The following is a 72,089-nucleotide window of genomic DNA, read 5'->3' on the forward strand; positions in this document are numbered from 1 at the left end:
GGAATGAGCAAAGTTATCTTTATTTGTAGACATTAACCGCTTAATCTGCCTCACTGTCCTGAGTACAACACGAGGCGGGGATATGACATTTTCCCCCAGCTCAGTGGGTGTTGTCCTAACATTTGTCAAATACACTATCCCTTTGCCCCCTACTTAAGAGGGCATATGTATAGTCTGTTTATACCTTTAACTTGTTCCATTGGCATATCTGTCAGGTTCTCCACATACCAGTGCTCCTTTGGGTTCTGTATTTTTGTGCTGTATTTTGATATTTAGTATTGTTCACCCTTTTCAAAATTAAAAAATAATTTTTCCCATGACTAAAATTACCATAGACAATAGTGCGAAGAAAGTATAAGTATACAGATCAAATACTTAAATACCTACAAACAGCCAACTTAGGTGATGGTGATGTCTGACCTCCCTCTGTACATTCAGCATTGCTCAGGGGGTCAGTGAGTATTAGCATCATCTGTTCATGGCAAAGAAACTAAAGCAACCATTACAAAGGGAAAAATTTTCAATCATAGTATATTACTTGTCTACCTGTATCTTATTAATTATTCAAACATCACCAGCCCATCAGTAAAACATACAGTTAAATAATAATTAAATTATTCAAACATCATCAGCCCATCAGTAAAACATACAATTAAATAATAATTAAGTTGAGTGATATTTGATATTCTGCTGAATTTTAGTTACAAAAAAACCCATATAATTTTCAGACTATATCACGAAGTTTCATTTGTCAAGGTGGGAAGATAAAATCTACTTTAACAGTTTCTACGTTTGCTTTATAACTTTCAAATATTTTGACTAATGGGCCTCTCTTTCTATTCTTGCCCTAGGCCCTGCAAATTTAGGGAGGGACCTCCCCAGTTACTGCCCATAACCTCCAACATCTGTGGAGTGTAGGTCCTCATTCATCAGCTGTGTGTGTCCCTGGGCTGGTGAGCATTGGGCTCACCCTACCAGCCCTGCCCTCCCCAGGGTTTGCCTTTTACAAAGTTCTGTGCATACCAGAGGGTCATTTGACTTGGTTTTGGTGGCCTTATTTCCCAGGGCAGACTCTAGTTGCCTCAAAGGCAGTGACCACAGATTGTCTGTTATTTCCCACAGATCCAGGCTCAGGACTAAGCATACCAGTGCCTCTTCTCAGCACCCTCTAACTCCTACACCATTTGGCAGGGGAGCCTAGAAGCTGAGAACATGGTTTGAGAGTCTTCAGCTCCAGGGCTTGCTGTTGTTACCCTGTAGGAAAGGGAGGACCGGTGGCCTTTGCCACCAGACTGCCAGCCCTCATGGTCGTTAGGCTGGGGGGATGGGCCTAATGACCCATTGTCCCTACCACTACCCCTGCTCCTGCCTCTCGCCCCCTCACTCTGAATCTGTTGACCATAGTGTTCCTCCCTCTCTCTGACCAAAGCCACACAGTGCGTTTCTGTCAACTGACATCCGGGCTGACAAATCAGAGTCCCTTCTCGCCACCTTTCCTTCCCAGAAACCGCCAGAAGGCCAGAAAGTGTCCACAGGAGAGGGAGACTGGGGAGTGCTGAGAATAGAGATCAGGAGAATAAAAGCTTTATGAAAGTGTGTACATTCACATGTGCTACCGTGGAAATCTTAGCTGTGCTGACATTCTGGAAGCCCAGTGCTGAATTATTTCACGGAGTTCTTTAGCAGATACGGACAAGGATCCATCACTTCACTGTCAAGTTTTGTCCTGGGTGCCCCTCAGCTCCCATCTATGCAGACCAACCATCACTGCATCCACGCCTGCTCTCCAACACCTATATGCCCAGCTCGGGGTCCTGGGTCCCTACTCTCAATCTGGAGAACAAACTCATGTCCATTGGAATAGCAATTTGAAGGACGTGTGATCTTTATTTCTACAAAAGGGTTATTTGATCTTGGTTAAGTAAAATGAAGCATTTGCATTAGATAAACTCTTTTGTATATCCTTTTATAAGCAAAGTCCTTCTTAGCCTTTATCTTGGACTTCTAAAATTCTCTAAGACTATAATGCCAATTCTAGAGTTTAGTTAGGGGCACAGTTGTGACTGCCTAATACAGATCGTCTTTTATTCAATGGGAAACTTTGTGATGTTGACAAATCTCACATCTGGGTAATGGGAACAAACAAAGCAAAAACTAGCTATGCTTGATGAACAAGGTCTGGAAAATAATGCTGACGTTTTCATCAGAATTGTTATATTGTCCCCAAGAAAACAGAAATATCCCAATGAAAGGGAAATTGAAGGGGGAATGATCAGTATTTCTCTGGGCCAATTTGGAGGACCATTGGTCATGACCTTTTAGTGAGTAAATTAGTTTAATATGTGTATAGAAATAGTTCTCTGAGTTGGATTTTCTTGATGTACAATTACAATAATTCCACGGGTTCAGATTCTCCCCCTTTTTTGCAAATAAAACAATAAAAGGGAACATATGTAAGTTTTTAAAGAGAAATCTCCTGGGGAAAAAAACCCAAGCCACCGCGTCAATTTAGTGCCTTTTTTTTTTTTTTTCCAAGTGGTTTGGACTGTGAAACAAGAGCATCTTCCAAAATCACATTAGTTGAAGCCTTGGGTGGTTGGGGAGTGGAGGCCAGGAGGAATGTTCCAGCAAATTTTGCTTTCCTGAAGCTGTTGTTGAACTGCTCACAGCCCGTCTGAGTCATGTTCTACATTCTGAACTCACCACGAGATCTTGGTGCACTCATGGTCCTATGCATCACGGGTTTGGAGAAATCAGGGAGCGAACCAGGAGAAAAGAGACAATGCCGGCATAGGCTTTGAAGATTTTCCTAACCTGAAGGACACTCAAGAATAGAGTTTTCCCTTTTTTCTCTCATGCACTTCCCCTCCCCGAGTATTTGGAGAGAAGAGCTAGGTTGTGACTGCTAGGAATGAAAAGGGGGTGAGGGGTACAGAGAAGAACCCACACAGGTAAGATGATGCTATGATAGAACTCAAGCCCTACGGTGGTAGGTCCAACCAGGGATTCCCATATTATTTTGCCATGTTCCCAAACACAGAAATAGACCGTAGGAGGATAGAACAAAATGCACAGCTGCATATACAGGTTTTACTACTTTATAAGAGGGATTGACATCCAGCAACACCAGGTCTCCCCCTAAGCTCTTCTCCGATTGCCAGTACAACAGTTAGAACCATTTTTCATGTAAAACCTTTGTGCCTTCAATTTTTCATGAATTTCCACAGGAAATTAACTGCATCAAATATTGTTAAGTGGTTTCTATGGACTCCATTCTCCCAGTAGGCCCAAGAATAGGTAAAGTTTACTCAACCACAAAAATGGACAACATGCATAATGTGTGCCAGTTGTTCTAGGCACTGAGGACACAGCAATGCACGGTAACTAAGTCCCTGCTTTTCTACCATATGTCCCAGTGATAAGAGGTAGTTGAGATAAACAATAAACAAATACAAAGTGTATTATATACATACACACACACACACACACATACACATATACATATGTACATATGTAGTATACATATATAACATACACATATACTACATACACGCATGTATAACATATGCATACACATATACTACGCATACACATATACTGCATATACACATACACACGTACCATATACACATACACATATACTACCTATATGCATACACATATACTACATATACACAGTACTACATATATACATATACTACTTATACACATATACTACATATACACATACACATATACTACATATACATATACACATACACTTATACACATATGCATATACACATATACATATACACATATAAACGTATACATATACATATGTATGCACATATACTACATATACACATACACATATACATATACACATATACACATGCATATACACATATACATATGCACGTATGCAATACACATATACACATTTATGTACACATATACATATACACATATAAATGTATACATATACATATATACACATATACTACACATACACCTAGAAATATACATATACACAGACATATACATATACACACATACATATATACATATACCCGTTAGAATTTAATAAATGCTAAAAGCTAAAATAAAGTAGCATAAAGGGAGAGGAAGCGATGTGGGTGTTGCTTTAATTAGGATGTACGGGCACGTTCTCTCTGATCAGGTGGCCTTTGGGAGGAGACCTGCAGGAGATGGAGTGGGGACCCATGGCCATGCAGGCGTATGCAGGGAGTGGACTTGGGTGTCAGAGGCCCTGAGACTGGAATCTGCTGGGCAGGACTGATGACCACTCAGCAGGCCAGTGTGGCTGCAGGGTCAGTGAGTGGAGACTGGTAAGCCGGTGGCTCCTGGTGGAAAGATCATTTGTAAGAAGTTAGTGTGTGCAAAAATCAGTTCTAAAATACTATGCAAGACTGACTGATAATTATGTTCATAGAACTTATTAATTGAAAAGCACATTTAATAAAGCAATCACAGACTTAAGAACCTGGAGATCATACGAAATTAAGACTTTTCCTCGTTCTTGCAAAATTGCTTTAAGAAGAGAAAGGAAATGTAAACAGAAAAATAGTTGTGGAGAAAATGAACCAAGGCCCTCCAAAATAGGGCCTGTCAGTTATCAATTCCTGGCCTCTCAGGTCTAACCACATCATGTCTGCGATAATGGAGTTCCTTTAGGTGTCTATGTGAGCTTGATGTTAAGCTTTCTCAGTGGAGGGCGCTGGACGGGCATTGCAGGGGGAAGAGGCTTCCTGCAATTTCTAGAGGGTGGGTGGGAGGGCCTGGCCTTGTGGGGGTGAGGACCCCAGTAGAGCCAGGCCCAGCTGCCAGCTCTTCCCGCAGACTCTCTACAATCTCGCAGCCTTGGCTTGGCAGTGACCTTTCCGCGGCCCTCTCGACACAGGACCTAGAGCCTCGCATGAGCCTCCTGGTCTGTGGACCTCTTGCCAGGACGACCTCAGTGAGCTCTCACCCTGCCTGTGTGCAGTGGCCTAGGGTCCCGAGGGTCACTCATGGGCCCATTGTTCCTTCTGCATCTCCCCCACCCCAAGCTGGTCCCCTTTCTCTCCCAGAGTAGCCCTCTATCTCTGAAAGACTTCTGTGACCACCCATTTCCCACCTATACACCTGACGGTGACCTACCCACTGTCTGCCAAGTGATTGGATGCCAGCTCCTACCTGGCTGACCCAGCGACTTTCTCTATGATGTAGGGCTGAAGGATACCTTCTCCAACAAAGTTTGAACCCCTTCCAAATTTTTCTTTTCTTGGGTGCCGTCCCTCAGTTCTAGGATACCAGAGAGAGTTTCCTTAAGTCTTATATCAGTTACTCTTTGATCATAGTTAATAATTCTTCATATTAAGTTTCCCTGTGTAGTCTGTTGTGTGGTCTCTGTCTCTTGATTGGGCCGAGCTTGCAGTAGAGACCAAACTAGGCTTTTAAGAGCCTTTAACTTAGATGATTTTATTTTTATCCAAACTCTGCCTGTGTATGTGTTTTAATAAAGCCAGCATAAAAATGTATGAACAGAAAAGCCAGACTATTCCTTCCTGTAAATGTCGATGTAAAGATGATAAATAAAATAATAACAAATAGCAATTCATGAAAGAAATAGCATAGCATGATGGTTAGTCTCATGTTCCGCTTGGCCGGGCAATAGTCCCCAGTTATTCAGAGAAACATTCATCTAGGTGTTTCTGCCAAGGTACTTTGTAGTTGTGATTAAAGTCCACAATCCATAGAAATTAAGCAAAGGGGAGACAATCTCAGGTGCTCTGGGTGGGTCTAAATCAATCAGTGGAAAGTCCTTAAGAACAGAGCTCCTCTGGGGAAGAAGTCCCACCCACGGACCAGAGTCAAGCCATGCCTGAGAAATCTAGCTCACCATTCCCATTGGCCTGCTGTATGGATGCTGGCTTACCCACAGAACTGCATACATAAATTTCTTCCAGTATACCTCTTATATCCAATCTTAAAGTTCATTCTAGGTATGTAAAAAATTATTTTATGATCATGGGAAGAACGGATTGCCATCCCCATCCTTACATGCAAATACATGATTAATGGACCTAACAATACATAAGAATATTTCTGAAAAAAACAATTGGTGATTAAGGAGGGGTAAAGTCTTTCTAAGTATGATACAAAACTGAAAAAGCCAAAATGGAAATAAATGAGACATTTGACCACATACAAATTAAAACAAAGGTGAATTGTGAAAAATTCACAAGATGAAGTTGAAGGTCAAAGACAAAAAGCGGATGTATTTACAAGAGGATAACTTATTTCCCTCCCATGTAGATAACTAGTGCCATCCAAAAACAAATAATTAAGCAGCCTGTTGCAAATAAGCGTAGACAGAAAGAGGCAGAACTTAGAACTGAGAGTGTCAATGACCAGTAAGCGAATCAAAAAAGACTTTGCTCAGTATCAATTCACGGAATTTAAATTAACAAAAGTTTAGAAAGGATGATCATAAATGATATAGGTAAGGGTTCAAGGTACCAGAGATCCTCATACACTGTTGTTGAGTATAGACTGTTGGAGGAAAATGGACAATACTGATTGTAATGATTGTAGAATGGTCATGCTATTGGAATCAGCAGTTCTATTTTAAGAACTTATCCTAAGGAACAGTCGCACTGTTGTACAACATCTATGTGAAATCATACTCACTGTGTGTTTATAAACAGTGGAACATTTGGAAACCAACCAAATGTGTTGTTATGTTTACCTCTGATCCATAAGAGTGTCTGTCATGGGGCCTATTCGTTGCAACAGTTGTCTGCAAAGCTCTCCCTCCTTCTGAGGCACGCAGGTCTCCAAAGCCATGATGTCCAAAATCACCAGAGTGATCCAAAATTAAGGAGAACTTAATTTTCCTGGTATTTTTTTTTTATTCCCTTAGTTCCAACAATCTCCTTCTCTTGACCAGAGACTCCTAGCCACCCCAGTGAAATCTTCTAGGACATCTGTCCCAACCTACTCCTTCAGCCCCCTCTCTCTTCAATCTCCATATCAAAGTCTGCCATTCTGTCTCTGATCAAAGCGAACAGTGAAGCTAGTGCCAGATGCTTCCTTGGCTCGCGTCCATTTCTTATCTAGTCCTTGCTTCTTTCAGAGGTTGTTACCTCAGGTGATGGGTGCATGAGCATCTCCCATTCTGGGAACCCTGGTCACGTATCCTGCAACCCCCTCTCCAGATACGTGTGAGTGTAGCTGACACTGCAAAGCATCACCCGGTCAGCCACATGTCTTCATGTCGGGCTGACTTGGACGTGCGGGGTCTCATTCCTCAAGTCCTGGCACAACCCTCACTCCGTATATGGACGCCTCTCATTTGGATACCCTGTTTGCACCATCGTTTACTGAGATAACCAGGACTGCAACTTGCCAGATCTCCTCTGGTAAGGACTTCCAGCAGACTCTGTGTTCTGGTTTCCCCCATGCCTTCCATCCCGGAGCCAGATTATGAGTTTGGGTGGGAAAGAAGGGGGTATGGAAGGTGCTGGGTATTCTGAGGGTCCACCAATGGTATGTATATAACAAGATATAACAGTAAAAGGAGGGTCAAGAACCCTCCTGGGGGCTAAGTTTGTCCCCCAGACAGATAAATGGAAGTCTTATCTTAACCCCAGGGGCCTGTGAATGTGACCTTATTTGGAAACAGGCTCTCTGTAAATGTAATTAGTTAAGATGAGACCACACTGGAGTAGGGCGGTCCCTTCATCCAATATGACTGGTGTCCTTGTAAGGAGAGGAAAAGCCACAGGCGTGTGGAGAACACCAAGTGCCGATGAAGGCAGACACTGGATTGGTGACGAAGGCAGGATTACTTGGTATCGATAAGGCAAGGAAGGCCAAGGATTGCCCACAACCACCAGAAGCCAGAAGAGGAGAGGAGAGACCGTCTCCAAAAGCCTTCAGAAGCAGCCTAGCCTGAGGACGCCTCGATGAGAGACTTCTGGCCTCCAGAACCCCGAGACGATGAGTGTCTGTGGTTTTAAGCCATCCAGCTGTGGTACTTGGTCGCAGCTCACCCGGGAGACTGAGGCAGCCCTCAAGCGCCGACCACTCTCTCCCATGTCTGCAGCATCCGCCTTCAGACTCGGGTCTCTCACCTAAACTAGACTGAGCTCCTCCGAGACAGACTATTTTGTTTTTTTGAACTTGGGGTGTCCTAGAGCAAAGGTCGGCCTCCTGTGGCCTGTGGGCCAACTCCAGCTCACTGCCTGATTTTGTCAATATTGGCAGTCCATCACACCCATGTGGTCACGTGCTGTCCGTGGCTGCCTGCCAGCCACGGAGCTGAGTCATCAGAGACCATGTGGCCAACAAAACATTGACTCCCCGACCTTTGCAGAAAAGGCTTGCCAGGCCCTACCCTGGGCCACAATAAACATTCTTTACATTTTTAGACAAACGAAATAAGTTGAATGGATCCGTGCCCGTAAGACTACCCCATCAACTATTTTCCAGCCGTGATGAGGTGCGAGACGGCGTCCCTTCTCCACCGCTCGGCAAGGAGAAGGCGGCTTAAGCTCTTCACAGGACCTACAAGAGGGAGACTGCACAGTGATTAGGATGGATTTTCCAAGCTTTAGAAAAGCTCAGCTTTGTTTGAAAGAAAGAATTATTTGTGGTGGAAGGGAGGGCAGCCTGCCAAGGGAGAAGAGATTCCTCTTTTCTAAACAAAAGGGTTTCAAAGTGAAACCTGAGACAGGCGAGCGCGGCTTTTGTAAGGTCCTCCCAAGGCTGGGCAGGCCCGGAGCCGAACCTGGACCCCGCCGCCCCGCGCCTGGGTGGCCCCGGGGAAACTTTTGCCGACGTCTCTGGGTCTAACTCTTCTCATTTCTAAAATAAAAGGTTTCGGTAAGGAGTCGCTAAACCAAGACATGGATTAGAATAACCTGAGCGGCTTGTTAGAACAGTGGCCCTCCAGTACCTCCTTGGAGACTGTCACTCCACAGTTCTGAACGAGGACACAAGGGACTCTTTAAGAAGCAGGCCAGGCTACTGTTTAGCGGCCTGCTTGCTACGGTTCCACTTGCTGACACGGGTTGTCTCTGAACTAGAGTCTGGAACAGTCCTTCCAACTCAGTGACTCTTTACTGAAGTTTGACAATTCAATAACCTGACCCAGGCTTCACTCAGACTGCGTACCACCGAAGCTCTTTCTCGTGTCTGTTTCTGGGGAAACGCACACACTCACACGTGCGCACACACACACACATACACACACACCATTAAGCTTCCTCTTTTCCTAATATGATGAGCCTCCATATTTTGGGGGGAAAAACGATGCATTATTAACTAAACTGACCTTTCCTGAGGGTGTGTGGTATTCTAGGAAACACCCCAACTTCATCCCGGCCCCATGTTTCACTAACGTCAGAAGCCTCCTGATTCGCAGGGCGGCCACAGTCCCTGCTGACACAGGACCTGGGGTGGAGCCCAAAGGTGAGTGAGCGCCTCTGGGTTCTCTGTGCACCTGTGTTCAAACATTTCCCAGCGACATATTGTGCTTTCTTAAAGCAACGAGTGGTGAGCGTTGGCGGTTTCAACTCCAGTGCTCGGAGTTTTCCGGTTTTGAGTTTTTTGTTGTGTTTATTTCTTGATGATTTAAGAAGGTGAACAACTTCTGATCAAACTCGGTATATTATTTCAAGGGGTTCAAACAGCCCCGAAGATTAATGTGTTGCTTTCTACCAGGGTGAAACACTTTGGCAATTCCTAATTTTCAAATGGGATTAAGTCGTGTTCCTTTGAACAGATTGTCATGCATTTTAGTAAGTAAGTAGAGGTTAGAGACACATGTGATTACACGGAATGAGGCGATGAGTTAAGAAGCATGTATAAAAAGAGGTTTAAACACCAGACGTGTGCCGTTTCTGCTGCACCTAGGGAGGGAAGTTAGGAATACTGAGAAATGTGTCTCCTTTCTCTCCTCCTCTCTTGTCTTTCTCTCCGAAGTCGTTACCTTGAACATATAAGCCACAATTATGTCTCCGAGTCGGTTTTGTTTAATTAGCAAGATGATTCTGTAAATCAAATCCATGCCACGATGCTGTCTGAATGTATATTCAGAAACTTAGTGAATCCACTTCTCTGGTACCTTAATACATTTGAAAGCAGCCAATCATTCTGGCCCCTGGCTCTGAAGTTCTCCCAGTGGCCTTTGGGCAAACATAATCAGCTCTATGCTGATGGGCCCCAGAGATAAGAGTCCAGTTCTGCACCCCCCACCTGGCAGCAGGAACAGAAACGTACTTTCTGTCTCTCCTTCTCACGTTTAACCTGGGGCATCATAAGCACCTGCTCACAATGCAGAAGGAAGGGAAATGTGACTGCTTGCCTGGTACAGTGACCAGGATCTGAAGGGCAGAGATGAAAAGTGTGTTTCCTACACTCGAACACCCCATAGATGGATGGAGAAACAGCTACATAAAGAAATAATAGAAAGACGTAGTTATAAATGCTGTGCCATGTAGGATTAGCCTTGAGGTTCTTTATTTCCATTATGTATTGAGGCACCCTCCCCAAGTAAGAAAGAGCCGGAGAGATCATACTGGTGACCAGTCCACTCTGCATTCTAACTTCTGTGGAGGAACAGAAGGCAGAGAACAGGGGAAACTCATTGCCTTGAGCAGTAAAAGAATACAGAACATGTGGTCAGCAGGCCGGCAGGGATTCAGAAGGCTTTGTGCCCCCCCTTCCCCCCTTCACAGACCCCTCCTAACCTTCGGCCACACTTTCTTCAAGATGTCACCTGTCTGAGATGGGGACTGAGTGCCACGACACAGATGAAGTGGCCAGCCAGGTCTGGCTGCTTGGTGACCATTAGTTTGGTTCCTCTTTCGAAATACAGAGCAAGTTCCCTGATGAGCTCGTCCCATCCACACGTCTTCCCCAAAGTGCCACGGAACATAGGGTTAAGAGGGACCGACAGGGACACATCCCAGCTCCTGCTTGCAAGCGTGTGCAAACTTTCTGAGTGCCCGCCTCCTCGTGTGTGTGTAAGATAGGGACATGGTTGCATTTCTTTGCCGGTGTCCTGTAAAGGGGGGCGGGTGCATGCGTATGAAGAGTCTCAACAGTGCCTGGCACATGCCGGTCTCCATTGTTCACAATATTGGATACGTCTGTGTATTGCCTCTTTCTGCTGTACAAACTGCCTTCATTAAAGCCCGTTTGTCTAAGGAATAGAAAGCCCCCCATGTCTTAGCCTGCACCTGTTCATGGGACCACAGTGGAATCCCATCAAGACCACAGCTGTCCGTCCGTCTCTCACTGAACACACAGAGCTTCCTCTGACAGGACTGGTAGAGGCAAAGGAGACCCACTCCCCACATTTTGTCTCTGGCGCTGGTTTACGAGCCTATGGCTTATATTAAAACTGGAAGGACCCTTAAAGGCAGCTGGTCTACACCCCTCATTTCATAAAGAGAGAGTCAGAGACGCTGGGGCAGGAGGGATTTGGGTCTGGCCAACCAACGTCAGAACTTGGGACTGGAATCCAGGTCCCCCCAGCCGTGCCCAATGCTCTTTCTAGAACATGTGAAGAGACAGCACCGTAAAGGGAAAGAATGTGAACTTAAGACAGTCGCACGGCCAAGTCCAAATCTTGGCTCCTCTGACATGTCACCTGAGCGTCTTTATCGAATAAATGAAGATATTAACTCCTTTCGCACAGAGTCGCTTTGAGGATTAAGCAAGGTTCTGTGTGTGAAAGCACCTGGCTTAAAGCAGGTGCTTAATGAATGTTCGTTTCTTCCCCATTGCAATAGAACTTGTATATTTATAGATGCTTGGAAACAGGAGAGAGACCCAGAATTCACAAAGGCTTCTGACAGAGCAGCTGGCCCAGCGCCTCGCTCAGAGGTGTGCACAGGTGAGTGCCTTTAGGCGCCGACCTGAACAGACACCGGGAGTTGCCACAGAAAGCAACGCGATCTCTTTTTTCCAGGAACACAGCTAACCGGCTCAGACGCTGTGGGAAAGGGAAGGTAGCTTGTGAAACTCACAGGTGGCCCTGAGCACAGCAGTGACCAGAGTCAATGTCAAGGCTGTTTTCCTCTGGGCTGTGCCCACCGCCAGGCTGGCGGGGCCCGTGGCCAAGTCAAACAGGGCTACCTACACTCGGGGCTGTGCCGGGCGCAAGCACTAACCGAACGCCAAGCCCTCAGCCAAGTTTAAACACTTGCCTTCGCGCCAGGCCATCCTAACACAAGGCCTCGATGCTGTCCCAGGCTGACGTGCCTTAAAAGAGATTCGCAGGTTGAAATGCGGTGGGATCATAAATATGCCAGGTAGATCGTTGACTCTGAATATCCGAATCAAAGGGTGAGGTATTAAATCCAAGGAGAAGCCGGGAAAAGCAAACTAGTTACACAGCATCCTGGAAGCCTCCAGCACGGGGAATGGCTTCCCTTCCCTGAGAGCTGCTCTCTGCCACGTCCTTGCTGTGCCCTCCTGCTGAGCCTGAGCAGCAATGAATTGTCATTATGATTATTTTATTGGTGCACAAACTGAGGCTCACAGGTGATAGGTGACTTAGCACAAGGTCACAGAGCTTATGTGTGAGGGAGCCAGCTTTTAAATCAAGGTTGGTTTAGCTTGAATAAATAAATAAATAAGCGAACGAATGAACGAATGAAGTTTCACGTTGCTTTTTACTATGTCATGTCAGAAAACCAGAGTGAGTGAAAAAGAAATCAGATATCCTCTTGATATCAGAGGCTTAACAAAAATTAGCCCAAGTGTGGATTTCTTCATTAGCAGTCGGCAGACAGATGCTGACAGGCCTGACGAGGGCAGGAGACAAAAGTTGAGGTTTCTGCTCATGGCCTGTGGCTCTGTGCCCAGGCCAAAGTGGATTCTTTCCCAGTATGTTCCCCAAGGACTTTCTTGTTTGCCTCGCTGTTCCTTCTGCAGAGAATGCCTTTCAGATCTCTGATTTTTGAAACCGTAACCACCCTCCATTGTCCTGCCTGCAAGACAGGTTTCTGGCTCCCCCCAGGTCAGAGAACAGAACACTGCATTCTGTGTGTGCTGCTTGAAATGCAGATTCCTGGGTTCTGCCTTCGAGGTGTTAACTCACTGAGTATAAAGTGGACCCCCCCAATTATGAATAAAGATTTACATAATTCTGATGCAGAAATACATGCTGGTGTGCCCAGCAGAGCATAGGCCTAAATTTGTGCATTCTTTCCCATTAGAAACTGTCTGTTTCTTCTTCATATTTGCTCTTTTCTCTATGTCTGTTTCTATTTCTTTTTTTAAGTTTGTTTTTAATGTTTACTTATTTTTGAGACATAGAGCATGAGTGGGGGAAGAGCAGAGAGAGAGGGAGACCCAGAATCCGAAACAGGTTCCAGGCTCTGAGCTGTCAGTACAGAGCCCGACACAGGGCTCCAACTCACAAACCCTTATATCATGACCTAAGCTGAAGTCAGACACTTAACTGATTGAGCCACCCAAGGTACCCCTGTTCCTACTTCTTTAGGCTTCGTGCAGGGGCTGTGCCTTGTTAATTTTTTTTTTAAATTCTTCTAGTGTCAGACACTTAGAGATTCTACAAATATTTATCTGAACTTGCTACTGTCTTTTTTTTTTAATTTTTTAATTTTTTTTTTTTTGAGAGATAGAGACAGAGGATGAGGAGGGGAGGGGCAAAGAGAGAGGGAGACACAGAATCCAAAGCAGGCTCCAGTCTTCATGATGTTAGCACAGAGCCCGACACGGGGCTTGAACCCACTAACTGAGATCATGACTTGAGCTGAAATTGGAGGCCTAACTGACTGAGCCACCCAGGCACCGCACTACTGTCTTTTTAATTAAAAAAAAAAACTATTTGGTAAATAATATTTTATGTTTTTTCCCCTTGTAGCAGGTACAAAATAAATCTGGGAGGGATGAGGGGAGGAATAAAGAGCAGGTGTGAAGAGATAGGACAACAAGGATGTAGAAGGAAGCGTCTGGGTGTGTCTTGTGAAAACTCACCTCACAGGGATAAGGGGGTCCCCTCACAACCATCTTTCCTGAGAGAAAATTGAAGAGACCCCAAGACACAGGATTTGGTTCTATTTTTCAACTCCAGTTGACTTCGGAAGACAACCCTAGACTGTCTGCAATCCCATCTATACAGACAGGAGAGTCTGAATTACATGGATTCCTCTAGTCCTTTGGACTCTCAGCTGGGTGAGATAGAACCAGTTGGATCTCTTAAACGTTTATACATCTACACTTCAGGTAAATTAATGTGTCTGCAAAAGGCCTCAAATACGATAACCTATGTGTGGCCCCAGCTCAAAACTTCCTAAAAGCCATGTGCATTTAAATTCAGAGAAAATTACATTTCCTTATAACTTGCAACCCATTGACAAATATTTGAGGCAGACAGAGTCAAACATTCCTCCAGTAACTCCATACTGCCTTAATGCTAATGCTTTGCTAGAGGGAAAAACAACCTTAGCTTGACCATAGTTAGGCCTCCAGGACCCTGTGAGTCTTCTCTAGCATATGGAAATCCCTTTGGAAACTTCCTCTTGACTTTACCTCCCCCAACTCCCAAACATATAACCAGTCTCTCCTCATGGTCTCAGGACAGATCTTCCTGCCTAGGGGTCCTGTCCCCGTGCTTTAATAAAATCACCTTCTTGCACTGGAAAACAAAAATCAATGAGCAAATAAATTCACTAAATTCAAAATTCATAAGGGAATCAAAGACTCAGCCAAAGTAAGGCTTAGAACACATATGGTAGGTTCTGGAATCCAGTCTCTTCACAGCTTTAGAAAGCTTAACATGAATCACCAGGACAGCCTCCCTGCTCCCATCCTTTTCACCTGTGGGCCAGATCTGTAGACCAATCTGGTTTGTGTGTGTCCTATTCACCCATTGCAGAGTGCTTCCTTTCTGTTACCTCCTCCAGACCCAGGCGATGTTCCTTTACTCGCTGCTTGGCTCTTGCTTCTAGTGTTATGGAACCAGGCTGGAATTCTGGCGGAGCACTCGGAGATCTTGGTGGATCAGAGATTTATTTAACACCGGCAGGCTCAGAGGAGACTGTTTCTCCAAAGACCTGAGCCCCGAATGCGAGCGGGAAGGGTAATTTATAGTTGTAAGCCTCCATATTTGTGTGTTGGGGTGGGGGGGGTGGTTTCACATGCACAGCAAACAAAGGAAGAAGCACCCAGAGGAGGGGTCTCTAAGCTAGAGATGAGAGTTTGTTTTAGCCCTCGTCGGCCATCTTTGGTGTACTTTATTCACCTCCCCAACATTCCCCCCTTTGATGCCTTTTAAAAACCTTTTAGTAGGCATCACCTTTCAGTTTTATACGTTTGTACTCTTGGAAGGCTAAGACATGTGCTGTAGTTTGGCGAGCAACAGTGTTTTCAATAAAACGTACCACGGCGTTCAATATACAGGGGCCGATGGATATAAGTAAAATTATGGAGAGGAGGGGCCCCACGAGGGCAGGAAGCCAGGATACCCAATGTGAGATCCCATCCTTTCCATTGACTGATACTTTCCTTGAGTTCCTTAACCTTAGTTGTAACTATTCCTGACTGGTTTGTGAAATAGCAACCTTCCTCCCCCAGAAAGATGCAAGTCCCTCCTTTTTCTGAAGTGAGGAGGTCGAGGCCTCGCCTATTTTGGAGGGTCACTGCCGCCAGAGAGTTTATCTGGCTTTCTAAGGTTACCAGGGAATCTGCCACCCGTTCCATGTCTTCATTTAGCTCTGGAGATAGTCTGCGGTATAGTCCTACGGATGAACCTATGCCCCCGATTCTGGTTCCGATTCCTGTTGCAATTCCTGCTCCTATCAGAACAGGTAGCAGGATTGCCCTTTTAGCCCGGGACTTGGGGCTAAAGGCTGTTAGGAACTGATCCCAGGACACAGGTATACGGATATCTCTAGGGTTAGGAAAACAGAATAACATACGAGTCCAGTTGGCCTCTAAGCATCGGTAGGCCAAATTAGAACACAGATAGAACACCCCAGGGGTTGAACATAGGGTTGTATTCCTCTTTAAGGTTATATTTCTTCCACATAGAGAGGTACCATTCATACCTTCAGGCACTGTACAGATTAGATTGTTGACATTTGTGAGATGGATCCCAGTGGCCAGGGGTCCAATTAAGACAGAGGTGCTAGTTTTGAGATTTCCAGGAGCTTCCCACATCAAAGGGATAGGAGTGGCTAAGTAAGCCCTCCAGCTGAGGGGCAAGCACATCCAGCACGTTTGGGTGTGATTACCTATTTTATGGAGGACTTGTAGAGTAGTGTTGGCCCAACACTGGAGTGGGGAATTGGTAAGCATCTGGTTGAGGGCTGAAAGGTTCAAACCCTGGTAGGCTGCCAGGGGAGTGGTCGCCTTGATGGCTTATATTACCCTGTCCTGGGTATCCTTTATGACCTTTTAAAGGGCCCTGTCCTGCATCCCCTCCCCCATCCGAGATCCCCTGAGATCCCCCACTGAGGAAGGTAAGTGTGGCAAGCCCTCTGGAGGCCCTTTTGTGACATGGGTTCCTGACATTTTGGGTTATCTCTATGGTCCAATACTTAGTTCTTGGGGCACCAGGTGACTGGCAGAGAGTGGGTGTTTTTCCCTTGTAGCACTCTTTGTGGAGGGAGGTAAAGGCATTGAACACCCTTGAGCCCCTTATTGTCATATAACAATCCTGGGGGCAAAGTGGGTAAGTGGTAGTTGTGAGGGTGAGAAAGGTTATCATAATATACAGGCAATATTTAATAATTCTCCCATCCAGAGGAGGTATGTGAGACCGGCCTGCATCTTTTGTCCTATGCCCAGCTTGTTGGTGCAGCCTCTATCAGCCCAACAGTAAGAAGGAAGGTCAGGGCTATGACACCAGTGAGGGGCAAGGGCTGGCAGAGTTGTATCCAAACCCCTGGGCTCGGTCCACACATTGATTGCTCAAGCTTCTGCCATGTGCAGGCCAGCTGGCTTCCGGGGTGTGGCTGGAGCAGGGCTGGAGGTCTCAGGGGCCAGTGTCCCTTTTGAGGGTCAGTTTAAGCGGGTTGACTGGATCTGGGTCACTTTGCCAGGTTGAAGGTTCCTCTGAGTTGGCCTTCTTAGCTCTGGAGTGATGGACCCATGGGGTGATACCTGAAACTGAATCTTCTATTTGGTTGTATGTCTGTAAAGTCCGCCTCCAACTCTTTGAAAGGGGTGGGTTTTGGGGCACCTGGGTGGCGCAGTCGGTTAAGCGTCCGACTTCAGCCAGGTCACGATCTCGCGGTCCGTGAGTTCGAGCCCCGCGTCAGGCTCTGGGCTGATGGCTCGGAGCCTAGAGCCTGTTTCCGATTCTGTGTCTCCCTCTCTCTCTGCCCCTCCCCCGTTCATGCTCTTTCTCTCTCTGTCCCAAAAATAAATAAACGTTGAAAAAAAAAATTAAAAAAAAAAAAAAAGAAAGGGGTGGGTTTCTTGTAACTGTCAGATCAGGTTTAGGGAAGATATGGTTTGCATATTTAGAGATCCATCCTGTTTTCCAGTTGCTTAAATAATCATATGCCCATGGGGTCTTATTATTATCCCCACAGAATAACAAGCACAGAAGATTGTCTATACACAAAATACTGTGACAATTTTTCTGAAGTTTACCTCAAGTTGTCTAGTTTAGGCAAACAACAAACATTTAAAGACAATCAGAACTAGAATTTAACATCCGTAATGGTGCATTGTTGAAACATAGTCTTTTTATTTTCTCTCTAAACCACCCCCCCTCCTTTCTGGAGATAGCCAAATTGAGACCAATGCATTTGTAGAACAAGTCCAGTCTTAACAAACCTGGCCTAATTATTTATGCAAGCTCAGCAATAGTGAGTGATCATGAGGATCTCTTAAAGTTTGCTTTGCTGGAACCTTTTATCAGGAATCTCCAGGTTGAACTTTTAGTAGCCTCTCCAGGCCACAAGCCAAGCCAAATACTTGCCATCAGACAGGCCTGCAATACCTGTACAATTGGGCGAATTCCTCTTCGCGAGGTGCCCAAGATATCCTGAGGTTCCTGCACCTGCCAGGAAGTGACCTTCTTTACTCACCTGGTGAGGTTGCTGGGAACTCTGTAAGCAAGGTATCAGGCCAACATTTCCAAGGGGCTTTATGGCTCCATGTTTCATAAAGCTAACCTTAGTTCCTTAAGGCTGTCTGGTCATATCTGAGTCTATGAATGTCATCCTCAAACATGACATTCCAGTCAAAGCCTTGGTAAAGTAACCAGTATTTTCAAGATGACCTGTTACAAGATGAACAGATTCTTATTGAATTTATGCAAACAATGATAATTGCCATGAAAGAAAGAATATGCATTGAGAGTTTTGGATTTCAGGGGAATTATGTAGAGAGAAAAGATAAATGCTTCCGTTTACAAATGCGTACTTTATGACAGTTTTGTATATCATAGATATCTTAAGAGAAAGTTTCCTTAATCTAGAAGAGGAAACATTAGAGAACCAGCAACATTTTCAACAAGAATCACAAAACTATAATCTTCTTAAGTTCATTTAATCTCATGTTCCTAATTCTTGTTTAATTTGAATGCAGCTTTTTAGTTCTGAAAATTCTTACCCATTTTAGTATTAATCTTGAAGATGTCGAATACCTGTATTTGTCCCCAAAGTCCTTTTTATAAGTCTCCTTGAAGAAAAAACACATTTTGTGAGAGAATAAGAACAATTATAAATGACAAAATCTCAGAAATAGACATTAGAGATCTGATGAGAGCTCATTATGATGCAATTGACAAAGAAATTCGGTTATTTCTGTGACACATAACATTTCAAGTAATCAGAATATTAAGTGATAAGCTTATATCAAAGCATTAAAACTTTAGGAATTGCATATATTTGGGCAGTTACAACATTTACCTCTGCAATACAACCGAAGGTTTACCATTGTATGACAGCGCTTTTCCAAGTAACTTAGCATCCCAAATAAAACGGCTTAATTGGTCATTTACCATTTAAATCCTGAGAAGTTTGTTAAAACCCCAGGGAGTCATAAGTGCATCCTAAATAGGATTACAGATCATTACAAATCTTAAAATTTTATTTATTCAACCAAAGTGGCAATAAAAGATCCCAAAGGTGAATGTATAGCATTATACAGTTGTTATCAAAACCTAGCTCCTTTAACATGGAGAAGTTTTAACTAAGTAATCAAAGACCTGATAAAGATTAGGCCTAAAACTTTTATTTTCCCAGAGGACAAACCTTTGTTTGCATTGTCTTATCAAGAGCAGATCAACAGTTCAAGAACTGTTGAGAGGCGGAGAGAAAAGCAGAATTTCAACCTTATACCAGTGTACTTTTAAAATTCCATTCATCTCAACTGTCTACAACTTTCTTTTGCTTTCAAATTTTGTCCCAAAGCCATCTCTTTCCAAATAACCAGTCTTTTAGGACATGATTACTTTCTTCTACCCTCAACAAAACTGTATTTCCATTCCTTATATCTTTCTTATATACCTCCTATTTTCCTACATACAGGTTGCTTTCTTTATCTTCATCAGTCTTAAGTACATTTAGCAGAATTTTAACTCTTAGGAAACCTTAGTCTCCTGTTGAGGACTTAGTAACCAATTGAGAGGTGTTTACATCAGAATTTTTTTAGGTGGTAAATTCATGAACCAATTAAGTACAAAGCATGCTTTCCAATAGGTCCGAAGAGCCTTAATTTTTCAGCAATAAGAAGTTAAAAACACAAACCTAGGTTCAATAATCAAAGCTTTAGCATCCCATCCTATTTGGAAAGTTTCAGGTTACCAAGGACCTTGAAAGTTATCTTAACAATTACCCGTGAAAACTTTGAGACAGACAAAATTAACTATCATTAACAAATTAACAGAGATAACATGAGCTCATTTGACCTTTGCCGATAACTTCAAGGACAGGTCCAATAAACTTAAATTAGTTTAAAGATCGAATATGTTTCACCTGCGTCTACCTAAAAGCCAATCAATTTTTCCCCAATTGTCAATTTTCATTTGGGGCACCAGTGGAGGTATCTGAAATGGGTGGTCCAAGGAGAGTGCACTTTGCTCCTTGACTTGGAGGGTGGGACAAGGAGCCAATGGTGCCTGAGACATTGAGGATGGTATAGGACCACACCCAAGTTGGTGCAGAAACATGAGGGGGAGGGGGAGGCAGAAGCAGCAACTGCTTGGGAATATTCATTGAAGTCCCTGTCCCAAGGTAGACTAACCACAGTTGGCTCCAATTATAGCTGTTACCCTGGGAAATGAGGGAGAATCCCTCACATCTATTAAGCAGAGGAACAGGGAGAGTCAGTGTCCCTTTTTAGTCTGGCTCTATCTTGGCTAGACCAATAAGGTCTCCTTCTCGAGGTTCCTCCTGATTTGGGCTGGGTTTTGGGGACTTGCCCTGCTTGGGACACTTATTCTTTTTATTGTCCTTTCCCCTTGCAGTAGGTTCATATTTATGGCCTTCTCAGCTTCCTGCTCTGATCCCCCGGACAGCCTCTTGATACCCGTGGATGTGGACTGGCATCTGGAGAGGGCCTGTGCCTGGTTGAGGGTGCAATCTGGCCGCTGGTCCTTGTGGTGGAGAGGGTTCTCTGGCCCAGAAGGGGAGGAGAAATGGGCAGCTGCTGCAGGGGTGCCGGCGGCAGAGTGGCTAGACAGATGGGGGAGGAGTTTCAAGTTCAGGGGAGTGGGGAGGGAGCCTAATGAGTCATGAAGAGGTGGAACATTAGGGGAGCAGTGGGTCGCTTCTTTGGCTCCCCGGGTGAGTCTTCGTATACAGCAGCTAAAACCTTTGCCTGGCTCTCCTTGCTCTGTTCTGACCCCACAATGCTCCCATGAGGCAGAGTCGCAAAGACAGAGGGACAGGGGCGCCCCCTCCAATGAGGAGACCAGCTAGATGCCTGCCTGGCCATGTCCCAGAGGAACCCAGGCAATGCTCAGCCCCACAGGTTTCAGCCCTGCAACCCACAATCAAAAACCATTCTGATATTGCCACAGACTGTGCGCCATCCATCATGGAATCGCAGACAGGCCCACTTAGACTCCTTGGGCCGCTGGGGACCCCAAGGGCACCCGCCCATGGAGCCACAGAATTGAACTTGGCAGGCAAGCTAGACTGAGTTGCACATTCACATTCACATACACACCAGAGGTTATTACATTCCCGCCCACAGAATTCCTACCTGTGAGACTTTTGAAGTCTCGGGGAGTGATCGGGTCCCCCTTCCACTCTTACGAGTGGGACTGACTACATTGGGCCCCAGCCTTACCGGTTGTGACGTTGGGTCAGGTCCTCACCTGCCAAGTCTCTCGAGTCAGGCAGGAGTGGTGGAGTGGGGCTGGCCTGAGGCAACCGAGCAGGAGACTGCCAAAATTCAGGCAGGGTGCTCCCTCTCCCTTGTGATCCCTCATTCCGTCACCGCCTTGCCCTTCTCCCAAACCAGTGGCAACAATGGGCCAGCACAGTTGGGTTTCCCGGTCAGGGAACCACATTTGTTACGGAACCAGGCTGGATCACTGGCAGAAAAACCAAGCAGCACTCAGAGATCTTGGTGGATAGGGAGATTTATTTAACACCGGCGGGCTCAGAGGAGACCGTTTCTCCAAAGATCTGAGCCCCGAATGTGAGTGAGAAGGGTCATTTGTAGTTGTAAGCCTCCATATTTGTGTGTTGGGGTTGGGGGGGGGGGGTTCGCGTGTGCAGCAAACAAAGGAAGAAGAACCCGAAGGAGGGGTCTCTAAGCTAGAGATCAGAGCTTGTTTTAGCCCCCATAGGCCATCTTCGGCATACTTTATTCCCTTCTCCAACACTAGAATGACTGTGAAATTACAAACTTAGATGCAAACTCAAATTCTCTTTATAATCCATAAAATTATTTCATGAGACGATTTGAGTGAGGTGGTTGCTAAGAGATAGTTAATTTGTAGCACCCACTGGTGGGTGGATCATACCACAACCTCATTTATTTACCCCGATGTGAAGGGGATCATAGTATCACATTTTATATTTCTTAACCATTTAACAAGGTGGCCATTTTTGTTACGTGACTTTCACTATCTCACTGGACACCAAGGATCCTTGTGGTGGGGCTGGGAAGCACTGGTTTGAACACTTAGGCATTTTCAGCTTTCGATATTTACCTTGAAGTTCTCTCAGATGCATGTGGTGATGCCACAACTCGAGGAAGTTTTAGCCTTCTACTCATTAAACAAGAAAAAAACAAAACAAAACAAAAAACAAAGAAAAATCACCACCTATTATGTGCCAGGCACTCTTCAAGACACCGGAAAATACGATCTTCATTCTTTAAGAACACACAGCCTATTAGGAAAAACCTAATGAAACTAAACAAAAACAGACAACTTTCATAAGCCAGGTAATTGCTCCAAAGAGGATGTGAATGAGGTTGAAGAAGCTGAGAAGTACCCTCTATAAATCCCTGGTCTGACTGTAGAGAGCATAGATTCTGAGCGCAGATCACCTGGGTTTGAATCCAGACTCTTATTTCCTCTTTGACCTTGAAGTAGTCACTTTATCTGTATTTGTGTCTGTGTCTATATCCGTGTCAATGTCTATATCTATAGTATAGCTGTAGCTGTTTCTGTATTTGTGTCTGTGTCTGTATCTGTATCTATATTTCAGATGTTTCCTCATCTGAAATCTGAGGTCAGTAATAGCACTTACACATAGGGCTGTGTTAAGTTTACGTGAGTTGATATTCCCAAAGTACTAGAGGAATGCATGGCATATTTTAATTCCTTTTATTCATAATAATACCTAGTTTCAACATAAATGTCTGTGAACAGCATTTCACTGACACCTTACCTTTGCCCTTCCTACTATATCTTGATGCTCAATGAATATGAATGGCCACATGAAATACAGTGGTGACCATTAGAAAGTTAATGCTCCATCGTTATAATTTCTCATTTAATTCATCAGTAATTCAGTAAGCACTATTGTCCAATGGGGGCATGGCTCTCTGCTAAGAGACAAGGGTGTTAAGATCGCCAAAGAAACTTCCCTTTTCATGGTAAGCTCAAAGTTCAGTGTAAGAGACAGTCATGTGGCTGTAATGGGCAATCATAATAGTGAAAATAAACATGATGTGTCAGGAGGATAGAGTCGGTCCGCCTAAGCCAGCTCAGGGTCTAAAAGGAAGCTTCCCAGGACAAGGCACACCCGAGCCAAGTCCTCAAGGGTAAATCGAAGCTGGTTGGGTAAGGATATGAGGAGAAACATCAGTTTGGTGAAGAGAACGTGAGCAGTTCTGGTGTGGCCCCAGATAGGCACTGGCAGGTCCTAGAAGATACATGGAACTCACTCTTCGATGGGACTCCTGATTGGCTTCTGTCCTGTGGGCCTGGCCAACAACTAAAACATTTTTTAAGGGTGTGTTATTTGAATCCCTAAAGTGACTTTTCCAAGATGACACCAGGACAGAGCCGAGGCAGTCCAGCTGGACAGTCCTCCCAGAACAACAGAAGAGGTGAGCACAGAAGCCCATGCTAGAGCTCAAAATGGCGCATCGGCCTGGCTGCATCTCCATCACCTGCCTTCAGAGGCACGAGCAGCTCACTGTCAGCCCGGGTCAGGCCAGGGCTTTTGTGTTGGCTCTGTAGAACTGGATGGGCGTGCCATACTGCTGGCCTTCCCTCCAGGCCCCAAGGCTGCTCACTCAAAGCAGCTTCTTTCTTTGTATATCCAACCTTAGGGAAGAAGAAAAACCTCAAAGATCCGCTCTCCTAACAGCTTGACCTACACTTTTTCTGTTATATTTGTACATTAAAATGTTATGCTCCTTCAAATGCTCCACGGCGAGTATGAGAACGTCGATGTGTACCAAGTGTGGCGCCTTGCCAACAGAGTCGAGGTTGAGTGGTTTCTGGGAGTTATTTATACTCTAGGTTAGAAACTTTGAGAATCGCCAACAATGCTGAAGATAAACTCACTTTGCAAAAAGCACTTGCATGCGTGTTGATTAAAGATAAAATTAAAAAAAATTTTTTTTAAGTTTATTCATTTTTCAGAGACATAGTGAGACAGAGCATGAGTGGGGGAGGGGCAGAGACAAAGGGAGACACAGAATCTGAAATGGGCTCCAGGCTCTGAGCTGTCAGCACAGAGCCCGACGTGGGGCTCGAACTCATGAACTGTGAGATCATGACCTGAGCTGAAGTCCGATGCTTAACCGACTGAGCCCCCCAGGGGCCCCTGGACCACATTTCTATTACATTGGCAGAGTCGCACCTGAGGAAGTACATGATGACTTTTTAAAAAAAATTTTTTTAACATTTATCTATTATATTATTGAGACAGAGAGAGACAGAGCACGATCGGGGGAGGGGCAGAGAGAGAGGGAGACATAGAATCCGAAGCAGGCTCCAGGCTCCGAGCCATCAGCACAGAGCCCGACGCAGGGCTCGAACTCACAAACCGTGAGATCATGACCTGAACCAAAGTCGGACGCTCATCCTACTGAGCCACCCAGGCGCCCTGTAAAAATAAAAAGATTTAAAATATGATGAACAATATCTGCACCAAATCAGATCGCAAGTATCAGGAAGTGTTTGTAGACCAGAATAAAGCAGCAGATAGCACGTTGTGTTTGGTTACCCTCCAAACCTCTAATGTGCATCATCTCTCACGCAGTCCTCAAAGAAAACTTGGGAAACAGCCTGAGGATACTGTTTTAGTGCAGAATTTACGGGTGAAGAAAGGGAAATGGGGGATATTTTAGTTCCGCACAGTCTGACTGCTATCAAATGGCATTTGTATCATTTTGACCACAAATAGAGGATTCTACCCACTGAGCCATGAGGAAGGCAGTTCAGTGTCACCAACCTGTTTTGAGTTAGATGTGGCCAGTGTGATGTTGGCCAGGTTATGACCTCTGGACCTCAGCTCTCTCTTCTGTAAGAGATAACCAGAATTGTCTTGTGGGACTATTGTAGGATTACATGGGCTGTGTTATCTAACGTGCTTAACCCAGCACCTAAAACATACATTTCAGTGATTTTTCTTGAGACATTAATATGTAAATTCCTGTCTTCTATCACAATTGTAAAGTATCTTCTATTCCTTGTCATACAAAGTAGTTTTTTTTAACTGAAAAAATCTCTAGTTTCTTTCTGTCGTAGAAGAGACTCTTGAATCTCGTTTTCATGTTTCAAGCTGAACTGACCATTGTTGGTAACTTCACTGAGGGATTTGGTGTATAGTGGGCAAAAGCCCCTGGTCCCTGGTCACTGGGACTTGAAATGGACTTACAAGTAGGCTGTTGAGGATACTGAAGTCATGACTTTAGACGGAAGAGGCCAGTGCCTCTAATACCGATTTCCTTCAAGAGAAGCCAGAGGCAATGGACATCTCTAGCTCTTTCTTCACCTGGGGAGGATTCAGTTTGCCCTCTTCCATTCAGAATAAAGTTGAGGGTTCAACCTTCCTTTGATTTTGTCCCCAATTCAGGTTGTACCCTAGTCACCCCTCCAAGCTGACATATATTGCACACCCAAGTGGAGGCTGATAAATCCAGAATGATGTTCTCCACAGATCTGACCATCATAGAGTCTGTGAAATTGTTCAGAAGCTCCCACTTTTGGGGCAGCTGGGTGGTTGAGTCAGTTGAGCATCTGACTCCTGATTTCAGCTCAGGTCATGATCTCGCGCTTTGTGGGTTTGAGCCCCGCATCAGGCTCTGCTCTGACAGCGTGGAGCTTGCTTGGGATTCTCTCTCTCTCCCTCTCTTTCTGCCTCTCTCCCCTGCTCACATGAAGACTCTTTCAAAAACAATGAGACAAAACAAAACAAAAACTCCCACTTTCCTTATAGAAGAAAAACTAAGTCACTGGCTTGGGATTCATGATCTGACCACAAGCTACTTTCCTGTCCTTTCTCACCTCCAGCAAGTCCTCAGAAGTGCTTGAATCATCTTGGCAACACATACATTTAATTAACAGTCACCCAGCAGATATTTTGTAACATGTGGCTTCTGAAATGCACAAAGCTTGCCTTTTCTTTACCTCCTTCTGCGGAAAGTCTGTTCATTCTTTGGGTCTCATTTCTGGGCAGTGTCCTTGGTTCCTCAGACATACTTTGTTCTGTCCTCCCTTAAGCTCTTGTGACTCCTTGTATGACTCACTGTGCCCTTTCTTCTACTGAACTATCTGACACAGCTTCCCCCACTTGGGAAGAGGTTTGAGGGGACTGGCTCGTCATTGCTGTGCCCCATGTCTTCGCACAGTGTGTGACCCACAGTAGGTGCCCAGTAGTACTTGTCAAATCAATAAGCTTAGCTTCTTTCTTGGCCTCATGAGCTTATTAACTGCCACATACGTGTTTAATGCCTACAATGTGTCATGTGCTGTTCTCGATGCCTTTGGAGCTCACATTCTAGCTGAATTGTAAATAGACTCCTTCCACTTCTTTCTGTCAAAACAGAGCTTTTTATTCTCTTCCTTCCTTCCTGCATCCTATCAAAAATTACCATGTCCTTACCATGTGTCAGGTGTTTTATTGAGGGATTCCCATGTGCAATATAATGTAATTTTTACAAAATAATTTACAAAATCCTATGAGGCAGCCATCATTTCTTTTCTACTCAGTGAAAAACTGAGACTCAAATCAGTTGACCGCTTACAAGGATCCATTAGGCTGCAGACAATAAAACACTGGCTTACACTGGATTCACCAACAGGCAATTTTTTAATCTCAAATAACTAATGTCAGAGGGGAAACTTCAGGGTTGGTTATTGGTGTTCGTAGCTTCCAGATGAGGCTTAAGTTCTTTCTGGGTCTGTGCTCTGCTGTTCACGTTCCTCCTCCCCTCAACCCTTCTCATTTCAAACATGGCTGCCAGAGATCAGGGCTCTGCTGCCTTGTTCACACCCAGTGGAAGAGAGATAGTCACACACACACACACACACACAAAGTGTGTGACAGAAAGAGAGGTTGTAGACTTTCTGAAGAAGCCTCTCAACTTTTTCCTCACAATTCATTTGCCTGAAATTTGTCACATGCCCGTCGTGAATCAGCTAATTGGCAAAACAGATGGCATTACTCTTACACTAATTATTCCCACAGCTGGGTCTGAGCTCAGTTCTCCAACTTACATTGCATCCGAGAAACACTAGAATCGATGTTGGGGATTCAACCGCAGGATCCCCCATAGATACATGTCTGAGGGGCACTGGGAATCAATGCTGGCGAGGTGGATCTTGTCATCGCTGAAGCAAAAACAGCTCAGACGTGAGTGAAGAAGCCAACTTTTTGGAATCTGGAAGGAGGAAATAATGTGGAAGAGTGAAGAGTGAGCACCAGTGAGCCCCAGGGCCCAGGATGGCCAGTGGGACTCCAGGGGCAGAGCCGGGGCAGTTCTGTCTCATAGACCCCGAAGGGCCCAGAACAGTGAAGGGCGAAGATGGCTGGAGAGAGCTGTCCCACAAACGTCCAGTGTTTATCCCAGGCTGAATTTTGATGAGGAGGGGAATGTTTTTGCGAGCCTCACTCTGCTGGGTATACGGCACACAGGCAGTTTGGATGTAGAAACTATAAATGACATTTTTTTTTCACTTTGAAAATAGAATATGCTAAAAAATAGCAATATATTTTTTGATTCTCTTCTTTTATTCACTTTTAAAATTTTGGTTCACAACTGAATATTCATATTTTTCCAACATGTTTAACCCACTAAACTACTGTTGTGGAAAGATTGATAAATGAGGCTACACTGGAACTGTAATCGGTATAATTTTTTAAGCATGTTGATAATGTCAACACGTAACGCTGAATAGTTGCAGCCCTGTGACCAAATAAGTACACACCTAGCACACCCGACAGAAAGGTGTCCGACTGTTTACCAGATGACATGTGCAAGGCTGGCCAGAGAAGTGTTGTTTTATAATCATGCCAAACCTGAAGCAGCCCAAATATCCACCAATAATAGAAGAGAGGAGGTGGGGTCTTCGAAATGACAAGGCAAGGTGCTCAGAGCTCAGCAGGATTTCTTTCCAGCAAAATAATAACTGACTGATTAAAATCACGTTAGAAAACAGTCCTGTAAACTCGAAGTTGTCCTAAGCACACACACGGCAAATGGGAAAAAATTGTCAAGAAAATCTACTGAATCTCCATGGAATCAGTGACAGTCCGTGGCATTTGAGCCACTCCCTGCCTCATCAACTTCCTTTCCCCCAGCTCCACGCTATCGAAGCTCTCCTGTGGGCCAGTGCAGTGAGTGGGGGCTCCCTCTCCCCCACTGCCCAGTCTGGGCTATGGTTTCATTTCAAGAGGGGCAGGTGGCAGTGTTTGTCATCACCCCCAGTCCTGTGTTGCAGAAACTATGTTCCAGACAGGTGGGGTGGAGATGACCTGTCTGTCTTCCTCCACCCAGTTGAGATGGATAGAGCTGCTGGGAGTCTGTGGCCCCCGCCTCAGCTTGTTCCTAGGGAACAGGTTTCACAGCTGAAAAGGTGAGCCAAGAAAACCAGAGGTTGTGCTTCCCAAGTGCCTAATGTAGAGAGAGGTTTCACTCTGGGAGAAATGGATTCATGGTACTGGGGCTTTGCCTATGGGGAAAGGCAGGTCATAAGGAAGAAGATCGTCATAGCTCTGCCTGAGTAGATTGACTATTTGGAATAGGCTGGGAGAAATCCATTCCTAAGGGTCTTATTGGAAAGAATGGAGATCTTGGTGGGGAGTAACGAAAAGTAGGCTGGTAGCTCCCACATACATGTAAAATGGCAGAACAGCCAGTATAATAGGAAGAACCAGGAAAAGAAATGGCCAAGACGAGCCCTCTCAGCATCAGAGACAATCCTGGGGGTCAGGAAAGCTGGAAGCATGTGCTAGATGGCACCAAGTTGGAAGCAGTCAGAGAAGGATGTGGGTAGACCTGCAGGAAATCCCTCAAAGTACATTACAGAGTCTGAGTGGAGACTACAGCTAGAAAACCAGGCTTGAGATTATCACACGCAGTCCTGGCAGCGTGGAAGTTCATGCGTAAGTTCGAACCTATATTATCTCAGGGATTCTCATAGAGGGAACCTCCAAGCTACCAGTCCCTGGGGAACAGGGGGCAAAAAACCCAAACTCCTTAAATTGATAGCAACCTTCAAAGCATATACTCATCCAATGGCCAAGGGTATAAATATAACTGGCTATGAGGACTTAAGCACAACCTTTGATCAATAAGGAGTTTATGCTGACTCAGGGGTATCCCCCTAGATAGCAAAGCTAAGAGACTTAAAAAAAAACATGGGGTACAATCTGAGCAAGAGAAACTGAACTGCAAAGGAAATAGATGTAATAGATTTAGTTTCAGCCAAGTCCCAAGAAATAAACAAATGACCAAGAAAACAACAGCCATGTCTGGGAAGGAGGATCAATACACAGAATTGTTTGCCCCAAATAATCAGTTCCCAACAAAAATGATAAACATACAAATAAACAGGAATACATGATCTATATAGAGCGGGGAAAGAAAACAGGCATTTTGCAACTGCCTTTGAAGGTGAACTTGGCAGAGAAGGACTTCAAAGCAGCTATTATAAATATCTTCAAAGAGCTAAAGGAATCCACGCTTTAAAAATTAAAGAAAAGTAGGATGACACTGATACTGAATGTCAATGAAAGAAATTGTAGAAAGACCAAGAGTTGGAAAGTATAATAAACTAAATAAAACATTCACTAATGATCAGGGATAAGACAAGGATGCCCACTCTTGCCATTTCTACTTTACATTGTACTGGAGGTTCTAGTCAGGGCAATTACACAATTAAAAACAAAAAAAGATACCCAGATTGGAAAAGAAAAAGTCAAACTATTTCTTCTCTCAGTTTGCCGTGATATTGTAAATAGAAAATTGTAAAGAGTCCACTAAGTGTCTATTAATAAACTAATAAAAAATTGGCAATGCTGCAGGATAGAAGACCAATATGCAAAACTAAATTTCACTCCTGTAAACTAGCAACAAGTATTCTTAAAACAAAATTAAGATAACATTCTCATTTATGATGGCATCCAGAGGAATAAAATAAAAACAAACATAACAGGAATACAAGTCTTGTAGGCTAGCACTACAAAGCATTAATGAAATAAATTAAAGATCTAATAAAAAGAAAGCATCCACATTAGAAAATTTGATATTGTCACCATGGCAAAACTCCCAAAATAAATTGAGAGATTCCACTCAATCTTTCAAAATCCCAGCTGCCATGTTTGCAAAAATTGACAAACTTTTCCTAAAATTTATGTGGAAATGTACAGGACCCAGAACAGCCAAAACAATCTTGAAAAAGGACAGAATTGGAAGGCTCAAAATTACTGATTTCAAGCTTAGAACAAAGCTACAGTAATCAAGACAGTACGGAGCTAGCCTACAGATAGACACATAATCAAGGAACAGAACTGAGAATCAAGAACTAAATCTATATGTCTATGGTCAAGTGATTTTAGAAAAGGATTCCAAGATGATTCATTTGATAATAGTAGTATCTTCAACAAATAGAATCAGGGTGTGCCTGAAGCTCAGTCTGTTAAGCAAGGGTCCGACTCTTGATTTAGGGTCAGGTCATGATCTCATGGTTTGTGAGATCGAGCCCTGGATTTTCTCTCCCTCTCTGTCCCTCCCCCATTCACGTGTGTTCTCTCTCTCTCTCTCTCTCTCTCTTTCTCTCTCTCTCTCTTTCAAAATAAATAAACTTTAGAAAATAGAATCAGGAAAACATGCAGAAGAATGACTTTGGACCCTCACCTCACACCATATAAAAGACTATGAACTTAAAATGAATCATAAATGTATGAACTAAAATTAGAAAACTCTTATAAAAGTAGGACTAAAGTCTAGTGACCTTGGATTACATAATGTTTTCTTAAAGATGACACCAAAAGCATGAATGATGAGAGAGAAAATAATTAAATTGGGCTACAAGAATATTAAAAACTCTTGTGATCCAGACAGTCCCATCCAGAAGGTGAGAAAACAACCCCCAAAACTGGAGAAAACATTTGAAAATCATTTAACTGGTACTTGTATCCAGAACACATAAAGAACTCACAACTACAAGCCCCTTTTTAAAAGAAAACCCAATTTGAAAAATGAGCAAGGATTTGAATAGGTATTTCTCCAAAGAGTGTGAACAAATGGCCAATAAATACATGAAAAGGTGTTCCACATCATTGGTTATTCGGGAAAAGCAAATCAAAAGCACACTGAAAGACCACTTCACACCTCCTAGAAGGGCTAGAATCAAAGGACAGAGAATAACAGGTGTTGGTGAGGAGATGGAAACAAATCAAAGACCCACATACATCGCTGGCAGGGATGGAAGATTGTTCAACCACTTTGGAAAACAATTTGGTAGTTCCTCAAAGAGTTTATCCCAGGGTCACCACATGACCCATTGTTCCACTGCTAGGTATGTACGTGAGAGAAATGAAAATACACATCAATACATGTCTGCACATGTCCATTATAGTACTGTTCATGATAACCAAGATGTGGAAACAACCCACATGGGAAACAACCCATTCTTCAGTCGATGAATGAATCAATAAAAAGTGGTCTGTCTGCATAATGGAATGTATTCAGTGATTAAAAGAAATGAAGTGATGGGACACCTGGGCAGCTCAGTTGGTTAAGCGTCCAACTCTCGATTCCAGCTCATGTCATGATCTCATGGTTTATGAGTTTGAGCCATCCATCAGGCTCTGTGCTAATGTTGCAGAGCATGCTTAGGATTCTCTCTTTCTTTCTCTCTCTCTCTCTCTCTCTCAAAATAAATGAACTTAAAAACAGAAGAAATGAAGTACTGAGCCATGCTACCATGAACTTCGAAATTATTATGTGAAAAAAGCCAGTCACAAAACACCACATATTGTACAATTCCATTTATACATAATCCAGAATAGGTAAACATATGGATACAGAAAGCAGATGAGTGCTTGTTTCGGGTTGAATGGGGGAATAGTGCATGGGGAAATGGAGACTGAGTACTAATAGATTCTAAGTTTCTTTTAGTGAAAAAGAAAATGTTCCAAAAGTAGATTATTAGATTATGATGATGGCTGCACAGGCTGTTAATACACTAAAAATCATTGAATTGTACATTTTAAATGGGTGAATCATATGCTACGAGAATTATGTCTCAATAAAGCCATTTTCAAAAGACTAGAACAGATAAATTGTGATTAATTTGCACATTAATTACTATACAGAAATGAGAACAGTTTGTACATGAAACATAGGTATATCTTACAAAGATGATGTTGAGCAAAAGAAGCAAGACACAGAGGAGCACATACTGTTTGATTCCATTTCCATAAATGCACTCATCTATGCAATAGAATCAGAGATGGGGTTGCCTCTGGGAGGAGGGAGCAGATGGGTGAGGGCACGGAACAGGGCGGGCCTCTGACCCACTGCTGGAAAGGCTCAGTTCCTTGATCTGGGTGCTGGTGACATTGAGTGCACTCTGTTTGTGAAATTCATGGACCTGAGCCCTGCTGCTTATGTATGACTTTTCTACATGCATGTTATATTTCAAGAAAAAAGATTTTAAAACGCTCTACGTATCTTATCATTTATTGTGCACCCTAGTTCAGAGCTATGGTGAAGAAGTAGCCAACTGCACAAGATTTTCGGTTTGGCAACATGTCCTCTGTTGATTCAGCATAATATTTAAGAGCCACATGCAGAGCCTTTGAAAATGGCCTAGGTTTCTGGATCACAAAAGTGAACTGAACATTGCAACTGCTTTCTCTTTCCCCAAGTCCCCGTGGAATTAGCAGAAGGCATGTAATTTTGCTTAAAAATAAGAAGGGGAGACAGCACTGGGCCAGATATTTTGAGATATGGTATCTTGGGAAGCAGAACACAGATTAGATTGGATGGATGGAAAAGAAGAAAGAAAGCGTGCATCCACACCAGAGAGGTAAGGTGTGGATGCAATCCAAGGTGGCCCCAGAAGCGTCTCAGATTTACAGCCATGGAATGCAGATTGCGGAGTGATCCGTGGGCAGTCTTTGGGGTGATATGGGAAAGAATGGAGAACCACCTTGGGAGCAGCTGGGTTGACGAAGCCCAGTCCTGTGAGCTTCAGCTGTTCTGGTCGTCCACACCAGGTAGAGAGGGCTGGAGGGAAGGCAGCTCCCCTGGGTAGAGCCACGCCACCGATCGATCCTCCTTGACCCCTCAACTGGCATTAAGCTCACGACTCAATGTGCAGGCTAAGGAGGCAGAGGCCCCAGGAGGGGGGATGAGCGTGGGCGGGGTGCCGGTTGGAAGTGCAGACTCTCAGGCCCCACCCAGGACCTACCAAATCAGCCTTCGTTTAACTCACTTGGGGGCCATTGATATGCACTGGAAACATTGAGAAAGTTGTCTGCTAATACTTTCTAATCTTCTTGTTCGCATACATGTCAGTGATTCCTCTGTGTTCTTTTAGAATTGTAAGAGAAATTTCCCTCAAACCGCAGTGCTAAAAAAGTGGATTAGCTCACTGTTTCTCGGTGTTCCCCAGAGATGCAGAACCAATAGGGTGCAGATGTATATATACATCGAGAAAGAGATTTATTGTAAGGAATTTGCTCTCACGGTTACAAAGGCAAGGCACAAGTTCTGGAGGGTGAGTGTCCAGTGTGTGTTTACTGAATTATGTGTCAGGAGCTGTGAAGAACATTGGGGGTGAAGGGGGCAACAGTGAATATAATAAATCCCCAGAGCCTAGAGTTGATCCTGTGAGCAGTCCACACCCATAACTGATGTGTTTTCCCATTGCTTTTGTTATCAGTGACCTAGAAAAATGGAGGATGATATCTGTAATTATGGAGAATCCCTCAGCATTAATTCCTCTGCACTATGATCCTTTCTTTCACAGTCTCATCTCACTGTTTTCCTTTCTTTTCACTTCACTCTGATCTTTCATGTTTGTTTTTGGTCATTCCGTATATACACGTTTTTGTTATCTGCTGAACGTCTCTCTGGGGCGATGCGGCACAGTTGGCTACAATGAGAAGACATGCAATGTACCTGCTGACCAAGGGAAACTGACGTGCGTGTGCCAGCACAGGGCTGGCCCTGGGAGGAGGAAGTTAGGGTGTGGTGGCTGAATAGGGACAAGGACTCCCCTCCCCTCACCGTTTCATCTCCCCCCAGTGGGGTGCTTTGTTATCCACTTCTCTTGCACGACACCTGCCATTTTCCATTGGCATCCCCTTCTGATATGGGATGAATTAAGTCCCCCCCAAATGTATGTATTGAAGCCCTAACTCCCAAGGTAACTGTAATTGGAGATAGAGCCTTTAAGGAGGTGATTAAGGTTAATGAGGTCATGTGGGTAAAATGGACCTGGTTCTGTATATAGATTTCTTATTTTGACTCTGACAACAAACAAACAGATTAAGAACCAGATGTAAAGCCAATATGGCTGATGTTTTTATAGGAAGAGGAAGAGACACCTGCAGGATACATCCACAGAGTGAGGGCCACGTAAGGACACACGGAGAAGGCGGCCCTGCTGATACCTTGATCTTGGCCTTCAAGTCTCCAGAACTGTGAGCAATAAACTACTGTTATTAAAGCTGCACAGTCTGGCATTTTCTATAACAACGTAGAACCCCCAATGTCTCCCCTTAGCCCAGGACGGAAGCCCACCCTCCAGGTCCCTGCAGCAGCTCTTCTCTTGGTCTGGCTGAGTCGATCTGGTCATTTTCCCCTAGGACCAGTGAGCGGCATTTCTCGTGCACAAACCCACGGGCAAGTGAAGAGCTGGCAGAGAGGGTGTCTCTTGAAGGGGTGATACTTCTCATCCACACTCATTTCCCTTGAGGCACAACAGCCTGGCTCACCCACAGGCTCTATTGCTAGCCCTCAGCATGTTTCTTTCACCTCAGCACATCATCAGCCCATGAGCACGGAAGCCGGGGAAGGTAAAGGTTTCTGCAAAGCCCTTCCTGCCTCTCTCCCCAAGGAGCATACCGTATGAGCTCCGGATCCAGTTGGGTCCGCCTATGGGTGGACCCGGCTCCGCCTGTGGATGGACAGGTATACACGACACTTGTCAAGTGCCACCACTATGCGTGGTTGAGGTGAGGTCTGAGACAGAATTAGGCAATGGGTCCATCCGTCCCTTTTCCTCCACGTTAACCTGCCCAGTGACATCTCATGAGCCATGCTAGTTCATTTTATTTGGCTCCTTCGTCTGAGTTCCTCTTTCCTGCTGCAGTGTTTCTCAAATCCGTGGGGCTTTGGAATCCCCTGTGGCACTTGTTGAGGATCCCCCCCCTAGACTTCCTGGCTTGGCAGGTGTGGGGTGGGGCCTGGAAACTTGCACGTCTAACAGATTCCCGGGTGATGCTACTGCGGTTGGCCAGGGGGAACCCTCTTTGAGAACTGCCACTATACTGTGACCCAGAGGGCGGGAGGGGCTTCTGGGTGATGGTTGACTTTGGGCCTGAAACTCCACACCGGAGAGGGTGGCGAGCTGCAGACCCAGGGGTTCGAGGAAGCGACTGCCAGGTGAAACCTCAGAGCCAGCCACGCCTCTGCAAAGTATTTAGGCTGTGAGTCAAAGTTCGGGCCAGTCGTGGGAAATGTGGTTTTCGGCAGCATTGCTGAAACCAAAAGCTTTGCCCCATTTCAAGTGTCGAAAGCCTACGCCAGGCACTGGCTCTGCTTCTTTTCTTCTGCGGGAGTCTCTGCTCTCCGTGTGTGAAAGTTTCAGCTGCTATAGTGTCTGGGGCTTGGCAGGGAGGGACATTCCACAGTGATGAGATGGCAATGCCGAATCTGTGTATGTGGTGACTTCCTCCATCAGCCAAGCTCCGTGGAGTCTCCCTCTCCAGAAGACTGACATTCCTCCCCTCCAAGGCTCTGAGTCAGGAACCCCTTTGAGCAGCATCTTAAATGATGTTGTGCCCTCATACAGCCACATCTAGCCAAGACACGCCATGGCATCCATCAAAAAAAAAAAAAAAACAAAGTCCTATGGGAAACATATCACTGTCACAAAGCTCATGCGTTTTACTGCATTAGCGTAAGAGAATCCTCCAGGGATCTAGAGCCAGATAATTATAAAAACAAAGTCATGAAGAGTGACGATAGTATACAAATATATTACAACCACAGTTAATGACAGAAGATAGCAGAACAAATGTATAGAAGAGCTGTACAAATTCGAAAGAACTCCATGAGACCAACAATCTGGGGCCATTCGACGGGAAATTTATTCTTTGCAATTTACTATCCCGGAGGGCACTACACGGCATGATCTAGTAGATGTAATGTTCTAAGTTCACCTAGATGGCCTAGAACTATAAGAAGACTCAGCAAGGTTTACTGTTCTTAATTTAGGAAGTCTGAGATAGGCGTACCCCATGGTATTAAGATTCTACAGAATGATGGAGGAACTATGGACTGGTGTTCAAAAGCCCAGACTCTGGACTGGATTTGAATGCTGGACTACTAGCTCTGCAGTCTTAGATAATTTATTGGATGTCTCTGGGCCCCCGTGTCCTCATCAGTAAAATGAGAATAATGATAGTCACCGTATTATGCAGTTATTAGGAAGACAAAGGTTTTAACGTATGTGAAGTTGTTAACATGGCCCACAGTATAATAGATTGTTTATCAGATAAATATTCTGGTAGCTGATGAAGTACTTTGTATTGTTTGTTAAATAAATAAATAAAAGATGGAATATTCAATATGTTATGCTTATAGTCATAAGATTTGGTCATGGACAGGATTCCCATTGTGGGAAAGCTCCTTATTTTCTGATTCTGGTGGGTCAGTGAGATGACCTGGCTGTTCAAGCCTTAGAAAAAGGCATTCTGGGGCGCCTGGGTGGCGCAGTCGGTTAAGCGTCCGACTTCAGCCAGGTCACGATCTCGCGGTCCGTGAGTTCGAGCCCCGCGTCAGGCTCTGGGCTGATGGCTCGGAGTCTGGAGCCTGTTTCCGATTCTGTGTCTCCCTCTCTCTGCCCCTCCCCCGTTCATGCTCTGTCTCTCTCTGTCCCAAAAATAAATAAACGTTGAAAAAAAAAAAATTAAAAAAAAAAAAAAAAAAAAAAGAAAAAGGCATTCTAACAGTGGAGAAAACACGGGCATCAGAGTCCCAACACATTTAGGCCCCGATCCTGCCTGTGTCTGTTCTAGCAGATGACCTTGGGCAAGACCGTCAACCTCTCTGAACTCCAGTCTCTTCCTCTGTGGAAGAAATATCCATGGTTTATTTAAAGCACCTCCTAAAAGCTGAAACACTCACTAGGCCCTCCCTGGATGGTGGAGGCTCGTGACTGTGTGTGCGGCCGGGAGATCAGGGACCGGCAGCAGGTGCCCACGGAACTCAGGTGTGAACCCTACAAAGGCAAATGCCCACAAGTTACCTGGGCGGCCACTGCCCTGCCCTCCTCCTCCACCAGGTGCCGGCCATCTGCCCGGCAGCCTGAGCGTGTGTCGGTGTTGTTCCATGGGATCGGGGGCAGAGAAGACGATCACGAGAAGCCACCCAGACACCTGAGCTCTTGCCCCAGAGTGCAACTCAGGCGAGTCACGTTCCCTTCCGAAGGCTCAGGTTTTCTGTCTGCAAAACACCAAGCCTGAAGCACCTTTTAGCTCCAAATCTGTTACAGTCCACACTGACGTCCTGCAGGGTTTTGACTGAGCCTGAATCATGCCGCCGTGAGCTGTCCCGTTCTCAGCTGGCTTTTCTGTTCCCTGGCACACGAGGCTTCATCTGCAGCCCCTTGGTTTTCTGGCCATGTTGCTTATCTTCATAAGCCCTTGCCTTGAGAGGCCAGCACCTGGCCATACTGTCCTCCTTCTGCGCATGCCTCACCTCCTCTCGCCAATTGCCAGAATGCTAATCTCGAGGGGCAGTTTAAAAACTCAAAATACTTTCGAGAAGAAAGGAAAACTCGGGTATGACAAATCACATCTGACAAATATATTTCAAGAGGATACGTGAAAAGGAGGCCACGTGGTAGACAGAGAATGCCTTGGCCTTGGGGATTTTAAGCCTTACTTCACTCTTGTCTGTATCTCACTTTCATCATCCGGGAAATGGGCACAAGTAAGAGCCATCCGGCAGAAGAGCCGTGAAGGGGAAGGTGCTAAGTCGTGGTTTCTAGTGCAATGCTTGGCACCAGACAGACTTGACGATTTTATCAGTTTCTCTCTATAAGTTTTACTTTGCTTACATAGCAGTATAAATTAGAAGACAAAGTCAACTGTGGAACAACTCTTAAGGAGTTTTATAGTGAGGAGGCTGGGCAGAAGTGGCCAAGGGCCGGTCTTTACGGGTGTCCAGTAGGGCCTGGCCACGCTGACTCCCTCCCCTTTTCAGGGAAGGTGGCGGGAACCGGGGAGAGGTGGGCTGGAGCCCTGGGCCCTGCACTTGGTAACTGCGGGGTCTCGGCCAGCTTTCCTGACATTGGAGAACCAGTCCCTGGCTCTTCGAGGGTGCTCATTTGCCCTTTCTGGGGTACCAACGAAGAGGTCACTGTGAATGTTCTGGAATAACGTCCGGCCCTCTGCCGCGTTATTCTCACACAGAATACAGGTTTTCCTCGACATTTCAAGGTGTCCATTCTTTCCGTTGTTTTCAGTACAGCATTTGGGAGAAAAAGCACAAGGAGTCAGAGTTTTCTGCAGTCTTTTCCACAGATCTTCTGTTTTTGCATTTTAACAATGTCACTGACGTGATTTAATTTTCCCTTGCAAGCTAAGTTCAGGTCATGTCTAAACGCAGAATGTTTACACGCAGTCCCCTTTACTGGCACCTGCAGAGCTGCTGATATTTCAGGGAAAGTATTGCCTAACTTGAGGTTTTAACTTTTTGTCATCTAGTGAATCTTTCTTCACAATTCACAATGGGCCTTCTATGTCTCTGTCTTTTAATGTTTATTTATTTTTGAGAGAGAGAGAGAGAGAGAGAGAGAGAGAGAGACAGAGCATGAGCAGGGGGAGGGGCAGAGAGAGAGGGAGACACAGAATCTGAAGCAGGCTCCAAGCTCCGAGCTGTCAGCACTGAGCCCAAACCGGGGCTGGAACTTATGAACCGGGAGATGTGACCTGAGCTGAAGTCAGACGCTTTAACCGACTGAGCCACCAAGGTGCCCCTTTAAAAAAAAAAAAAAATTTTTTTTTTGATGACAAATAGCTTTGAAGAAACCACAATAGCTTTGAGCAAACACAAACAATCGGCAGATGTGAGACTCCACCTCCCCCAGCCGTAGCCAAGTTCACTTTTCATCTGTTTCTGCCCAAGTGTCTTAGCTTTGGCCTTGAACCTTGACACATCATTGGTGGTGTGCTTTTCGGGGAATTAATTTGAGATCTTGACGTTTCCCGCGTCGGAGAGTTGGGTGGGTTATGTAGCTCTCTGCTTGAGCCAATTAAAACAGTTACATGCCAACCCATCAAAGCTCAGTTTTCCTCTTAGCTAATCCGCCCTGCAAAGTATGAATTCCGTCGTTTGTTCATCCGGGAATCAGCTGATCCTTCCATTTAACAAAAACGCCAACTGACCGCCGTAGCCGAGGCGCAATGCCCAGCGACGCGCGGGCTGCAGAGTTAACAGCGAATGTTATACCGGGGCCACGTGCAAGGCGTTCCGAAGTGCAGGCCCTGCGTCGCACGATTAACTGACCGCTTTTGCAGCCTTAACTTCCCCTCGGTGGTAGGGCCCCACCCGACTGAAATACAGTGCGGGTGCGTGCTCTTCTGGCTTTGAATTCTGCCCTTTTCATAGACCGGACTTCTTAGCCCTGGGCCCTTGGCCCTTGTCCTCCAGGCCAGTACAGCGTGAGCGATAGACAAAGACGCACCTATCCACGCTTCTGTGTGTGTGTGTGTGTATGTGTGTGTAGTATGAGTGGGGGGGGGGCGGGTATGTATGCGTAATGTGTCTGTGTGCAGTGTGTGGAGTGTGGGGACAGCCACCCTCATACCGGGGGCGCACGACCGTGGACGGACGCAGCGACGCACACAGAGGGGCGGGGTCCGTTATGACCTGTGGTCAGAATGAGGGGGAACCCCTGGAGGGCGCACAGTGGGGACGCGCAGCGTGCATGGGGCCCAAGTCTCTGCGGAGGAAGATGCTCCTCCGGGCAGGGCCGCTGCGGGGAGGGCCCAGGGCTCGGTTGGGGGGTGGGGAAGGGCCCCTGGGGGAGGAAGGCCTGGGGTGGGGGGAGGGCAGGCGCGCAGCCCCTCCGGGCCCACAGAGCCCTGGCTCCTGGGGCGCACCGGGGACCCCGCAGGGGTCCTCACAGGGAGCGAGGAGGCACCCCTGCCCTGAGTCCTGCCCTGAGCCCTGGCCCAGCAGCGCAGGCTGGCGTTTGGCCTTATTTGGTAGCGAAGCCATCGGCCCCTGCTTGGCGGTCCCTCCTGAATTCCGTGGGGTCTGCGCTTCCTCACAAGCACAGGGCCTTTGCGGTTCCCAGTAAACAGCGCCCTGGCCTCGCAGCCAGGCCTGGCAAGTGACCAGACAGCCCCGCCGACCAGGGCGAGGACTAATTTGGTAATGGGGCGCCCTGAGGAGTGACGTTTACTGGATCCCTCCTGGAGCTAACGCAGCGCAGCCTGGGGACCTGAGGAAGGGGCCTAGGACCCCGGAGAGGGGCCTGGGGACTGGGACTGGGGACCCGGAGGGGAGCTGGGGACTGGGCCTGGGGACCTGGAAGGAGGCTGGGGACTTGGAGAGGGGGCTGGGGACCTGGAGAGGGGGCTGGGGACTGGGCCTGGGGACTTGGAGAGGGGACTGGGGCTGGAGAGGCAGATTGGGACAGGGCCCTGAGCCCCATTTCCTGGGGAAGCAGGAGCCCTGCCTGGCCCTGCTTCTCCATCGCGGGGTGTCTGGGATTTCTCCACCACAATTCCCCAGTCCTGCCCGCCCTCCATCCCTAACCCTGCTCACTCGGCCTCAGCAGGCCGGAGACGCCGTGGTGTGTGAGAGTCAGGAGAAAACTGAACTCGGCCTTGAAGTGAGCCGTGAAATTCCAGAATCCTTTGGTGGAAAGAAAGCAGGTTCTGCCACCTTGGATAACACCAGGATTTAAACACATAATTCTCCCAGGTAGCAGCTAAATTCGATTCCTGGGGCCTGCTTGAAGAAAGATCTTGTTCTCAGATATTCGTCCTTCAATTTGGAGGTCACTGGACCTGTCAATTCTCTGTCACTGGGGAAATAGTAACGGCTTCAGGTTTTGTGAGCTGCGAGGTTTCTGTTGTAGTCATTCAGCTTTGCCCCGTGGTGCAAAGGCAACCACAGAATATGTGCAGAGCAGTTGGAGAATCTGTGTTCCCATAAGACTTCGTTTATAAAAGCTGTCCCCCAGCTGGAGGTGGCCTGTGACTGTGATTTGCCCGCCCCTGTTTTCATTCCTCGTCAAATGTCGAGTGAATGCCTACATTTTCTAGGTCCTACAGAGACAGCAAGGACTTCAGACACAGAATCCTTGCCTCGGTAGAGTGCATGTTTATGGGAAAGAGAAACAAAAACTCCTAAATAATCAGGCAATCAATGACAGGCTGTGAAGTGTGCTATAAAGAAAAACGAAGCTGGGTAAGTGAGTCTTAACATTTATCCGGGCTCTTTCTCTTTAAATTTCAATCTCGCATTCAACCCCGTGAGGACAGGGACCTGGAACATCTAATTTGTTTTTCTGTCCCCTGCACCTAGTGTGGTATTTGCTCATGATCACTTCCATATGTCAATATATACATTTACATATATACGTATATGTACACACGCAAGTGGAAGAAATACAACACATGAACAAAAACAAAACAAAATACAGTACTTAAGAATGAACTTGGAATAGATGCTCCCTGTGACAAGAAAATTTTAAAATGTGTCTGAGGGTCAGAAAAATACAAGAATGTGACAAATGGAAATATTATGTTTTTTATTAAGAAGGCTCATCATTATAAATACATTAAAATTCCCAAGGACACATAGTATATGTAATATAAATCCCTTCTATTGTTTTAAAGGGAGGTAATTTTAGTTTGAAAAGGGACTCTTACGCTTTTCTTTTCGGCGGTCTCATAATAAAGGGGGCTCTAACAAAGACACAGAGCCCACTTTCCATCAGTACTGTGAACCTGATGGAAAAACAGGAGAACAGAGAAGTTCATAGCTCTGTCTGTGATTAGATTAGATTTTTATGATTATTATTTTTTCTCTTTTTAAAGTTTATTTAAATTCAGGTTAGTTAGCATACAGTGTAGGGTTGCCCTCAGGAGTAGAACCCCATGATTTATCGTTTACGTATCACGCCCAGTGCTCATAACCAGTGCCCTCCTTAATGCCCAGCACCCATTTAGCCCATATCCCCACCTGCCTCCCCTCCAGCAACCCTCAGTTTGTTCTCTGTATTTAAGAGTCTCGTATGGTTTGCCTCCCTCTCTTCTTATCTTATGTTTCCTTCCCTTCCCCTATGTTCATCTATGGCGTTTCTTAAATCCCACGTATGAGTGAAATCGTATGTTTGTCTTTCTCTGACTGACTTGTATTGTTTAGCATAATACCCTCCAGTTCCACCCACACAGTTGCAAATGGAAAGATTTCCTTCTTTTTGATTGCCGAGTATACTCCATTGTATATACAGACCACATCTTCTTTATCCATTCATCCATCGATGGACATCCGGGCTCTTTCCATAATTTGGCTGTTGTTGATAGTGCTGCTATAAACATGGGGGTGACTGTGCCCCTTCAAATCGGCATTTTTGTATCCTTTGGATAAATACCTGGTGGTGCAATTGCTGAGTCATAGGGTAGCTCAATTTTTAATTTCTTGAGGAACCTCCATCCTGCTTTCCAGAGTGGCTTCACCAGTTTGCATTCCCACCAGCAGTGCAAAAGTTTCCCCTTTCTCTGCATCCTCACCAACATTGTTGCTTGAGCTGTTAATTTTAGCCATTCTGACAGGTGTGAGGTGGTATCTCATGGTTTTGATTTGTATTTCCCTGATTGTGAGTGATTTGAGAGTCTTGTCATGTGTCTATTAGCCATTTGGATGTTTTTCTTTGGAAAAGTGTGTATTCATTCATCCATTTCTTCACTGGATTATTTGTTTTTTGGGTGTTGAATTTGATAAGTTCTTTCTAGATTTTGGATACTAACTCTTTATCCGATAGGTCATTTGCAAATATCTTCTCCCATTTCATTGGTTGCCTTTTAGTTTTGTTGATTGTTTGCTTCACCGTGTGGAAGCTTTTTATCTTCATGAGGTCCCAATAGTTCATTTTTGCTTTTATTTCCCTTGCCTCTGGAGACATGTCTAGTAAGAAATTGCTGTGGCTGAGGTCAAAGAGGTTGTTGCCTGTCTTCTCCTATAGTATTTTGATGGTTTTCTGCCTCACATTAGGTCTTTCACCCATTTTGAGTTTATTTTTGTGTCTGGTGTAAGAAAGTGGTCCAGGTTCATTCTTCTGCATGTCGCTGTCCAGTTTTCCCAGCACCACTTGCGGAAGAGACTGTCTTTATGCCATTGGATATTCTTTCTTGCTTTGTCAAAGATTAGGTGACCATATGTTTGTGGGTCCATTTCTGGATTCTCTATTCTGTTCCATTGATCTATGTGTCTGTTTTTGTACCAGTACCATACTGTCTTAACGTTTACAGCTTTATAATACAGGTTAAAGTCCAGAATTATGATGCCTCTGGCTTTGGTTTTCTTTTTCAACATTACTTTGGCTATTTGGGGTCTTTTCTGGTTCCATACAGATTTTAGGATTGTAAAAAGTTTAGCTCTGTGAAGAATGCTGGTGTTATTTTTGATTGGGATTGCATTGAATGTGTATATTGCTTTGGGTAGTATTGATATTTTAACAATATTTGTTCTTCCAATCCATAAGCATGGAATGTTTTTCCATTTCTTCGTGTTTTCTTCAGTTTCTTTCATAAGCTTTCCATAGTTTTCAACACGCAGATCTTTTACCTCTTTGGTTAGGTTTATTCCTAGGAATCTTATGTTTTTTGGTGTAGTTGTAAATGGGATCGATTCCTTGATTTCTCTTTCTGCTGCTGAATTATTGGTGTATAGAAATGCAACCGATTTTTGTATGTTGAATTTGTATCCTGCAACTTTGTTCACCTATCATTTCTAGCAGTTTTTTGGTGGAGTCTTTCAGGTTTTCTATGTAGAGTATCATGTTATCTGCAAAGAGTGAAAAGTTTGACTTCTTCCTTGCCAATTTGTGTGCCTTTTATTTCTTTTTGTTATCTGATTGCTGATTGCTATTATCACTATTATTATTTTCATTAGAGAAGAAAGTAACTACCTTCATCTATGAAGAATGGTATAGAAATTCAAAATAAAATTTCATTGAATGCAATCTGGTTGCATTAAAATGATCAGATAGGGTGTATCTGAGTAACACATTGATGGCTTAATGTCAAAGTATCTATCAGCATGATATGACATATGAATGATTTGAGGGGAAAATACGCCATTTTAATATATGAAGAAATGATTTAGGAAATTCACTAAGCATTCTAGATTTTTTTAAATTCTTGAGAAGTTGGATGCAAAATGCAAGTTCTTTTTTACTACAAAAAGGCATCTATCACAAATCTATAGTAAACATCATACTTACTGGTAAATTATGGAATAATTTACATTAAATTTAGGAAAAGATAAAAATTCTCATTATCGCCAAACCTTATTCTTCAACATTTTCTTCAAGTACCAGAAAATGAGCTACAATAACAACAACAAAAGAAATAAAACAGCTTATAAGAATTGGCAGTATACTAACAAAATTCTTATTTGCAGATACAGTTGTCTACATACAAAATTCATGAAAATCTAAAAACAAACTATGAGAATTATTGAGTTTAGCAAAGTTACTAGGTATGTTAGTATCATATGAAAAAGGATGTAATTTCCTTCCCGGTAAAGACAAAGACGATGTAAAAACAACCACCACCACCACCACCACAACACTAATCATAACAGTGACAAAACTGTAAGGTACATGGGACTCAATCTAATTGATTTTCTTATGAAAAATATTTTTATAAAAATTATGGATAAAGAGCACTTCAGTTCTAGAAATGGCAGGTAAGGTAATCAAAACAAATCCTCTCCTAGTGGACAGCAATTGCAAAAAATGCTGGATTAAATGTGAGAAAATTCTGAAAACATCAAAGAACTAGTAACATAGTAAGAACTGGGCTAAAATCTAAGGGTAGATGACAGCTTGATGAGGTGAATCTTACACTAAAATAGGCTTCTCCTTGAAGGTGTTTGTAATCAAGAAGACACATCTTCAGTTAATGTCTAGTGTTTGCCCAGTGCCCACCCATGTTTTAAGCTGGGCTTCAAAGTGGCTTCAAACACATGAAGTATGAATCTGAAGTTAATCGTGTGGCTTCCAGCCCGCCCTGTATCTCCTGGGTCTCCCAGAAGATCCCAAACCTTGAATTTGGAATTAAAGCGATCCTAGAACGTTTCTCCCATAGCCATAGAAAAGAAAGGAAGATCTTCTGTTAAGAAATATTTGATTTTTGGGGCACCTGGGTGGCTCAGTTGGGTAAGCATCTGACTCTTGATTTAGGCTCAGGTCGTGATCTCATGGCCCGTGGGCTCGAGCCTCATGTTGGGCTTTGCGTTGACACTATGGAACCTGCTTGGAATTATCTCTCTCAGTCTCTCTCAGCCTCCCCGCCTCTCAAAATAAATAAACATTAAAAAAATACCCGATTTTCATATACCTCATGTTATTCCTAGAAATAATCTTAAATATTACGATCAGCATACAAAAGTGAACAGGCACCCCACAAAACAAGGTGTAAATGAATGAGAACGTGAGAAAAGAGAACAGAAATACAGAGACACGTTCATTTCCAAACGTACACACCCTAAAGCAGTTATGCATCCTATACTTAAAGGTCTTTGTCTAAGAGCAAAGGAAATGATAACAGAATACTCTGATAAATTAGGGAGCATCATATACTTTGCAAACTGTTGAAGAAGCAGAAGGGCGGAATGATAAAAATTCTCCATCAAAACAAACAAGAAAGGAGATAAAGAAGCAGAACACAATTAAGTCCCACAGAAAGAATGAAATAAACCGGTTCAATTAACCTAAAATATAAATGTAGTTGCATTAAAGCAGAAGGTTCTAAATTCTTCAATTAAAAGACAAAGATTATCTGAATGGATTAAAAGAAAGTGAGTTATCTTACATACAAGTGCATTTAGTTACTTATTGCTGTGTAAAAATTACCCCAAACTCAGTAACTTAAAACCACACACTTTTGTCATCTAATAGTTTCTGTGGATCCGGACATAGTTTCTCTGGGTCCTTTGCATCAGGACCTCACAGGGCTGCAACCAAGATACTGACAGGGGCTACAGACTCTCTTCCAAAGGCATAGTTGAGTAAGGGTCTAGTTCCAAGCTCACTCATGTGGTGACTGGTGATATTCAGCTCATTCAGGGACGTTGACCTGGCCACCCTCAGGTTCTTGCCCATCCTTAGGGAAACTCACAACATGGCAGCTCGCTTATTGGAGCAAAGATGTGAACAGAGCCAGAAAGAGAGTTTGAGCAAGGGAGAAGTCAAATTCTATTATAATGTAATAAGAGCCATGATATTCTATCGCTTTTGCTATATGTTATCTCTATATGTTTATTGCTATATGTTATGAACGAACTAGTCAGTACTCACAGACTGAGAACGACCTGGGGTGTGAATTCCAGGAGATGGGGATCATCAGAGACAATACTGAAGGCTGCCTAACACAGCTTGGTGTTGTCTCTATCAGAGCTCTCTGCACTTTTAATTGCCTGCATGGCACTCGGATGGGTTGTTTGTGTATCTCCTCGTTTATTGTCTGTGTCCAGCCCCTTGGATGGTATCCATGAGTACAGAGTTTGCACCTGTTATTATAGTAGGCTATCAGTAATACTCGCCGAATGTGGGAATAAACGGATGCGTGACCTGCAAACACCTGAAAAGTTGGCTGACCTTCCTGGAGAACCAGGTAGGCTTTTCTCCCTGGAGGAGATTGCAGAAACCAGGGCGCACTTTGACGGATGCAGAAATAGTGGACCAGGGTGTCTCTGATGTATCTTACTGCAGCTGTTCTTTCTGTTTCTGACCTCTGTCCTGGGGACAGCAGTTTAGAAAACGAAGGGGTAGCAGCTCATGATTATGCTGCACACGCTTATTCAATTGAAGTGATCTCATTTGTAACAGAGATTGCACGCTGAGCGAGAGCCCTAAGTGGCGCCTGCTGCTGTATCCTCCGTGGGCTGTTCACCTGGACCCCAGGCGTCACGGATCATTCTCTGTAAATCTAACTTCTGCTTCCCTGGCCTCTCCCCTCATCATTTTTTCCTCTGTGCCTTCGACATGACTTGTCTTCCTCCTCCAGCAGTTGAAATTTAATTATCCCTTGCTTCATGATCTCATGGTGCTCCATTTGTTCAACTCACATAAATTCTAGCCCAGGCTCTGATTTCCGCCGTCCTGCAAAAGACGGTATGAGGACAGCCTAAGCCCCCGTCTCAGAATCTACTTCTCCCCTACATTCTTTAGCTCTAGAAGGCCATGAAACTTGTACTGAAATGTCTGTGCCCTGCAACGTCCTCAGCCTGGACACACAGTAAATGAATTGGCAAAGTTAAAGATAATCCTCACCACCCTTTCTAGAACTTCTGTTTTCTGGACCATGTGCTGCCTTTCTGGTTGCTATTTCTTATCCCTCTCCCCAGAGCATCCTTGGACTATCAGCTAATGCAGAAAAAAAAGAAAAAAGAAAAAAAAAACCCTCTTGACTTTGGTAGTGATTGTGAATTTCAGTCATAAACACGGGTATTTAGATAATAAAAATTTCTTTCAACATAGTCAAAGATGTTCAAAGCACATTGTTTTTACAGTCGAGTGGCTCTATGATGTTTATAACAAAAACAGCAGAGCAGATCCCCCCTCTTTCATTTTTTATTCCCACCTCAAAGAGCTGGCCATTCCAACCCTTCCAGCTGATTTTTCCTGTGGTAGTGACCCACAGATTTCTGTAAAGCAACCATATGCTTCTATGTTTTGATTTTTCCATTTTAGTTGTTACCTATTGACTTTGTAATATGCAAGATGAAGGGTAAGTTCACTGATAACTAACCCAATGCAGACATGAACGCTCACGTGCACGTGTCCACAACCCCCTTCCCAAAATAGTGATGATTCTAGTGCATTATGATATTTTCATACTTGCACATTTTGTTTTAATACTTTATCTCTTACCCATTTAGATTTCTAAGTAGCCATAAATAATGCATTCTACACCTCCCTAACTGGAGGGTAAATCTTATCTTAACATATTGAATTTCCTTTTATTTCCTGGAAGACATCCCTTAGTAGTATTCTGCTTTGCTCCCCAAATGAGCTAGACCTATGCCTTAGCTGTTCCAATGGGGATTCCCTGTATAATTACCCTGTAAATTTGCCTATTCACTTTTTTTTTCCCTTTGGGGTTAAATATTTCTTTCTTCATACCTGTCTCTTCCTCTTTTGTGGTTTAATTCCGCATTTATTTGAGTTCATCTTCCAACAAAGAGCGCATAGAAAGTAAAATGTTGATTTATCTTAAGACATCCTATACTTTTGCTTAATTGCTGGTTTGAATACAAATAGGATTCCAGGTGAACAATATTTTTTTCCCACAATAATTTTAAAGATGTTGCTCATTTTCTTCTAGCTTCTTCTGTTGCTGCTGGAAAGTTCTATTTCAGTTATGTCTTGCTGAGTAGGAAATGGTCCCAGATCTTGGTGCTTAAAACAACAATTTGTCATTCGGTATCATTTGCTATCATTTATCTTCTCTGGGTTGGCTGGCAGTTCTCTTGCTGGGCTTACATGGGCTACCTCATATGATGGCATCCAGTTGGGTCATAGCCTGGGGCTGGGGGATTTCCTCTCGTTGCAGTGCTTTGTCCTTAAGAGGGCTGGACTGGGCTGGCTTCATCACAAAGTGGCGGCCATATTCCAGAAAAGCAAGACCCCCCCCAAAAAAATGGCAGCTTATTAAACATTTGCTTGCAACATTTTCACCGATGCCTGCCCATGGGTTAGAACAAGTTCTGTGGCCAAGCCTAGAGTGTTTGAGAGCCGATTATACAAGGGTATGGGCACTGGGAGGTTTAATTCACTGGGCACCATTGGTGTAACAGCCTGCAGCATCCGTCCTCCTGCCCCAATGATTCAACCCTCTCCATGGATTCAACACACTCATTCCCTAATAAGACCTCCACCGCAAACTCATCAAGTCACAACAGTGAGTTTGAAGACCGTGTTCTCATGTCTACATCAGGCCCAGATGTGAAGTGACCTGTGTGGATGCTTCTGTCTTTGATCCAGAGCTTTGTGAATTCAAAAGACATGCAATCTGCCTTTCACACACCTATACACATTGGTGATATGGAGACAAGATAACTGTGGCAAAACTCTGCATAGGAAAGGTAGGGACAGGAGGCACAGAGGGGTCACTGGTCCATAGCAATTCTGAAATCCAGCTCATCATCTCAAGGCCTATGTCTGGCAGCAGAGGGTCCTTCCTTGATTAGGGACAATTATGCCTCTCAAAAGTAGTTCCCAGTTCATGATTTACATCCTTTGGAATTCTTCCTTCTGAAACATCTCTTCTTTCCTATAAGAAATAACCCATGTGTTCGTTCACCTGAGCAGTTTTCTGAGCCTCCTTCTTGGTTGTGGAAAGTCTGAAAATCTCAGAGGTATCTTTCTTTTTTGAATGATTTCTGCCCCTTTCAGTCCCTACTTGTACAACACCTTTGAAAACTTTGTGGGCTTTTGACCAAATCCGATCGTGACTTGCATCATGTTCCAAAAGCCATGCCCTTAATTCCATTTGAGTGAATGCTCTCCACTTTTGAGCCAAGCGTCCAGCTGCAGTGAAGCAATACTTTCAAGATTCTTCAGAAGTGCTTTCTCTTCGTTGAGAGAATCTACCAAGCTGGGTCTTAAAAGGGGTCTTCTGACCACACCCTTGATTTACTCTTTACCCTGAGGCCATTTCTTATTTTGAGAGCCTTGAGCCAGCTGGTGAGTCTGAAAATGTGTAACAGTTTTATTTTTCAGCCGAGCAAGTCTGGATTGGAGATTCTGCTTGCATACTGAGCAGTTCTCTCTTTAGCTCGTCTTCATCATCCCGTATCTTATCATCTGCAACTAACAGAAGCCAATTGGCACTTTCAATATTCTGCCTAGAAAATTTATCTGCATGCGTAGGTTAATTTGGTACATTTTTCTTTTTATTTTTCAAGTTAATGGAAATGGCGGGTTTGCTTCTTGTTTCCTTACAGCGGAGTATGGATCACCATCTCTTGAGCCTATACGATCAGTTTCTCGCTGGGCTTCCGGCCTCCACTGACAGTCTCCTCACTGTCCTTCCGGCACCCCCCACGACTGTCCCGTGACAAAGCGAACACTCCTTTGTGAGTCTGTGTTATCGCAGGGTCCCATTTCCACACCACTTTCCTGTTTTAGTTATTTAGTGCTGCCCGACACTCTAAAACGGTACGGTAACGTACGACATTATGTAAAGCACCATATACACCTGAGAAATAATATTTTCTTTATTATTTAAGAAGACAGTCGATCTAAAGATATCACAACTTCTGCGTTCTGTGTGAATGGCAGGAAAGAGAGTACACACCAAACTACTGACAACAGTCACCGATTTGGGGGAATGTGATTCCTGAGGTTCCCGTAAGAGGCTTTCAATGTGTTTCATCACAAACAAAAGGCATGCTACGACAGAACTGGGAGCGGTGGGGGAGGGGGGAAGTATTTTATTTTAAAATGTGTTTTTAATTAGAGCCAGTTGAAGATGCATTTATCTGGAATTTAGGGAAGGTGGGTTGGTTTTCCTTTGCTCCTGTGAGTGCATTTCAGTAACAAATAGGGGTTTAGGAGAACAGGTTCTCAACACCATCTCTGACACCAAGTGTGTGACCTTGGGCAAGCGACCTCATGGCTCCAGCCTGTGTTTGCATTTGCAATGTGGTAAGGTTAGGCCATCTGCTGTTCATCTTCTCCCCTAAACTTAACAGTCGATGACAGAATAATTTGAGCCTTTAAACAAATCTTTCCCATCTGGAAATTGGACTCAGCATAAAAAGAAGGCAATGCTCATATTTGGGAAAACTCCCGAGACAGTTTTCCTAAAAAAAATCTGGAGTTTATTTTTTTTATAAAGTACCATAACACTTGCAAGCTTTTATTTACTAATAAGTTTGATCCTAAGATAAACTAATGGGTGTAAATCACCTCCTTCAAACGTGTTGATCACCCCCCAGAGATTCATGTGATTCAGGTGATTAATCAAGCTTCTATTTAATTGCACGGAGGAGAGAATGTTAAATGTGCTGGGTGAGCGCTGCAGAAACCATTCACCTGATGGGCATGGACACAGTTTACACAAGACAATCTGTGTGTCTCTCTCTGATAATTTTATTTTTAGAGTAGGTGTGTGTGGACAGGCTAGAAAACATTCTCCAGAGCATAGTCTGTAGGGATTTAATTGAAAATCTCTCCACAGACATGAAAGTACAGAAAATCCTTTCTGCTGCAAAATGAATTCAACTTTCCAAATTGACAGTGTAATTTCTTTTTTAGTAGATGATTTACCAGATAATTATTGTTTATCGGACAGAAGACTCAAATTCAGAAGTGGAAAGACTCACACCACCTCTGAGACCCTATTAAACTTACCTTCAGTTTCAACAACCGCAGACAGAACAGGTTAAAGTCTCTTTTGGGCCACCCTACTTGAAAAATGTGTAATTTTGGTCAAATAACTTAGTTCCCCTGAGCTTTATCTTTATAGGCTGCTGAAGGAAAAAAAAGAGATGATGAATGTGAAGACACACTGTAAAGTATAAATTGCTATTAACGTTTGAGGGCTTGTTTTCATTCATGATGCTGTTGTAAATTATTTTATTGAAAGCTTTTTAAAAGGATAATTTAAAAAGCTAGAACCAACATTAAGCAAGTTTTATTATCCCATGTACACTGTTATTTTGGATAACTGATACTTATTAATATTATTTGTTTAATTTATGGAAGAGAGAAAGAAAGGGAGTGAGGGAGAGAGAGAGGACAGGGAGAAAGACTTGTTTCTTTTTATAAAATATGTTATATTGTAAATATTTTGTAATTTAGTGGTTAATGTGCCCAAACTTGACTTTAAGTGCATGTGTAATAGTCCTCTCCAAGTACCCGTATTTCCATTGGTTGCTCATTTAAATGTATTTCAAATTGTAAAAATTATAAATCATATAATATTAACACTTTTCATATACAAATTAGCATCGGTATCTCTGACTACTTTAGTAGGATTGGTTCCTAGAAGGTTCTGAAGTCACCTGGCCACTGGGCCACAATCACGAACTTGATACAAACTGGCAAATTATTTTCAGGAGATTTTGTACCAATCTGTGCTCTAACAGGTAGATTAAGAGAGTTCTTTTCATGACACGTGCTCCTCACCATTGCCATGTTTCCAAACATATTTCTCATTTGTAATAAGAAAACAGTATTTATTGGTTCGTCCTCATACGTTTCGTCATTTTAGCGCTGCACGGTCCGAAACAGTAGCTGCATGACTTAAATTAAGATGAACTGACGTTAAACACAATTAAAAACGCACCTCCTCAGCTGCCCTAGCCGAATCTCAAGGTCTCAGTGGCCACGTCGTGTTGGCCAGTGCAGGCCGTTGCCAGCATTTCTGCTGCTAGAGAAGCTAGACTTTATTTTCATATATTAATTAGTTACCAGCCATTCCCAATAAGAAAGAGAGATCACTCAAGCCTATTAAAAAAACACGCGTAAATTCAAGAATGTTTTGGTACATGATTTTTAATTTTTTTTTTAACGTTTATTTATTTTTGAGACAGAGAGAGACAGAGCATGAACGGGGGAGGGGCAGAGAGAGAGGGAGACACAGAATCGGAAACAGGCTCCAGGCTCTGAGCCATCAGCCCAGAGCCCGACGCGGGGCTCGAACTCCCGGACCGCGAGATCGTGACCTGGCTGAAGTCGGACACTTAACCGACTGCGCCACTCAGGTGCCCCTGGTACATGATTTTTAAGCAGTGCTTCCCCCGCTCTCTCTGCCCTCCACGCACCAGTCACTTCTGTCGTAAATCTTGCCGTCATTTTCTGCCATGTTTTCTGTTTTGTGGCAACGCCCACATCTTGCAGTCGGCCGTGTCTCCACAGCTAGTTCTGGTAGAGATTTGGTTTGACTCGTTTTAATCACAGGAATTAACTCAGTTTTCCCATCTGGAAATAGTGCACTCCAGTGTTCACTTTGATAGATCACTAAAATCTTTGTATGTTTCTTGGTTTTCGTATAGCTTACACGTAGGTCTCGAGAAATTCATACCTAGATATTTCATATTTCTACTCTTATTCTCAGTGTGGTCATTTTTTAAGGCGTGTCTTCCAAAACCTTATTGCTGGTTTCTAAGAAAATTTCTCAGGTTTCTGTATCTACTTTGTATCTGGCTCTTTTGCTTAACTAACATACTGCATCTAATAGTTTTTTCAGTTGATTCTCTTGGGGTAGCCACAGAATAATCTAAGCATAATCTTTGAGTTGTATTTTAGTGTAACTTGGTATATCTTAAAATATTTTGGCATATTTAAGTATCATTTTTTTTAATTATAAATGGACTGTCTTCCTTTTTTTTATTTCAAACAGTTCTTAGTGTATTTGTTCTTGCCTTTTTTCATTCTGTAGGACATTCTGAGTCATTTACATTTTTATTTTTATTTTTTAAGTAGGCTCCACACCCAACACAGAGCCCAGTGTGGAGCCTTGAACTCGTAACACTGAGATCAAAACCTGAGCTGAGATCAAGAGTCGATGCTCAACCAATTGTTCCGTCCAGACACCCCTTAAAATTTTTTATTTGAAACTCTTATTAATTGTGGGGCACCTGGGTGGTTCAGTTGGTTAAGCATCCGACTTCGACTCAGATCACGCTCCCACACTTTGTGAGCTCATGCTCTGAGTGTGCTAACGGCACAGAACCTGCTTTGGGTCCTCTGTCCCCCTCTCTCTACCCCTACCCCGCTTGCTCTCTCTCTTTCAAAAATAAATAAACATTAAAAAAAACTCTCACTAATAGTTCTGACTTTTTTTTTTTTTTTACTTTGAAAGAATCATGTCGAAAAGATTTGATATAAATTTTAAGTACATTTTAAGAAATCTTTACCTGGTCACATAGGAGACAATTTAAAAATAGCTAAGGTGTTTTGGAAATAAACAGTATTTTTAAAGCATTTTATAATACAAAAAAAGAGAGAGAGAGAGATTCTTTCGGAGGGAAAAGCCCCCAGAAAAAAATAGGGCATTTCCATAATTCATTGGAAGCGTAGATAGTTTTAGAGATCTGGTCAAAGGGCAAAATAGAAGCACAGAAGGCCATCAGTGCCGTTTACAGAATTTCTTATTGTCAGGTTTTCACCTTTTTCCTTCTTGTTGGATGCCTAAACGAAGAGGGCAGAGTGGGTGCGGGGCGTTTAACTCAACTGCATCCCGATTTGTTCCAGGAGCACAGGTGAACATGGTGGGGACCAGCTGCCCTGTGTCTGGAGGTTTTCCCAACTCCCCAGTTACAGCATTGAGGGCACAGCTGCCCCCTGTGATTCTCTTTGTCGCCCTTTCCTTGTCATGCCAGATCTCCCCAGCTGCCTCCGTGGGGAGAGCCCCCGCAGGTGCCCCCCTGGACCCACACCTGCCCCCTTGCACAGAGGGGTTGTGTGCCGCAGTGGCTGCGTGTGCGGTAAGAGCCACCACCTGAGCGAGGTTGATCTCTCGCTTTGCTGGCTTCCATGCTCCCAGTTGCTTAGATCAGCTTTCCCATCCAGGGGGCATCCACAGCCCCCAAACCCCCCTGGGTACCCCTGCTTTCCAAGGTCCTGAAATGTTGATGGTGCCTGCACACTTCCACGGTCTCTCCACTCCCGCATCATGAAGTTTCTGGACTTACTGCTTTCCAAATAGCTTCAGATCCACTTTTCACTTTAAAGAAACCAAAACTTGAAATTCGGACGTTAGGTTGTTGGTTCAAAAACATAATACAGACGGGGCGCCTGGGTGGCTCAGTCGGTTGAGCGTCCGACTTCAGCTCAGGTCACGATCTCGAGGTCCGTGAGTTCGAGCCCCACATCAGGCTCTGGGCTGATGGCTCGGAGCCTGGAGCCTGTTTCCGATTCTGTGTCTCCCTCTCTCTCTGCCCCTCCCCCGTTCATGCTCTGTCTCTTTCTGTCCCAAAAATAAATAAACTTTGAAAAAAAAATTAAAAAAAAAACATAATACAGAATTCTGATCAATACGCGGGCCGAAGAAGAGACCTTGGACCTCTACTGAAGTGGTTGGTGGACATGTGAAATTTGCATATTTTAAAAGTAAAATAAAAGATTAAACTTAACATAGTTTTAATCCCAGTGTTGAATTCTTATTTTTATGCTTTCTCAAATCTGGATAACAGCGTTTTTTGAGGTTTTGTAAAAGAAATTAGGTAGCCGTGCATATGTTTATGCTCTAGCTTATATTAAAGTTTTGGAATTAATCCTTCCTTGAATTTTGAAAAATATATATATTCATAGTATTGTTCTTATTAGTAGTCTAGTCATTCCTGCTGCTATTTTGACAACTGTTTTTTTGTTGTTGTTGTTTTTGTTTTAGAGAGAGAGAAAGAGTGAAGGTAGGGGAGAAGGGCAGAGGGAGAGAGAGTCTTAAGCAGGCTTAAAGCTCAGTGCAGAGGGGTGCCTGGGTGGCTCAGTCAGTTAAGCGGCCAACTTCGGCTCAGGTCATGATCTCGCGGTCCGTGAGTTCGAGCCCCACGTCGGGCTCTGTGCTGACAGCTCAGAGCCTGGAGCCTGTTTCAGATTCTGTGTCTCCCTCTCTCTGACCCTCCCCCGTTCATGCTCTGTCTCTGTCTCAAAAATAAATAAACGTTAAAAAAAAAATTAAAAAAAAAATAAAAAAATAAAAAAAGCTCAGTGCAGAGCCCAACATGGGGTTCGATCCCTCAACCCTGGGATGTGACCTGAGCCAAAATCAAGAGTCAGAGTCTCAACCAATTTAGCCACCATGGCACTCCAATTTTGACTTTAAAATTTTCCAGAAAGTGATCCATCCAATGGGATTATAAAATTAATGGGCATTTACGGGGTGCCTGGGTGGCTCAGTCGGTTAAGCAGCCGACCTCGGCTCAGGTCATGATCTCGCGGTCCGTGAGTTCGAGCCCCGCGTCAGGCTCTGTGCTGACAGCTCAGAGCCTGGAGCCTGTTTCAGATTCTGTGTCTCCCTCTCTCTGACCCTCCCCCGTTCATGCTCTGTCTCTCTCTGTCTCAAAAATAAATAAACGTTAAAAAAAAATTAAAATTAATGGGCATTTAACTCTTTTTTTTTTCCTTTGGTGTCTGTTGTTACAGTACCTTTATGGCATCTAATCCCTTTCTTTTCATGTGTCATAGTTTTACTCTGTCATTGTTCATTATTTCAAACGATTGATTTAAAATTTTTTTAATGTTTATTTATTTTTGAGAGAGAGAGACAGAGTGCAAACAGGGGAGGGGCAGAGAGAGAGAGAGAGAGAGAGAGAAAGAATCTGAAACAGGCTCCAGGCTCTGAGCTGTCAGCACAGAGCCCGACATGGGGCTTGAACCCACAAAACATGAGATCATGACCTGAGCTGAAGTTGAACGCTTAACCGACTGAGCCACCCAGGAGCCCCTCAAATGATTGATTCTTAAAATTTCTCATTCATATTGTTATTTACTATATTTGATAAGTTCTATTTGTTCCCTTTCCCTGTAGTTGCCTTTCTTATCTTTGTGATTTCTTAAAATCAATGTCTAGTGTCTGTTTATTATTACTTGATAAATAAAATATTTTAAGAGATGAATTTAACTCTGGATATAGCTTTGGCACCCCACATGTTGTAACAGGAGATATTTCCTTTTTTTCCTTCTTTTCTTTCTCCCCTCCCCTTTTCTTTTTTCTTTCTTTCTTTCTTTCTTTCTTTCTTGTTCACACTCTCATATCCCTTCTGCTTTCAGTAGAGCATATTTTATAGACTATATGATGTGCTTCTCATCCTTGGATGGGCCACTTCTCCCAGGTTTGCAGGTATTCTTGAGCTAACATACTTGGGTGCTGTTAGCTTCTGTCTTTCTAATGTGATCATAGGCTCTGACTGGCATGCACAGCACTCCCTTGATGTGTCCCAGGTACAAGGCAGGCATCTAGTGTTGTTTTGCTAGCTAGAGTCTGAATCTTCAAATTGGTCAGCTTCTCTGACCGTGGTAGTTAGAAGCAATCTACAGTTTTGGGAGAGGGCCAAGTTTTATAGAAAAAGCAACACAAGCTACATGAGCCCTTCCTTCCTCTGCCTAGTTTCTTAAATTAAAAAACAATTTTTTTGGAGGGCCAGCCTCCTAAGATATAAGGCATCTCCATATGCGCTCTCTTAGCTTTGTATCATTCTGTGGGCCAAGAGTCCCTGATTTGGAACAGTGGTGAGCAGGAATGAAATACTGCGATATTTATTGTGTCCTGGGCCGTGTGCAGGTTGAACAAGCATGTGACTCGGTTTCTCAGATAGTACATTTACTGAGTAAGAGGATTTGGGTCTGTGTTTATCACAATTTGTTTCTTTATTTTCATGTTCTCGATTGTACCTTGGCTCATTTTACAGCAGCAGAAGTCCTGGGATCCCTGAGAATCCAGAGCAATGTACGTGTTCAAAAGTCCTTCCCTACCATTTTTGGAACCATCTGACTTGCTTTAACATGCAGCATAGAAGGTTAAACAGTTAAGCATATAGTTCTACATAGAATGTATGGTTAGGAGAAATACTGCCTATTCTTGGGTCTACTGTCCATTTTTATCTGCAGTGCACTGTGCTGGTACATTCTACATTAATATATCTTTAATATATTTTAAAGGGGTTGGAAGAACATCATCTGCCGTGCTGAATGCAAGTCTTACTTAATTTGCTAAGTAACATGAAGACTTTGTAGAAACCTCTATTGATTTGAAGTATGTGCTTTGTCAGTATGTGACTCATTTCAGCCTTACAGATAACTTCTAAATCCAGGATGGGAAGCAAGGAGGAATAGAAAAAAAAAATCATCATCCTTTTTTGTAGCACCTAAATTCATTGTATTTCCAAGTTTTAAAACTGTGCTGGCAGTTTCATTTGGTTGGCACAAAGGGTGAGGCTGGAGCGCCCTTGGCCTTCGGTCATGCTCCCAAATTTCATTTATTCAACAAATATTATTGTGCTCCAAGCCATGTACTCATCATTGAGGATAAAATCATGAAAAAGACATGCGGCTCCGGCCCTTTTAGGGTATGTGTTCTGGCGAAGGAAGGAAGGAAACGGTTTAGTGCACTGTTTAATGCAGCAACAACGTTAGTAAAGAACAGTCAGTTGCATAAAAGCATTAGCAAGTTGCATTAAGTACAGCGAATTTTAAAAGGTAGCTAAGTTTTAAAAAATAATGAACAGGAGCCCGTCTTAGATGAACTGGTTAAAGAAGTCTTCTTCAAGAAAATAATATTTAGGGGTACCTAGGTGGTGGCTTAGTCGGTTGGGCGTCCAACTTCGGCTCGGATCAGGATCTCGCAGTCTGTGGGTTTGAGCCCCACATGGGGCTCTGTGCTGATGGCTCAGAGCCTGGAGCCTGCTTCAGATTCTGTGTCTCCCTCTCTCTCTGCCCCTCCCGCCCCCCACACACTCTGTCTGTCTCTGTCTCTCAAAAATAAACATGAAAATTTTTTTAAAAAGAAAATATTTAAACTGAGATCTAAACTATGAGAAGTAGTAGTAATTAAATGAAAGGTAGACAGAAACCACTAAAGGTATGGGTAACAGCATTTATAAAGGCCAAGAGGAAGGAAATTAAAAAAAAAAAACTCAATATATTTGAGGGTCAGAAAGACAGCACGTGTTGCAGGAGAGTTGTGACCAGATCAGAGTGTGGCAAGAGTTGGAGCAGCAAGACGGGCAGGGCTCAGGTCATGCCCAGCAGTGTCAGGCCGTGGTAAGGTGAGCAGGGAGAAGGGCGTGGCAAGAAGGGCAAGGAAACACTGAAGGGGTTTAAACAGTACCACTTCTCAGGACTTCCCTGATGCCTAGGAGCTCACAATTCCCAGGTGTATCCTGAGCACTTCATTAATTTCATATTTGTGAATCCAAATGTGCAAAATGATCTGGGGACACCTGGGTGGCTCAGGGGGTTAAGCTTCTGACTCTCAGTTTCAGCTCAGGTCATGATCTCACGGTTCATGGGTTCAAGCCCCATGAACCCATCAGGCTTCATGCTAACAGTGTGGAGCCTGCTTGGGATTCTCTCTCTCTCTCTCTCTCTCTCTCTCTCTCTCTGCCCCTCCCCTACTTGCTCTTTCTCTCAAAATAAATAAATAAAACTTTAAAAAAAAGATGGTAGAAAGTGGTATGGGTAACACAGAACAGATATATTTTGGACACATAATTGAAAAGCCTATATTTATATCAATTAAGAGTTGATGCAGTCGTCTAAGAGGATGAGAAGAGGAAAGAAGAGAAGATAGTTTTGAGACTGGAGAAGAAACTCCAAATCCCAGGGGTTTGGTAGAATGGAAGTACCTGCAAAAGAGATGTAAAAGAATGGGCAGAAGGCATGGAGTTTACTGGTGGCTGAGAGGAGAAGATTGAAAAGAACAACTGGGCAAGATGCCCCAACATTGGATTCAAGATTGAGAAAAGTAGAAGAAATGCAGACTGCATTGTAGAGAACTCTCAAGAAACATACAAGAGTAGAGAAATAATCCATTAGCTAAGAAATGCTATGAGGTCCAAGGATGATTTTTTTTTCTGAAGATGAGAAGGTCTAGGACAGTGTCTGTCTACCAATTAGAGTAATGCCATAGAGATCAACGAGGTAGGAGAGAAAAGGAAACTACTGGAAGAAGAAGCTCTTGAAAAGGGGAACGGAGACAGAATTCAAGAGCAGGTAGGATTGGCCTTTGATACAGGCATGAACATGACTTTCTTTTGAATTGTTGGGCAGAGAGAAAAAGTCTATGCATGTATAGACAGGTCATTGGTTTAGAACTGGAAATATAAGCGTTTATGAGCCTGATGGTTCCTATTTTCAGTGAGTATGAGGGTACATGTGGGAAGATGATGGAGATTTCAGTAACAAGAAGACATGAACGTATAAGGCTGGGAAAACATAATTTTATTGCCAGGATTTCGTATCAGTTGAGGTTTGTGATTATGAATTTAAAGTGACTCTACTCCTATTGTTTGAATCCTGCTGGTATGGATTAAAAGTCAGACTAACCAATCGCGATGAAGAAAGCAAACCCAATAATTAGTGATCTTTACCATATGTTGACACGAGGCTTGTTTGGTCGCCATGCCCACTGCCAAGCCTCTTGAGTTAGTTATTACTTTGCTGGCACTCCTTTCATGCCCTGGGAAAGCTGGGTTTGGCTAGTTGGCATGCAGCTTTTGAGAGAATGCCAATCCTTACTTTAAAAGTTCCCAAATAAATTTTCATCTAAATAACGTAATCAGTATCTATTGTCCTACTTCTCCAAGAAACCTTCAAAAATCCTGAAATCTGAATATTTTCACCCTCTACAAATGGTAGTTTTGTATGTTTCTATTAAAGCACTAATGACATTGTCTGGCCCATGCCAACAATCCCCTCCCCCCGATCTCATTCCACATTGGCTTTCTCTTTGAGGCTGGGCCATGTTTCTTGTCTCTGGTATAGAGCATATGTTGAGTCCTTTACTCAAAATGCTAACACCAAATTGTTTTTCTGATGAAAATAGTATATCCATAAAAAGGTCTTCCCTAACTCTTCCTTCTAGTTTTTCCCCTTCTGTGTTTTTAAAATATCTTCCACTTTCTCCTAGGAGAGCACTATCTTTCTTCACCCCATTGGCATCTCATGGTTTAGTCACGGGACTTGTTTTGACCGATGAGACATGAGTGGATGAGCCCTTGTCACTTCCAAGTAGAAGCTTTAAGATCTGGCACTTGAGTCACCATACTCTTTTTCACCCTGAGATTTTGAAAGCATGTGCCAACGATGGAAAACCTATCGGTCTAGGACCCTGACTGACTGTGATGAGCACAACATAGGGCACTAGCTTCCCAGCTGGCCAGCGAGCAGTAAGAAAACTCTAAGCACAGTTTGTAAGGATGGTGATCCCTCTAGGGTCACAGTGAAACATTTAGTAGAACTGCCATCCACAGTAACTTGTTCCTAGTTATGCAAGGACAAGACAAATTTGTCTTGTCCGCAAATTTGTTCCTAGTAAGATCACACATGGGTTTGGTCAAGAATTCAGACTTTGGGTAGCGTAAGTTTGTTGTTAATGACTGCATTTGACAAAGGTTGATGAGAAAGAGATGAAATCAGGGAATAATTGTCCCGTTTACAAACAAAAAAAAAAAAAAACAGGAAAAAAAGAAAAGAAATGGAAGTTTCATAAATCAACAACTTGAAGAGTTGGAATGCAGCTAATTCTGTCTCCTAACTTGAAGCATCACTTGACTAAAACTCATCCTTATGACAAGGACCACATCTGGAGAGGGGGGCACATTGCACTCTTTGTTAAATCATAAAATTTTATTGAATTACTTTCAGTTGTATAATATATAGATAATTGCCTTGTCTCTTCCATAGACACCTCCTAGACCCATTGGCTAAAGCAGCTAGATCTAGAGGGGAAAAATGCATGTCTAAAAGATAATTTTGGATATGGCTATTGACATAAAGTAGATAAGAGACTGACATTTTTGAGAGAGTTGACTCCCCAAAGAACCACTCATCTGAGCTAAAGCAGAGCGATCCTTAAGACTTGAAGGCTTGGGTCTGCAACACTGTGCAAGAAGCATGCTAAGACATTGCTGAGTCCGGAAAAGAGTTATCAGCTACTGTTATCTTTAAGTGTGGTTCAATAGGATAATCAAAAGGAGGATGGGACCAAGAAACAATTTGATCAGTGTACTAGGAAGAAGAACAAATTCCTGTAAAGCAGTGTCTGTCAGGGGGTTTCAAACTGTCTGTTGAAACTAGGCAATCCCTCTTCTATCTTGGTTGTATTAGTTGCAGGGAGGGAAGATTCTTTTGTTGTTGTTTCTTTTCTTTTCCTTTCCTTTCCTCTTTTCTTTTCTTTTCTTTTCTTTTCTTTTCCTTTCCTTTCCTCTTTTCTTTACTTTTTTCTCTTCTCTTCTCTTCTCTTCTCTTCTCTTCTCTTCTCTTCTCTTCTCTTCTCTCTCAGTATATAGATCTCCAGAGCAGAGTGTGCTGTTTGGGGAAGGAATGAGCATGTTGGCAAGCAAAATGGGGACTAAAATTAATATTTGTGACCAGAATGGGCAGGTCGTGGGGGACTGTATTGTCATTTATAGCTACCTGCTGTCTTTCTCAAATGGAGGACACTTCCCTTCACATTGACAAAAGGCCTGGCCAAGTGAAAATGAGCATTGTTTTGGTCAATGGTAATGATCAGAAATGACTTTAAGAACTAGTGTGTGGTCAGCCATGCTGTATCCCAGCCTTTATGATTGTGGGTTGAGATAGAGCCTCATCCACAGCCTGGATGCCTGCTAAAAGCCGTCCCCTTGTGCACCAGCAATGAACTTGTGGGACACGGGCGTAATAAAATGGTATATTTAGCCAGTTTAGTGAGTTCATTTGGGTGTTTTCCCTGCAAACCTTGCCTATTCTAGCTTATTCCTCCTTGTATAGCTCTCATAGCATCTTGCTCTCTCTATGACCATCTGACGTATCATTAGTTTTGTCACTTTGTTATGCATTGAGGTGAGAAATAATATTTATTCTTCAGCTAGATATGCTTAATGGAGGATGTTTTTGTTTAGGAACTTTGGTCAGATGCCTTGGAATAGCAGGCAGGGCACTAACCAGATGGGTTGAAGGGACAAGAAAGAGATAAATCAGGCTTTCATAAATCATGAACTGGAATTCAGGGCTAGCTAGGAGAGCAAAGAAAGAAGAGGGATGAGCAGAATTCCTGAGTAATCTATGGGACCAAGCTGGGGATGGCAGAAAAGGGAGAGTATTTCAGCTGTAGGGAAGTCTGATGCTCAGGCTGTTGTCTCCATTATCCTTGGAGCCATGCATGCCTGCTTGTAGGGTGGTCCCAGGGGAGTTCTGTAAGAAGCCCTGTTTTTCTGTGAGGGATCAAGTCCATGTTGCACATTCCTGTTTGCTTTTCAGGACATGTCAAAGAATAAGCCCCTAAATGAAAAGTGGAAGCCAAAGTTGATTATAAGAACTATGAGTCCTCAGGGATTTACAGAGATCTTGGGAAGAACAAAGGAATTTGGGCAGAATCTCTGGATCTTATGGGCATGGTTGACTCCAGTTGATATCTGGCTTGCATTTATTTAAACCATATATATATATATATATATATACACACCATATATATATATATATACACACCATATATATATATATATATATATATATATATATATATAATATATGTATATGATATTATCTCCTCCACTATTCTGCAATTCTCCAGTCCCAGGACTGGCTCTCACTTGTTCAGTGTCTTTATTTCAGTGCTTGGCTCAGCCTAGGCATAAAAATAAGTGATGCGTGCACACACAAATGAATGGATGAACAAGTGACTGAATGAGTGGAGTTATTTACGAAAAATCAGTTTTCTCCACCCGATTGGGAGTTTCAATGAGCCAAAAGTCATGTGGCACGTCTCCCAACGTTCCTACTAAAGAATGAAAATAACAATGTTAAGGAAGAACTAAATGGTTCTTCCTTAGTTATTTATTTGTTGTATTTATCATTGTTGTTTTCATTAACTCCATTTGTCTGATTGACTTCCCTGAGTTCTCAGAATTAAATGTCTTTGCCTGTTGATGTGGATTCCTATCTCTGAGGCTGCAGGAAAAAAAAAAAAAAAAGAAAGAAAGAAAGAAAAAAAAGTCAAGTGGCAATTACGACTTTGGAGGCCAGATGGATGTAGGTCCAAATCCTAGCTCACCCAAATGCGATCTTGGGCGAATTCCTTAACTCTCTGAGCCTCTGCTCCTCTTTCTTTAAAAGGGGCATTAGTACCTGCACTGCAGTTTTTTATGATAGCTAAATTAGACAACGCACTGAAAGCCCCGTGCGAAATATTTGATGGTGGAGGCTCAGTCCGTCTTGGCTCCCTGGTGGGCAGCCAGGAATGAAGAAAGCCCATCCAGTTCCACACAACATATCAACAGAGCACGTCCTGGCACTTTCACGCCCTGTTTGCAGCTGCAGTGTTTTCATGGCCACTGGGAGAGCACTTCTAACCTTTTACTATTTTACTATTGCCATTTTAATTAGTGCTCAGTGCAAGTGCTTGAGGTCACCTGGTTCTGATGCCATCCTTTGGGAAAAATCATGGTTTCTCAAAACAGACAGATACAAAATGGATACACAGAAAATGAATTGTGCAAAATTAGACAGTTTTTTGTGGTTTTTTTTTTGAAACTCGGGCTCTTCACAGATCAAAGTAAAGAAAAATGTCCTATCCGTTCAAACTTTTCTTTCTTTCCCTGAGTTCTGGAATTAGGGAGGTGACAGTTTCATCCTGTGATGTTTTCCAGAGTTCGCAACTGGTTTAAAGTGGGCGTTTATGACATTTCAGTTAAAGACACTAGAGACACTAGACATAATAGCCAGCAAGTGGAGGTCATCGCCGTCCCGGACTAGGGAAGAGCTACGAGACGTGCAGGCACAGGCTCAGTAACTGGAGTTGTTCCAAACCATCATTAATCGCTGAGACTCAGTGTCCTGAGAACATCTGCAGAGTGATGCTATGGAAATGTTGAGGACCTGCCCAGAGGAAGTCTGGCTGTGGGTCTGATATCACTAACCAGAGGCTGCATAACGTCTTCTGTCTCTGGGACCCGGGAACCAAGTGAAAGTTAAGGTGACACCACCCAGGTTGTGGGAAGTACCACAGAGAAGGAGGGAATTGGCTGCAGCCTGTGAACATTGGGTGCATCACTGATGCAGGTGAGAGGCCATTACCCCTGACACCTGTGTCGGGAGCAGGACGTTGCGGGTTAAGAAGAGACAGAGTTGTTTTCCTCATGGCTGTTAGTATAGGTCCGTGATGGGGCTTTATGCCAGTTAAAGAAGTTAATGGGAAACTTGTCCCTGTGTCTTTGTCAGATCCCCCAAGATTTGCAGAGGAAGGCCCTGACACAAGGGGCTCTTTTTGTCTTTTGTTGTTTGTTTGTTTTAAGTACTCTTTTCTACCCCTCTTGACCTAACTCAGAGACACTGAAACGGTAAATGGCTTTTAATTTTTAAAAAGTGAGTTGGAAATTTCAGAAGAAACCTCTCGTGCTCATATGACATGTTTTCTGTGTGTCCGCACTGTGACCACAATCCCGCTAAAACCTTTAACTGGCTCTTCATCACCTGCAGGATGAGCCAGCATCATTTCAGCGAATACCATAGGCCCTCCATCAACTGGCATCTAGCATCATCTCAGCCTCATTTCTTCCTGCGCGCTCTCTCGGACGCCATATACAGGTGCGGCTGAGCTCCGTGTGTGTCACGGGTCAGGCTGTTTTCCTATAGATCCATACGTGTTCGTTCTCATCACTTAAAGTTAACTAACCGAACTCAGGATTCTCCCTCTCTACGCACCTTCTCTGACCTGTGCACGTAGAACCGATCCGTCGCTCTTCCTCCCGAAAATTATACCTGGTACTGCTTCCGTAATGACACTTTTATCTTGTGTCATAGTTAATATGTCAACTTCCTTCATACCTTGTCATTTATTTGAGGACACAAAAGTGCTCCAACGGATGACTAATCCCAAGGTTGGCACACGGAACACAGTTACAAAATCTTGATGAATTGAGATAGAAATTTCCTCTTAAGTATATATATATATATATATATATATAGTTTTGAGAGAGAGAGAGACAAGCAGGATGAGCACAAGCTGGGGAGGGGCAGAGAGAGAGAGGGAGACACAGAATCAGAAGGAGGCTCCAGGCCCTGAGCTGTTAGCACAGAGCCCGATGCAGGACTCGAACTTACAAACTGTGAGATCGTGACCTGAGCCGACTGAGCCACCCAGGTGGCTCTAAAGTAAAATGTTTTTAATCATGAGCAAAATTCAGAGTTTTAAACACACAAAAAATAATAATAAAGGAAGAAAATTAGCAAATGGACCAAGAAGTCGATAGCTTTGGCTGATTTAACTTGTTTAACCAACAGATCCTTGATTCCTGTTATCAGACACCTTATGCATCTTGTAAAGAAGAATAACTTCAAAAGCCGTTAATTATTTTCTCCTTACATCACAAAACAGAGACAACAAAGCCAGCAGATCAAGGGATAGCATGAGGCTGACAGGCCCTTAGGTAAGCCACACCTGTCTCTAGCCTCCCAGAGGAATAGGAGTTAGAGGGTTAAAACTCTGCCCTACAGCCCCTGTGACTCAGGCCACAAGTACAGGGATTGAGGAGGCTCTGATTACATTCAAGTCATGAAGAATATTTAGGACACAAGTGACGATAGTCTGACAGAGGGCTGTTTCCTTCCATCTGGGTAGGAAACTGAAGTCCATCCTCAAAGATAGGAAAATCAACCATCGTGCAGTTTCACGGAGAATCCAGAAGCAGGTTCCTTCTGGGCTCTTCCTGACCGCTCCTGAGCAAAAGCTAGATTGCTTTTCTTTCCTCCTTAAACCATGTTGAACGATCACCTGAACACAGTTCTCCACGATGGCCCCGGCAGCTCATAGCCACAGGATATCCCCACAGGATATCCTCTGCACCCATTCTGAGCTGAAAGGAAGCTTTCTGATGTCTTACTCCATGCCCATCTCCACCTGCTCTCTGCTGAGGAGGTTTCCAGAATGTTCCTAGCTCAGTGTTGGCAAATTCGTCTTCATAGTTACCAAATATCTATTCTGTGTCAGGCATAAGGCATACATGTACTTGCATTATTTTATTTAATCCTCATGATGAGTGGAAAGGTAGTTATTATTGTCCCCAGAATATTGGGGACTGCTAAAGGTAGTTTTTATCATCCCCAGTTATTATTGTCCCCAGGAATGCCAGAGCAGGGAGGTATAGAAATACGATTTCACTCACAGAGCTGACTTCTAGGAGAGCAGAGGTTCCCTGGTTTGGGGCTCTAAAGCCCTTTCTCCTTAAAAGAATTTTGTTTACGTTTATTTATTTTTGAGAGACAGAGAGAGGTAGAGCATAAGTGGGGAAGGGGCAGAGAGACAAGGAGACCCAGAATCTGAAGCAGGCTCCAGGCTCTGAGCTGTCAGCACAGAGCCCGATGTGGGGCTCGAACCCGCGAACTGTGAGATTATGACCCGAGCCAAAGCCAGATGTTTAACTGACTGAGCCACCCAGGTGCCCCTAAAGCCCTTTCTCCTTAAACATGATACATCCTGGCCCTCTCTCCCCTGCGAGAGCACCCCCATTATTCCCCAGCTCTCACGTGTTAAAGCCACCAGCCAAGGTCATCTGTGAGATTTCCTGGCAGATGCACAGCCCCACATATAGCCAAGTACCACTTTTAAAAAAAGATAATATCTCACAAATCTCTCTGGCTTACCTCCTTAAAACCGTGCTGTACTCTTAACATACCAATATAATCACTTTTACTTTGAATCAGGAAGCCTGTTCTACCTTTGCCAATATTAAGGTTTACTCAGATTTAAGGGGGGAAAAAAGAAAATGCAGAAAAGTAGAACAAGATCATCTGTAGTACCCCAATCCAAAGATGGCTAGTATTGGGTGTGAATGGCCTATGATCACAGTCCTGACAGGCGTGGGTCACTCTGCTTCGGTGTGGATCCAGCCTGGTGGCCCAGCCCACCTGAGTGTGCCACCGTATCTCCCTCCCCTGTTGGCTCTTTACAGGGTTCCATTGTGCATCAGAGCACACACGTGATTGGAGAGATTCCCTGTCGATTGCAGCATCCTTCTACTCAGAGCATCTGAAAGAGACGTGGCTTCCTTTGTAGTCCTCAGGAAAGGCTGTTGTCCCCATCACCTCCGTGTCAAGAACAGGGGTCAGCCCACAGATGGGAAGTGAGACTTTCTCTGGAGGATCTCTGAGAATGAGCAAAATCAACACATGTATTGTTCATGCCCATTCTCTGCCGGGGATTTTGACAAGAGATCTTTGAGCTCTGCGACAAGCAGGATTCAGTCTGTCTTGCTGTTGTTTCCCCAAGACATAGGACTGTTTCAAAAATAACACGGCATTTTCAATTGTACAATAACTCTTTATATATCTACAGCAACAGATTTGTGAGATGAAGATTTCTACAAGCATTAAAGGACCCACAAGCTAAGGTTTAGAGAAATCCAGTGAGCTGCCCGAGGTTAGGAATGTAGGGCGCTGGGCTGCCCTGGGGAGGGATTGCTGGGTTCCGAAGCCTGTCTTCTTTGCCCGGTGCCTTTCTGCTTTCCCTCACGGTGCATTGGATACGCTGGTGAGTGGCTTCACACAGTCCGATTTCAGTCCCGGCAAAGAAAACTGCATCATTGACCAAGGCCTTATGTTAGTCACCACTGCACCACCCTTTTTCATCTGATCCCAGCCTTCTTTCACGCTGGATTTCCTGACCAAAGTATTTTGTCTAGGTCGTCTCTGTTGGGAAAGAATTTCAGTCTACGGCGAATCAGAGCGTATAAAATGGAAAACCTCACACACGTGCCCTCCAGAAAATAAAACGTAGGAACTGAGAGACTGATTTCCCATAAATGCCTGACTTACAGAAAACTGATAATGCTGGAATTTCCTTAAATGTTAGGGAGCCGGTCCAGAATTGCCTCATATCAACTGTGGGAAGTTTGACTTTTGGTTTCTGGAGACGTGAAAGAGAAACGACCCAGGTCAGGTTGATGTCACAAAATAAGCTGCATTGAGCTTTGTGTCACTTGGACTGGTTTTGTCAGCTCCGGAAATTTCCAAAGATGGTCTTCATTTGTTTTGATTTTCACAGGCTGAATGAACTCTCCTGTCTTTACACCCCTGCCCATAAATGCAGCCCAGCCCAAACCCTCCACAGACCCGCCTACAGCTTGCCACAGTTTGCTCATCCCAAACTGCAGTTCCTCAGCTATTCAAAACACAAGAAAAAGCAAAAAACAAAACAACTCCCCTTTTTGACGGTTTTGAGCTTGCTTGGTTCACCTCTTTCTACTTAGGTTGACCCTGTTTGCTAGAATATTCTAGCAAATGTTCCTCACAAATAATTCCTCCATCTTGATCAGGTATGCTGGCTTGTCTCCTCTCTCCTTTAAGCCCTTTAAGCCACGTTCAGGATTTTGAACTTTATTCTAAAGGCATTGGGGAATCCCTCAGCAAATAGGTGAGCAACCTTCAGAATTCCCAGCGTGTCACGTGGAGAATGGACTGGAGAGGGGCAAGCCGGGAGTCAAGGAACCTGTTAAAAGAATAGCGCATGACTCCCATGTGAGAGATGAAGGTGGTGTGTGGTGAAGAATTGAGCCCTCCCCAAAAAGAAGGCTGGCCTCTGCCCTTGGATCCTGGGAGGTGAGCTCTGAGCTCTGGAACGTCGTGCCTGAGGAGTGTTTCCATTTCCATTTGCCTGGGGTCCTTGGCTCACACCCAGAATGATGTAGGGTGGAGACTTCGGATCACAGTGTGTCACCTCAGCCTCTGAAGGGATTGCAGGCTCAGGTCAGCCATGTCATAGCCAACCAGGTTTCCATGATTGGGCCCAGGAAACACACCGGACATCGAGGCCCAAGTGAGTTAGTCTGGCTGGCAGTGCTCTGTGGACCTATAGCACAACGTTGCTGAGACTGTAACATTGCCCACAACCCCACCGGGACAGGACAACTGGAAGCTCCAAGCTTGGAACCCTCCTGGACTCTGCCATACCCACCCCTCTTCCCTTGGCCAATGATAGCCTGTGTCCTCCGGCTCCACTGACCTACAATGATGAGTGTAACCACTTTAAGTTCTGCAAGTCCTTCTAGCTCATTAATAAGACTCAGAGTGGCCTTGGGAACCCCTAGACCCAGCGAGGCGGGATGAGAAGGAGTCTTCAAGGGTGGCATTCAGATTTCTGACTTGGCCACTAGTGGCGTGCCCTGTGGTACTTACTTAAACTTGATTTTCTCTTCTGAGATGTTTTACTCTTAACGCCTAGGACAGGGATTTTACATACTAAATAGATGTTGAATGAAGAGTGGTAAAATCTGACTTACTTATTTACCAGAATAGGAAATGATCATTCACTTACAATATTAATTGGGAGGTAAAGCCCACTTTTAGTTTTTAAATCAACCTAGGAGGCCGGATTATATATTGAATGGATGATGGCAGTTAGAGGTATATACTATTGTTTATTTGCTGCATGCTTATAAAGAGTTTAAGATGGCTTTCCATAAAGAAGTTAAACTTCTGGAAGATTAATTCCATCAAGCTATGTTAGTGAACATTGTCTCATTTCAACTCAGATTATTTCCACCCAAATAATGGGTATTTCTCTTGTCCTGTCTGAACATCTGGAATCCCTGAGAAGTGTCATGAACAAAGCTTACTGCTTATGAAATCTTTTTTCTTATGTTCTATAATTTTGTTTAGATTTTATTTTTTAATGTTTATTTATTTATTTTGAGAGAGAGAGAGAGAGAAAATCCCAAACAAGGCTCTGAGCTGTCAACACAGAGCCTGACGTGAGGCTCAAACTCACCAACCGTGAGATCGTGATCTGAGCCAAAATCGAGAGTCAGACGCTTAACCCACTGAGCCTTCCAGGCACCCCTGACTTTTTTTGTTTTTAATCCATACTTTAGTTACCACAAGATTGAGTTCACGAAATTTTCTTTGTGTTTATGACATGGCTGTCTTATGGTTAAAGCTAAATGTTAGTCATGGTTTCCTTGCCGATTTATATTTTTCTCATTTTTATACTGTCTTCTCTTCAGTAGATTTAGATTACACAAAAGTCTCCCTGTAAGCTTTTAAAATCACCCTCGTCTCAATAGTACCATATGTATGTAAGTTATTAAATTGAAAAAAAAATCAGGAGACGATAACATTTCCTTCCACTCACTGCTGAAGAGGTCTTAATAGTCACTGTGTAATTGAGAACAACAATAATATTTATATTTCTATTTACAAAGAATATTTATAACATTGATAATACATGGCCTGCTTAATTTTTAGACTTTTTTGGAGGAGTAAATGTGCTATCTTAAGCCAAACTACTGAGTAGAATATGCAACTGTGAGCTATATGTTTTAATTCGTTGAATTCTTAGTGAATGACTCAAATCTAGTGTGTGTATGTGTGTGTGTATGTGTGTGTGTGAGTGAATTCTGTTAAGTCCAATTTTAAGGACTTTCCTCTTTACAAAGCAACTTCACAACTTTTATCCTACTTATTCATAACAAGAGTCTCTCAAGTTGGCTGTTATGACACGTTCTGTAAATAGGAACCCGAACTGCAGTGAGAGACCACGGACTTGCGTAAGTTAGCACGGCCACTGGGTGACAAAGCTATGAGTTGGGTCAGACCCATTCACCTTTATGACCACGCCCCCAGGCCATACTTCTGGCCAGGTGGGACACATTCATAAAGGGGAGAAATCGAATTTGGTTCTTTTCTGAGGCACTCTGCCTTCTTTCATGGCTTCACCATTCATGTGGCAAGAAGAATCCAGAATAATCAGGAAATCTCAGTCCCGGAATGCTGTCTTGGTAGAAAATTAAAATATTTGCCATTGGAAGTCCAGCGGGAAAAACGCCTTCCTAGCTTGAGAGAGAGGCTGCTGTTACAATGATGTTAACGACCTAAAAACAAACAACAGAAAATAAAAACCTCTTATTAAATTTGCGTTTATGTGTGGCACAGGAACAGAGCTGCTGCCATGCACAAAGCAGCCAATTGTCTACACTGGTCTTTCCCAGCCGACTAAAGGGTCTGGGACGAGGCAGGGCAAACACAGGCTTTCTCCGTAGACTGCCTTGATCTGGGG

Source organism: Lynx rufus, unplaced genomic scaffold (assembly GCF_022079265.1).
Source record: "Lynx rufus isolate CCGP_SWC_20201006 ecotype Redwood Valley unplaced genomic scaffold, mLynRuf1.p SCAF_8, whole genome shotgun sequence".
NCBI lineage: Eukaryota > Metazoa > Chordata > Mammalia > Carnivora > Felidae > Lynx > Lynx rufus.